Below are 72,089 nucleotides of genomic sequence, written 5' to 3'. Positions count from 1 at the left end.
AAATACTCTTTTTTATAGGGCATTTAGTAAACTATATTTTTCATGTAAACTATTTCTTCGTATCAGTAATAGTTGCCGAGACATGGGCAAAAAACTGGAAAAGTGTACCGTTTTTCCAAGATGGCGTCTCGAGCGCAACAGATTTTGACAGGGACTTTTAGTATGTTCAATAGAAAGTCCCAATAAATGTGTATACCAAAATTCAAATCTTTACCGATTAATGTTTTTATTTGTCCAAAATTGCACTAATTTGACTGGACTAGTAGTAAAGTATTGGAATGGAGTGTCAAAAGCAAGTATGGGGAAGAGTTTAAGATTTCGACAGGATTTCTGAGGATTTATAAGGAATTTTAACCGATTTCAAAGATTTCCGTGGATCTCGAGGAATTGACGGGGAGCTTAAGGGATGTTTTTATCACTTGTAAAAAATTTTCTAATGGACCGATTTTGTTTGTTCATTTTTTGATCGACGCAGAATTGTGCTTTCTTTAATTTAAATGAATGTTATTGATAAAATATGGACCGTTTTCGAGTTTTAAGCGAAAAACTGAAAAAAGTCCGAACATTTTGAGGTTTTTTGGCCGCCAAAAGTTGTGCCGGGAAAAAATTGGTGTGCACTCTTCAAATAGGTACATGTTATTTGGACCCAAATGGACCATTTTGCACGAATCGGCCCTTTTGACTGCTTCGCATTCTGGACTATAACAATTTCTTTATAAAGAACACACCTCTAGGTCTTCCTAGACCATTTACTATTATTATATTGAATATTATATTGAATTCTTGATCGTGTTCAATTATTCTCATACGGTTGATAAGCATTACTTATAGTGTACGTAAATATCAGATACTCAATCCGTTTTACGTAAATTTTCATAATACATAATAAGACAGATGATTGACATCTAGTGAAATTAAATTTTAGTGATCGTCGGTCCCTTTCCAAAAAAACGAAGGGTGCAGATCCAAATCACTCTTCTAAAATGGTAGGAATGACTTTTGACAGGGTGTCATAGCAACTAATGGCCGTTCGAACTCCTTCCAAAACGACAAATAGAAAAAGTTAATCCAGAATTCCAAATTGTTGACCAAACCTCCCCAGGAAAATTGTGAACAGCCATAAAACATCTTTGCAATGAGTGCTTGTAAAAACCTGAAGGAGGCAATAAAACGCAAACTGCTAAAAGAAACGAGCAAAGATGCTTGGGTTACATGCATGTCAACAGTAAATATGTACGCCCCTTGCCTTGGACTCGGACGTCTACCTTCTCGTGTAGTAAAAACGATTCATTCAGATTCAGCGGAACAAAAAATCGGTTTAATAACCAAAATTGCGTAACGCACCGATCTATTTGTCACATAAAACTGTGATTCGCAATTCACGAGGGGACCAAGAAACCATTTTTGAACTCAACTCTTTGAATTACATTTCAACCCCAAAGGTTCTCGAGCTTTCTGAAGCGGTACGAGACCCAACCTTGAATTTTAAACACACCACCTCCTTCTCCATCGTACAGATTTCATCGATGCATCTCACTTTACACAAGCGTTGCATTTTCTATACACGCTGAAGTGGTTCAGGTGTGTTCTGTACAATAAGTGGCTCCTCGCATGAAACTTTAACTCGACCTGGATTGTCATAATATCGCAGTCTAGTCGTTCGTTCGATACTTAATATAAAGCTATCCGTTGAGAGAGAACGAGACCGCTTGTGTTTCCGATTCAATTACTTCGAATCGGATTATGTTATGAAAGAGAGTAAGTACATCACATACATGAAATCGTGACTTGTATGGGTTAGTGAGCTTTGCTCAATCAATAAATGCAGAGCGTCGAGCAACGGTGGCGGCCGCATCGGATGCAAAATGCACGTTGGACTTTATAAGAGTAGTGAAAGTGGTGTCGATGTCGTTTAGATCGTACGCTCTGATAGTACTGTAATGTTCACCTTTTGACATTAAACTATTGAATTATTGAACTAGCGATCTTATAGCTTCGTAATATTTACCTTTACATTGTCTCAAATTCGAAATGTCGTGGATCACTTACCTGGAACAAAAAAGACAAATTAATTATGGTAAATCGTCTCATGTTAATCAATTACAGGGGTTTGGTACCTTGCATACATATAAAGTGGTATTTTTAATCAATATCACCTTGGCAATAAGTACGCTCGATCCTCTCACAGATGTAATTTGGTGGGTATTTTTGTAAAAGAATATTTAAAATGATGTCTCACTCAATGGGACTTCCCCTTGTTCTCTAAAAATGGGCTAGGGCGATCAAAATTTTGATTTTTCTAGTGTAAGTTAAGTTATTCGAATTTTTTATTCTTATTAAGTGTTAATTACGGTTTAGTATACGCCTGCCTCCGTGTCAAACGTTAAAATTGCTTACGCAATATTTTATATGCCGCGCCATTCACTACCCCCTTTATTTATTTGTTGTGTTGTTGTCTGCAACAGATTTGGCAGAAATCGCCCTTATTGAGCTAAACAAGGCCGTTGCGACCTCGGATTCAAAAGTATTTTTTTTTATTTTTCGTCAATTCCTTAATATTTTGATTACATACTGGTTTCGATACAAGTACAATTTTGCACAAAACTCTTGTGCAGATAAAGCATAGATCTTTTACTCCACCAATAGATATGTATCGTCCAGACTTCATTTTTAGTTTGTGAGTCTCCTCCTCCGACATTTCGTTCTCTAGATATTTGCCACTTGAACTTAATGACCTACCCAGTAGATATGTTTCATCCAGATGTTTATTATACCTTCTAGTACCTCTCCCAGACATCCATTCTTCGAAAATTTCGCAATTTAAAGGCTATGACATCAATAGGTTAGCGTCTCGTCAGGTGCACTTTTTGCCTTTGTACGTATAGTCGCCCGACATTCTGTTGCTCGAGATATGATGAATTATCTCCAGAAGATGTCGGAGAGAAAGGACAGTAGGAATTCATTCCTGTCGTTGAAAGCTTTTCATAGAATACCTTGAAAGATAGTATCAGTTTCTTAGCGCCCCCCCCCCCCCCAATTTACAAAAAAGTAAGGAAATTATAACCGATCCCAAGGTCGTGGAGGAAAAATGATAGTAAGGGTGTTAGTTTGTGGTATAAAACAGTTCCTCTCGTTCTGAGTGGAAGTAGATCAGTTAAGAAGTACCATGAACATACCCCCCTCCCTCCGTTCAAACCGCTTTTTACTTTGTTGGTTGATCGTTATTTAATTATTCAAAATTCAAAAATTTGGGCGTATAGTTAGCCCCCCACTTTTGGAATTTTCAGAATATTTTTATTTCAATCGTTTGTTGGTCGTTTGTTGGTGTTTGTTAGTTATATTTTTACGTTTGTTGGTTGATCGTTATTTAATTATTCAAAATTCAACAATTTGGGCGTATAGTTAGCCCCCCACTTTTGGAATTTTCAGAATATTTTTATTTCAATCGTTTGTTGGTCGTTTGTTGGTGTTTGTTAGTTATATTTTTACGTTTGTTGGTTGATCGTTATTTAATTATTCAAAATTCAAAAATTTGGGCGTATAGTGAGCCCCCCACTTTTGGAATTTTCAGAATATTTTTATTTCAATCGTTTTTTGGTCGTTTGTTGGTGTTTGTTAGTTATATTTTTACGTTTGTTGGTTGATCGTTATTTAATTATTCAAAATTCAACAATTTGGGCGTATAGTTAGCCCCCCACTTTTGGAATTTTCAGAATATTTTTATTTCAATAGTTTGTTGGTCGTTTGTTGGTGTTTGTTAGTTACATTTTTACGTTTGTTGGTTGATCGTTATTTAATTATTCAAAATTCAAAAATTTGGGCGTATAGTTAGCCCCCCACTTTTGGAATTTTCAGAATATTTTTATTTCAATCGTTTGTTGGTCGTTTGTTGGTGTTTGTTAGTTACATTTTTACGTTTGTTGGTTGATCGTTATTTAATTATTCAAAATTCAAAAATTTGGGCGTATAGTTAGCCCCCCACTTTTGGAATTTTCAGAATATTTTTATTTCAATCGTTTGTTGGTCGTTTGTTGGTGTTTGTTAGTTACATATTTACATTTGTTGGTTGATCGTTATTTAATTATTCAAAATTCAAAAATTTGGGCGTATAGTTAGCCCCCCACTTTTGGAATTTTCAGAACATTTTTATTTCAATCGTTTAGGCTTAGGGAAATCCATGATGGCCCGCGTTTTAGGCCACTGGCTCAATGGTGGTGAGGTCGGATTCTTGTTTTGTGGCACTACCCGAAAAAACCACAGATCTAGCACTCTAAAAAGATTGTAGCTTGCATTGGGCGACAGATGAATTTTCGTTTTGGACGAGATAGATAAAAATTGCCTTTTTTTTGGATGGGCACCTCGTTATTATGTAAATTACATATAACCATTGAATAAAAACACTATCAATGATATAACTTATTTAAGATTAGTATATAAATCCCAGGAAAACCAAGATATTTCGAAAACTATCAGAGATAGGTATAGGACATTATTATCAAAAGTTGAAGGTTTTTGGAAGAGCTAAAAGATGACAGAAAAATATACAGGGTGTTCAATTTAAAAAAAGTGAAATTTTTTAATATGACGTTTCGCAACTTTGGATCTACCAAAAAATCCCGGCAAGCTATTTTTTTTTAATGTTTCATAGTAGATGTATTTATTTGACTTTTACCTAATCCAGGATAAAAGATATAAAACCTGGAATCAAAATTTAAGTAATAATTTTGACAATTTTGCAAATGCCCAATTTTTCTTACAAATCTAATTATCTTTAAAACTACTAGCTTTTCGGATATTAACCATATAATAAAAAAGATGTACAATTACACGTAGAATTAAAAATGCATTCAAATATAGGGGGTTCTATTAAAAAAAATGTACCATTTTGGCGCCTTCCTTTGTGAGCGCACCCTGTATAATTCCAAATATTTTTTAAATGTGGAGAATATTCAACCATATCATAATACAAAAGCACTCGATTAAACAATCTTATCTTCAAGGCATTAAGATTCTCCGCACAATCCTCGATTCACTCTGTACAGTGACACTGTGGTAGCAAGCTGGTTGGTGTACTCCACTAACGGCCATCAAAGCGCCAAAGCCGCAGAACGAAATCGCTGTTCTGCATTACAATGAGTAACCAGGGTCGTGTTGTCCTCATCTATCACGGTGACCATAGCGCAAGAAAGGTTCTTGGCAAACGATGAAAACAAAAGAGCATTGATATCGGTTTTAATGACACGAATGGTGAAGCCGACGTGATGATCCGTCAATACCGCCATATCCAAAGCCAGGAAATTCGACAGCGTCATCATTACTGTTGAAGATGTAGACAAACTTATTCTGTTGACAGCGTACGTCCACAAAGAACATATATCTTCAGAAAAGTGGATTCGCCAAGCTCCTACTCCTTTTCCCCGAACGACATCAATTTCCTCCACGCAGAGTGGGTGTGATAGATCATCAGGGTATGGAAGGGGAAGAAGAATATTTGCAGCACCTACATGAAGAATGCCATCAGTTTGTGACTGGAACTTGACCACGCGAAGGGTACTACCAACCCCCACACCTAGAAATGTTCCACAACTTCTTCGAAAATTTTGAATATTCATTTTCTATACAATTATGTTTTTAAGCTGAGGTTTATGTGTGTAACCATAGCACCATGACGAAGATTCGTTGGATCAACGCAAAAACTCTGATTTATCCAACCTCAAAGTCTACTAATATTCAATCGCCCTTAAAGTTAATTGAACTAGGGAGAACCAAAATCGGATTAATGAATCAAAGTCTATTAACAGAAATTGAAAATAACTGAATCACCCAAAAAGTAAGCCAGCAAGTTCTTCCTGTTCCCTATATCGTTCTTCAACTTGTTTGCGTGGTGGTGCAGATTTTAATTTACGAGGTAGCTGGCGTCAACTGAAATGCCAGCGAACTGAACACTTCCATAATCAAGCTATACTAACAAAAATCAATAAAGAGCATATTATTTTACACTGCTGTCGTTTAGATTCACTGAACACAACAAATGGATCAAATTACGAATTCATTGTATAAGGCTTCGGCTATTCAGCAGTTAGTGTACCATTTCACTAGGACACAGTGCAAACATTCGGCACTTCATTTGGTGCGAAATTGTGTTCATTCAACCGACCTGTATAGCCTTAAGGTGAACCCTTGAGTTCTATTCAAATTACACATGCGTTTTGGTCAAATTCAAGCTTCTACCCTTTCGTACCACATTGTGGCACGAACAAAAGTAAATTATGCATAAAGTGCGATCGGAAAAGCTTACCTTGGTAAGTAACTCCCGCTACAAGTTGTTCACTTTTAAAAAGTTCGTGATGTATTGAGAAGTTGACCGCCCCGTGTGGATCCTCCACAACTTTCCCTTGAAGCACACAATCATTAGTTTCAATCGCGACAAGGGCAGTAGGTCCAAATTGCTCCGAGCTTTTGACTTTGGGCAGTAAAATTTCCGGCGGTCCCGGACTTCTTCCGGGCGCCGGATCGCCCTCCAATCCTCCCCCGAAACCGGGAGGGTACAGCACCAAGCAATAGCGCAGAAAAAAGTTCTCGAAGAACAAAAGGGTTAGCAAAACGCATTTCGAAGCCTGCAACATCGTCAGCAATTTATTTACACGTCGCCGACCTTAGCAAATTTCATTGTGAGCTTTTACACCAAAACTTCCGAAATAAACAAAGTCTCGGCTTACTTTAAACAATTCCACGTCGAGAGAAGTACGTACGCGAGGGGTGTAAGCGAGTGGCGGCGGAACTGACTGACACGATGGAACTAAAGCTCGAAAAGCACCCGCTCCGACGACCCGCAATACTCCTACTACTACTACCCAATCGATTTAAAGCTCTAGGCATAAAAGCTCGAGACACCTGAACTGGATACACCTGCCCATGGATATTGTTATAAAGTTTGTGTTTGCCCCTTCCTCTGCAGGATGCTTCGAATTTTCTTTGTGCGCGCTTACTTATCAAACACATGTCTGAAAGCCGAAAGAACTCTAAGTGGATGTAAATTAACCGACTCGAAAGAAGCTTTCGTTCTTACTTTCTTGGGGGATTTGACGTGCATACAAGCCAGCTTTCATTTTCCAGCACTTCTCAATATTGATTGTTAGATTTTTATAAAAGATTCCCATGCATGGCGACTTTCCGCTGGCGAAATCAATTGAAAAGTCTAGCCTGGCGCTAGTTCAGCATTTCTGAGGGGATATTTTGAAAATCTATGATTAATGAGCTATTTAGAATAACCCGAAGCCACTGACGCGATGAGCTTTTTGCTTAGTTAACACGATGACAATTAAAAGCTTAGAAATTTCTGTAGGTCAAATATAACCCTCCCATACATTTAAACCCAATTTGTAAATAGGTACACACTTGTCGTTGGGAACACGTCCAAATGGATTAAGTTAATGGAAAAGCGTCGAACACCGTATACCTTGTTTCCCAAAAACATTCTCCAAAGAGCCATTTCTACATTTGCCAAACATTCGCCGAACACGTAGCAAAAAAGGAAAGCTAATAAATGGTGGGACCATTACATTCGGATGGTGGAGCTAACAGTAAAGTGCACTCAATCAAAATTGGTTCCAATTTGTTTATAGAAAATTGATTTCTGGTTTAACTAAAGCAAAAAGAAATTAGAATTGACCATTTAAATGTGGCCAACGTCTTAAATGAAGCATCATAATATTTAATAAATACGTTTGGAGAGATACTCTCCAGTGTGAATTTTAAACTGTATGTAATAAATCAGATAATGCTCATAATTAAAACTAATCCGAATAGGGCACCAATTATTAAACTGATTTTCAAATAAGCTCTGAAAATCACGGACAAAAAATTTGACGTAAAGCACGGACTTTCAAATCGTTCAATTTTCATGTCGAAAATGCATCTCCAAACTGCTATAGCAAATTATTCGTGGCAATAACCTAAAATGATAACAATTCTTTGAAATTTGTCAAAGATTCCATCAGATTATTGCCTTTTTTTGAGCCCCGAAAAAAAAATTATCTCAGATCGACCCGGAAAAAAATTTTCTTATAGAATGTGGCCTATAGAATCCATAATTTCAAACAGTTGCAAGATTGGGCTATTAGTTCAAAAGTTACAGCCCAGTTTACGAATTGATTTGGATTCTACGCACCCAAATTAATAAGAAAAAGTGTTTTCCCGAGAAATTTTGGTGTAGTCGATTTTTGGTAAAAAAGGAAGGTTTATACACTGCTTTTTTTGAGCCCCGAAAAAAAAATTGTCTCAGATCGACCCGGAAAAAAATTTTCTTATAGAATCCCACATGACAAAATTGTGCAACATTAGCGTTTAATAAACGTTTAATGGTGACTTGTAACGTTAGCGTATAAGTACCATTAACTTACTATTAACGTCACCGCGACTGCTAATGTCCGCCTTCAAGAACGTTTCTCTGTAACCTCTAAATACCTACGTTTAGCAAACGTTACATCATATAACACTTTATAACATCAGCATTTAACGTTAATTGAACGTTTGAAACAAACGCCAATGCGATGTAACTCTCTTACGTTGTATAAACGTGGTACAAAAATGTTTATTAAACAATATTAAATTACGTTTATATCATCCTTATACATTGACGGTTGGTATTATTAAAGTCATATTTACTATGTTGTAAGCTAACAGTTGTTAAGGAATGTCTTAACAACACCGTTAGCTGACAACAAAGTTAACTCTGGCTTTATAATACCGGCCGTGAATGTACAAGGATGACATAAACGTAATTTAGTATTGTCACAGATTGTGTACTTAAATAAACATTTTTGCACTTTGATACTAAAGTGCACAATGTAAAAAAATTCAAATTCAAAATAATTCAAATAATTTTTTACCAGAAATTTAATGTATAAAAAATTATTTCATTCACATCAATCACTTCACAAAATTGTTAAAAATGTCCCACCATTATAAAGAATGCACAGTTACACACATATTTTCATTATCATCGAAAACTCATTCTAACATTACTGTAATGTTCATTAGTTCCTCTTCGATTGCATTTTGAAGTTCCTCAGTGATGTGCAGACGATTTCGAAAAATATAGTATTTCAAAATCAGAAAAAAAAAAATCTAACGGGCTTAGATCTGGAGAACGTGGTGACCACAATCCTCTGCTAATTAATCGATCATCGTAAAACTGTTGTTCGGCATCATGGAGTATATTTTGTAAATGGAAAATACCTTATAGGAAAACGTTGAATATCAGGAAATTCTTGATAGAATTGCTGGCGACAGGACTGAATGGAATACGGCCATGTTCCATCCTGTAGACTTGCACTTCGATAATGTTCCTTTAAGACGAACGCGTCATGTTTTGGTGAAAAAGACATTGTGGAAGATTCTAAAAAAGTAAGGTTATACATCCATAAAATAATTTACGTCTTTTACTTACTTTTACATACTGCTAACGCCTAGGAAGAACCCTGGTAGAACTGTTTGATTTAAAATAAAAAGATGAGCGTACAAGGTGGAAAATACAAAGAGAAATTCAACACGTAAAAATCGCCGTAAATGGATAGTTTATTCAGCTTATTTGTTGAAGTCGTTGTCGTTCATCCTTGATGAAAAAAACCACAATCGCCAATGTCTAACCCAAAAAACTCCACAATTTTTAAGCACTTAATTCAAACTATCCTCCACTTATTTTGAATCACATCACTCAATTCACAGAAAACCAACATTCAACAAACATGTTAAACTGCAAATGAAGATAAACCGAGTGATGAGTCACCGACCAGCTATTTTTTCGTTGCGCAATGCCCAAAGGCACATTTTTAATATTACAAGAACGTTACTGTAACTATGCAACTTAACAGTACCAAAATGTCGTTGTTGTAATGTTAAGCTTTTAAAAGCTGAACTAACGTAGTTATGTATGGTTCCGTCACCATACGCTAATAACATCACATTACTTAACATTATAATGACATCGCAACAAGGTTTTGCATAAAAACGTTGTTAAAGTAATATTGGTATAACGTTAGCCTTCTGAATGTTATTTTAACGTAATAATGTCCCGTTCCAGCGACGCAAGTCCAAAAGGTTACAATTTTTAACATTACAAAAACGTCGTAACCACGGTATAGAAAGAAAAGCCATTCAAGTATCGTTGGTATAACGTTGATGTTTTGTTTAATTGAGTTGTTTCAAAATGCAACATTCGTTTAACGTACCAAACGTTTTTTTAACATTGCTTGTCAAGTGGGATGTGGCCTGTAGAATCCATAATTTCAAACAGTTCCAAGATTGGGCTACTAGTTCAAAAGTTACAGCCCTTTGAATTTTTTTTCGAAATTGGTTTCTAAGTCTATAACTTTTGATTGAGAAGTCTGATCGAAAAAGTACGAATTGTTTTGGATTCTACGCACCAAAATTAATAAGAAAAAGTGTTTTCCCAAGAAATTTTGGTGCAGTCGATTTTTGGAAAAAAGGAAGGTTATACACTGCCTTTTTTTGCCACGAAAAAATAATTGTCTCAGATCGACCCGGAAAAGAAATTTTCTTATAGAACGTGGCCTGTAGAATCCATAATTTCAAACAGTTCCAAGATTGGGCTACTAGTTCAAAAGTTACAGCCCTTTGAATTTTCTTTCGAAATTGGTTTCTATAACTTTTGATTGAGAAGTCTGATCGAAAAAGTACGAATTGTTTTGGATTCTACGCACCAAAATTAATAAGAAAAAGTGTTTTCCCGAGAAATGTTGGTGTAGTCGATTTTTGGTAAAAAAGGAAGGTTATACACTGCCTTTTTTTGAGCCCCGAAGAAAAAATTGTCTCAGATCGACCCGGAAAAAAATTTCCTTATAGAATGTGGCCTGTAGAATCCATAATTTCAAACAGTTCCAAGATTAGGCTACTAGTTCAAAAGTTACAGCCCTTTGAATTTTCTTTCGAAATTGGTTTCTAGTCTATAACTTTTGATTGAGAAGTCTGATCGAAAAAGTACAAATTGATTTGGATTCTACGCACCCAAATTAATAAGAAAAAGTGTTTTCCCGAGAAATTTTGGTGTAGTCGATTTTTGGTAAAAAAGGAAGGTTATATATACACTGCTTTTTTTGAGCCCCGAAAAAAAAATTGTCTCAGATTGACCCGGAAAACAAAATTTTCTGGTAGAATGTGGCCTGTTCCAAGATTGGGCTACTAGTTCAAAAGATACCAGGGGATTTATGGCGCCACCATCGCATTTTAGTTCATCGAGATTCCACCAGGGTATTTATGGCGCCACCGTCGCTTTTTAGTTCATCGAGATTTCCCCAGGGTCTTAAATGGCGCCTCCGTCGCTTTTTAGTTCATCGAGATTTCACCAGGGGCTTAAATGGCGCCACCGTCGCTTTTTAGTTCATCGATATTTCACCAGGGGCTTAAATGGCGCCACCGTCGCTTTTTAGTTCATCGAGATTTCACCAGGGGCTTAAATGGCGCCACCGTCGCTTTTTAGTTCATCAATTCGTTTGTTTCTTAGTTCGTGTCAAAATTTGCCTACGCAGGTATTAAACCAGTGACAGTAGTTTGTTTTTTTTTCATATTTTTGTCTTGAAACTGGATTATTATTAGGTTATTCAAAAATGTATGCTAACAGTTTCGGTCCTCGACTTCCGGCCACCATCTTTGTTTCTTGCCAAAGAATTCTGTACGCATCCGTTACAACAAGAGGCGAAATAATTAAACTATAATTTAATAGCTGCTTTGTAGACTAAACTTTACGCTACAATGATAAAATAAAAAACAATTTCGAAACTTCACATCATTTAATTATTACTAGGGGTGGGCGATTACTGGTTTGAATAATCGATAATCGATTATTAAAAATAATCGATTATACCGATCAATCAAGTGCTTGATTAATCGATTATTTGATTAATCAAATAATCGATTAATCAGATAATGGATTAATCAAATAATCGATTAACCGTATAATCAATGGTCACATACAAGGAGTAATGAAATATCTGTTTGTTCTCTTTAATACGTTCATTACCTAATAATTCTCTTCATCAAATCGTCCAAATAGGCAAATCGATTAATCAATAATCACCTAACAGTAAACCATTAGGCAGTTTACTGTACGTTTGGGTGTGGGATAGTTTTGATTATAGGTCTTAATTAAATTACTTGAAAGTTTGATTTATTTGTCAAAACTTATGTTAGTTTGGGTAGTGCGAGTTCAATACACTTCTTGTGCTTTAAATAATTTTTTATTTATTTATTGTGACTAAACAGTAAATTGTTTACATCTGTCACTGTTTATAATGATGATGATTTATTATTTGTTTTTAGTTAATTTTTTTTTAGTTTTTATTATATGTAATACTTACCATTATGCACTTATTGCATTCGTCTCGGCATTCATGTCTTACGACTACGATTTGGTAAAATAAAAAGCACATTTCGTTTATAATGTAATATAAAAATATATTGTTTATTGAAAAACATATACACTTATTATTAGGCAATTTATGTAACGTAAACTGACTTACATGCGATAAAAATTAATTGTTCTGCATGATCTGGAGTAAGGCCAGCCCTATTATCAGTTACATAAGAGCCTCCCTTACTAAAAACACTTTCTGACGATTAGGGGTGGGCGATTACAGGTTTGAATAATCGATTATTGATTATATTAAAAATAATCGATTATACCGATTAATCGATTAATCAAATAATCGATTAATGATTAATCAAATAATCGATTAATCAAATAATCGATTAATCGATATTTTTGCCCAAGGCTAATTATTACTATCAACAAAATACAGGGAAATAAGGGAGTGGGTAAGGTAAATTGTAAATTTACCGCGCTGAAATGGTTGCATCGAAACAAAATGGCCGGCAACTTAGCGCCATTATGACACCCGGAGCAAAATAGGTGACCACAAACACCCTGTATCTAAAACTATCATTACACCCTACAAATGTAATGTAATGTAAAATGGCACAACCAAACACAATCACAAATTCAAATTTACCGCCATAAAATGTACCACTATGACACCCCGAAACAAAATGACCGACCACAAACATCCTGTGTATAGTATCATTACGCCGTGTATATATGAAATAGCGCAGCCAATCAGGACACGGTACGATTGCGAAATTACCGACCAATTAGGGGCCTATTGGCCTCAAAAATTTTTATTTAACCCACTTTCATAAAATTTCCCTGGATCATTTAATTGTTTCAAGTTCGCATTAGTAAGATCGATAATTTAATTCAAAGGAGGGATGGTCTACCCTCTTACTGCACGGATACAAGAAAATATTTTTTTCTACGATAATCAAAGCAAAGAAATGTTTTTTTACAACATTGGAAGTTAAGTTTCCCTTACTGTAGAAATTTAACTGAAAGCACTGGCAGGTAGAAGCACGGGCGTTCTTTTTTGCACTCCAGTGAAAACAAGGTAAGTATTTTTTCGCAAAAGTTATAGTTAATTGCATCTTCTCGTAAAAATTGAGTTACATGCATAGATAGCTTTAAGCGTCGATGCACGGATGTTTTTAAGTGAAAGTTCTTTAGGCCTAGAGCCAGGTAGGGTCCCAAAAATAGTTAAACGCTCGGAGGGGGATAAGAGCACAGGTTTACGTAAAGGTAAAGGCATTAGCCGAAAGCATGGACGGGCAAAAATATTTTTTTGTAGGCATTTCCTCTTGAATCTTTTCTCAACAATAAGTCGTACGTAAAAAGAAGTGTCTTGAAAAAGTTTCCTTTCGGCGAGAATTAATGAAAATTACGCAATCCCATAAGCTATAAAAGTGTACAGCAACCCAATTTGGAGATCTTTTAAAGAAGCTCGCGAGTTGTTTTCATCCGCCAGCGCCTTTTCTATAAACAGCATGCGATTATATTAACCAGCCCTCGTTTGTTTTGCACCGGTCAGCGTGAAATCTTTGAAAATTTCCACAAAGAAGATATCCAAAACCACTACGTAAAAATCTTCCCGAAAGCCGGTTAAGTTAATATTGATTCGAACAGTAGGTATATTTTATTGCATTTAGATTTAGGATCAGAATTTTACCTACTGTACAAGAAGGAGTAAAAAGAGATAATTGGTCAAAGTCAAAATTAGTCAAAATGAAAATTACATAAACTCTCAAAACATAACTTTAAAAATACTTATTTTTTCCAAATTTTGATTACATTTTGATAACATTTAATGAGATACCAGTGCACGTGGAATGAATTGAATTCTTTCCTTATTTTATACCACTTTTTACCTGAGCTAGCTCGAAGCAAATGTACTAAAAAGGTAAGTTGCAATGGTACGGCAAGATAACCAGACGAAGAGGTCACCGGAAGAATTTACACCACGATCGGAAAAAGAATTTTACCCTTTACAAGATGCTAATAAGTATTGGCAACCCTTATAAGGGGAAGAATTACCGAACCACCCTTGTATTTGTAACGTGAGGACCGTTGCAGGTATCTTTCTATTTAGTTTTGAGGCATAATTATAATAAAGCGCAAACTTTACCCTTTTGTCAGCTCCAGTTAACAATGACAGTTATGTTTCGCGAATTGTGCTTTACTAGGAACCAGACGGGAATTAATGCGGTGGGTCCATAAGGTCTCTCCATGCCCACAAAAAATCCAAAAACCCAGTCTTTGGCTGAAAAAATAATGACGACCATTTTTGAGACTGAAAGCGTTTCGCGTATTGACTACGTTTGATTATGACTTGGAAACACGATGCCATGCTTCCAGCAATCCCTTAAAATGAACACATGGCGAACTGGAAAACTGCTTAGCACAGAACCGTCACTAATTACGATATCTTAAAGATTTAAATATTAATTGATCCATCAAACTTTAAATGCGCGCCACACGCCGACGAGCTTTTCAGGCGATCCTGTAATTACGTAATCCATTGAAAGTTCATCGGTTCGCTAATGAAACGATTCAGTTTCAGGCTCGTTTTCGTGTCACATTAATTCACTGCTTCATCTAACTTTGGATATTTCTTTCGTTTACATCGCGTCTTAATAATATACGGAGAAAGTAAAGATTAATGATTCCCGTTCCATAGCAATTCCATTGAGATATACGAATTTGTTCCTAACCGTATCTATTTGTACAAACAAGCAAAATTAGGTCTAATTCAATGCAGGGACGTTTTTGATTTTTTCGCGGAATACTTTATTTTTTTGGAGCGTAATGGAGGATTAGATTTATTAATATCTCTGAGATGACAGGCTCGCCTAACGGCTCGCTAGTCAACTTCTCCTACCGCCAGTAAAAACTCACTTACCTGGCTAATAATGTAAAATACTACGCTCTTTTAAATCTAGTCTGAACTCTGCTGTAGACTTCTGTTACAGCATCGAAAGTAGGTAGGTATACAGAGATATTTATTAAGAAGTACTTAGACATAGGGATTTACGTGTATTGTTTCTCCCTATTTCTACTTTTAAATGACAAAATCTTTCTGCAGAGCTGCAACCAAAGTAACTTATTAAAACAAATAAAGATCTGGCTGCCATATTAACTAATTTGGATATTGTTACTTTCAGAGAAAATAAATCTTTTCGCTCCTTAAACTGTTACCGGCACTACACCAATTGACAGTATCAACATTTTCTTCAGTCACGAACGAAAATAAAAATGCGGAAGGCAAAGCAAGAATATTAAAATTGATTAATATGGCAGCCAGACCTTTATTTGTTCTAAGTTATTTTGGTTACATAAAATTAGGTGCCCTTCAGACGAGTTTTTGTAATTGAAAATTAGAGGGAAAAACAATACCTCACGTGGATGCCTATGTCTACTTCTTCATAAATAGCACGGAATAAATTGCTCGAAAACCGTGCAATGCCATTCCTTCATTAAACATTTGTAAATTTGATAGGTAACTATTTATCGAATTTTAAATGATTAATTTAGCGCAAAATGAAAACTTGATGGGCAAATTTAAAAAGAATTTCGACCATGTTAAATTTAGATATAAGCAAGCATTTTACTGTTGCATAAAAGTACTGGTGACACAATCAATCACAACCCCTACTGGATTGCGGTTATAATTAATATTGTGCGTCAACACACCTTGTTACCATTAGACTCATTCATCATAAGAAACGCAGCAGTTCGAGTCAGAAATTTGTTAACAAAAAAACTACTCGCCTTATTTCCATTTTGGTACGTATAATTCAATTCCGATCATTTACCAAGAGGAAACGTTGCTAATCTATTACAACGCGGAAATGCTAACTTTTCCTTTCGACTTCATGACGTATGAGGATCGAAATCGGTCAGAATCTCTCCCTCGTTTAGCCTTTAGTGAGATATTTGAAGCATTCTCACTTATAAACCGAGATAATGTTAGAATACACAGGGCTGTCATTTTGGAAAAAAAGAGCCAAATAAGCGTATTCATGTAACTCGGTAGAAGTTGAGTGTCAGATTTACCTTAGCTTGGATATTCGTTTTACATCCCCTAACCGAATGACACACATACTCCCTTTACAGGTTGAGACAGACGTTTTGCAGTGTACGCCGACTTTCACTCGATGGGGGTAATAACCTAAACTTGCCATTACATTTTCCCTCTTCTGCAATGCTCTGTTTTCTTTTCAAAATTAAGAATTGCATTTTATTGGGCTTTGTGGTATGTGAACAATCGGGCATTTTGGTGCAAAGCGAGTAAATTACAGAGAACAACAAAGTATTTTCTATTTATATAGAGCTTTCGAATAATTAACTGTTCCGAAGCTTTAATTGAAAAATGTTGATGAAATTACAACTTTTTGTTCCAATTTGTCGCAAAAAAAAGTGTTCAACGTGTACTTCAACACGTTTCTACTTGAATGATTTTCATTTTCATTACTTGGTAGTTAGTGTATACAAAATAGGGCTCGCTGATATATGAATTATATTTCATTTGCAAGTACTATAATAGATTCATTTATATTTACATAAAGGAAACGCGAAGACTTGTTTCGTTTTAATTGCTGTGCGGTTGCTATTCCCCTTTAGAGCTTTCTTTTTATGGTTTTATAATAAAAAAACGGAATTTTCTTTTTATACTTCAAACAACAATCTCAATCACGTTTCGTTTTATATGCACGGAGGACTTTTATTATTCGACTTGGAAGTAAAAATAATGCATAACAAGTTTGAGGTTGTCGTTCTTTGGCGAATAAAAGGTTATACAGGATTCAGTTCCGGCATCTCCGTTTTAGTTCTTTCAGAGCAGGGGGTCGTTGTCTTAGATTTTTGAGGAAACATTTATATCTCATCCCAGAAGTTTTACTTTTACTCTTTATCCACAGTTAAATTGGGATAAATTGTATGCAAATATTGAGGACTTTGTCAGTTATTTGGAATAATCAGCAGTTTGTAATGGTCGTAAAGTGCAAATAAGTAACTACTTAACCCTCAGGTTGTACGCTAACTTCACACTAGAAGAACTAGGAAATAAAGTCACCCCGGCAACGTTTAAACATTGCCACTACAAAACTAAACAGATGTCGCTTAAATTTGAAATCGAAAAATGGCACGTGATCAAATATTAAAGACAGGGCCCCCTTACGTTAGTTGTAAACAACGCCCTGACCCGCAGTACAGTACGGGAGGAACATAAAATAAAACACTGAAATCGTGAAAAGTTAAATAATTATTGCTAATATTATGAAGACTGTGAAAGCCCAGAAATTTGGATGATGTACAGGGTGTAAATCTAAAAGTGGCGATTAACATGGGAAATTACTTTTTCTTTGCGCAAACGTTTCCTAATTATTTTACGCAAAAATACTTCAAATAAAAGTTACAGAGATATAAATTCTGCATATAAATCATGTAGCCAACACGCTATAGAACGCAAATAAACAATGGTCGCTAAACTTAAAATAGAAACCATGAATTTCTCTCCAAATCTACAGTGTATAAAGTGACAAAATTAATTACTAAAGCTCACGAATTTAGTAGATTGCCTCATGAAAACAATCCAGCAATGTATTTCGTTAAGGACCCATTAACAGGGATGTAAATTCTATTAATCGAAATTCCGTTGTTTTCAAATTTAAGGGTAGCTTTGATTTCTTCATTGTTATAAAAAATTAGGAGTAGGTAAGAAAGAAACGTAGCCACGAACTAAAAAGTTTCACAAAAAGAGAGAAAATTGTAAGCGAAGTGGATTGTGGATTGAGATTTGTTTTATTCATCAATATATTTGTTATATATGTTTTATTTTTATTATATATATATTTACATATGCTCACTTACAGTCTATATCTATTTATTTATTTTATTAATCTCAAACCAACCAAGTATTAAGGAAATTCTCTTCCTCGGCTGTTTGCTATTGGTGTAATAAGCCCGGAGGCCATGTTCTGTGCAGTCTTCAGGTGATCTTCAGGCCATTGTGGAATGTTTGGTTGCTACCATGGACCGTTTGCAGTTACTGTTGTTGTTTTGGGTTGGAATCTTTGGATGATGATCGATGACGGTTTCGCACATCCTGCTCAGAGTTGGAAACAGTATCTGCTTAGGGGTTTTAGTACAGTTTTATGAAGTAATATATTGTTTTTCAGTGAGAATTTTGATTTTTTGCTTAGGATCCATTTCATTTGTGGTTGTGGTTATATTTAATTTTTTTCTTTTGGACTGGATGTGTTTTAACGTAATCATTAGTGTAGCATAGAATCCAATCGGAGGCGCTTAGTGGGGGTCATTGATTATGTACAGTCATTGGCAAAAGTAATGATCGCCATCCTGCAGCATACGCAACCAACATTTGAATATATTGTGCAACCTAGAAATGCGAACCAACAAATTAAGGTATCTCCTCCTTGAAGACACCTACAGAGCCCGATGGGACAGCCATGTAATTTGTATTATTAAAATGGGTAAATACGTACTTTAATTAAATTGAATTATTTCGAAGCATTGTATGTGCATGTCTATACAGGGCGGTTAGAAAATAATGGAACGAGGCACTTGTGCTGAAACGATTCGAGGTATTGATTTCAAGTTTGGAGGACTTCAATGAGACATTGCATGTTTCGGATTGAAAAAGAAACTTCTTCATTTCCCAATTTTGAGGGCAGCCGCCATCTTGAATTTTTTTTTGACAACGTGGGTCATGTGGCATATCATTGTAATTCGTCTTGATTTCTCGACCTTTCTTTGTTTTCGAAAATAAAAAAAAAATAAATTTAAAGGAACAAAGGCTCTCCTACCAAAATGGTTCAAAGTATTGATTTGCAGTCTGGAGGATTTTAAAGAAACATTGTTACGCATATTTCGGAATGAAAAATAAATTTAAATTACCCATGTTATCATTTAAAAAAAAATCAATGTGGCGAGCGCCCTCAAAATTCGGGTCATAAAGAAATTTCTTTTTCATTTCCAACCATGCATGCATAGGGGGATATTAGCTTTGAAGAAATCTAAGAAGTATATTACCAACAGTATACGTCAGTATAATTAAAAATCGATCAAAAGTAACTATAGCCATTATTAAACAAGCCCTAGCTATTTCTTGCTCGTTGGTTTTTTGTCAATGTTACCAAATTATTAATTTTTATCCGGTCACAGGACACCTCTTACAAAAATTGAAAAGCACACAAAATACTATAGAATAGACAAATAAAGTTCCATTTGAAAAAAAATAGTTATGGCACTTTAAAATGAAACTTTACTATTTTTTGTGAACATCCTGTATCACTAAATTCTACTTCCTCAGTACCAAAGTGTTGCCTTTTATTCAGATTCCCATTATTGATCAAATGTATTTCTTAACTTTAAAATCAAAGTCTATCACGCGATCATATAGCGAGCAATCAAAATTTATTTTATTGTTCAAACAGAAAGTACCCTTTTACAATAAATTATTAACTTTGGTTAATAAAATAGCGCTATCCGTACATAAATGAAGTTAGAAGCCGTGTAAAAACCTAAATTAACATAAAATAAAATTAAAGCAAGTAGTTATTGAAGTAAATTTTTAACCTAAACGAACTCAAGCTCAGCAATAAAAGAAAATAATTAATGCTCACGTCCATAAATTAGGACCTTGCTCTAATTTAACGAATTTAATATTAAATGATACAAAAATAAAAAAGGTACTTCTTAAATAAATGCAATAGGTACTTAACTTTTTTTTTTAATGAAAAAAACCTTGACTGTGGCTAACCTTGTAGTTGCTTTCGACGCCTATCGTTCCAATTATTTTTTGAGGCTGAAGTGAAGATCTGACGGATTACCAAGATGCTGGCTGCTAATTAGTTAAGAATGAAGACTGACTATCAAGATGCTGACTACTAATTGCTTTAGGGTGAAGACGGAGCTGGTACGTATTTAATTTCGTTTATCTTCTTTGTATTAATCAGGGTATTAATTAATTCCTTTCAGGGTTCCAAAATCCAGTAAAAAAACTAAAATGTTTTGACTTAGATAATTATGTATTTTTTGATTAAACTTACGGTACTAAAGACCTTTTTTTTTCCAAATCAATCGGTATGAATTCAATTTTTGTAACGTAACGAATTTTGAAAACATGTACTATCCGCTCAAGGCGTACGATTACAAGTGCATGTCCGATTTTGATAATAAATTTTGGTAATATTTTAAACATCTAAATTTAGCCAGCCTAATACATGCAGTGACATCTAACAGTGAACGTCATAACGTTACAAGTCGCTTACGATTTATCAAATTGGCGGTGGCTTATAGCATAGACCAGGTCTATGCTTATAGAGAATTATTCGGAAAAAAATTAATAATTTGGCAACATTTGCAAAAAAACAAATAATGAATAGGTTTCCAGGCAGAGGTTAAAAAATGACATCATATCAGCTAAAAATATACAAGGTGTTCCATTACAAAGTATTGACACCGTGGGACACCCTGTACATTCAAAAATAATTTCTGTAGATGCGCAATCATCTATAGTTGACATTTTCACAAAAGGTTGATATTTTTCCCAAGTAAGGAAGGCTAGGAAAGACCGACGCACTTTTGCAGGACCTTGTATAGTCTGTTTAGAGAGTCTTTCAAAAACCTCGCTCGTGATGAGTAGCAGACTAATGGGTCTACTCTCGTGGTGGCTTTTCATGATTATTTTCGGATATTTCCAGACTGTAGGGAGGTATACTTGCCAAAAAATGAGGAATTAAACTCAACAAATTTAAGTTTCACGTAAAAAAAGAGAAAAGAACAATTTTTTTCATTCGGTTACAAAAAAAATCATTTCATATAGGGCTAGCCGGAGGTCACTATAAAATTCTTGTTAAAAAATTCAAGTTCAGTTAATAAATTCAAGAATTTCATTCCAAAGAAGGAAGGTTGAAGCGAGGTAACTTTTTCAGGTTGGGTGGTACCCCAATAAATTTATTCCTGTGTTTTATTTTGTTTCAGCTCTTAGCCAAAGTGGCGTTGCAAGGAATTGTGTTTGAAGTTAAATCAAACATAAAAGATTTGTAAAGTTTTATATTGTACCAGAACAAACTCTTGAATGATACCTCCCAACAGCTGCGTGACTAATTGCATCACCAAAATGTGATGGGCGATGGGGTCGTCACATCCCGACGCCGGATCTGGGTTATTATCGTTGTAGCATAACTCCTTGTACCCGAAAACGTAGATTCCCGAATTCCCCCGTGATTTTTATTTCGCTATATTTGTGTACCTATAAACCACAAATGATCATTATCATTTTTGTATCTTCATGCGAAGCTATGTGGACGTCTAAGAAGTTCCGTATTGAGGAGGGGAAGTGAGTATCAGAAAAATTGTTTGAAGCGTGAGGATTATGTTTTATTTATTTTTCAAATAACATTTTAAGCTCTACAACTAATTCCCTTCTACTTTCTACATGCGATATTGATATGAATTACCCTTATTGTGTATTTAGATATTATAAATCCCCAGTTGCGATGAGCAACCGTTCACAATTCTCAAGAATTGTTTTTAATTTGAAGTCCCACGGACTTTATTTACCCCATTTTCTTTAATTAAGATATGATTCTTAAAAAATCATAAAATGCGAATAACTAATGAAACAATACAAAGCTATATAATAATTAACTAACTACAAGATGCCCCAACTAAAATCTACACCCCTGCTACATTATTTTCCGGAAAATTAACAAAGACATGTCAAATTTGCGTTGAAAGTGGCTCAAATTTAATTTCAATGGCACACAAAGGGCGTGATTTCCCTCGCGGCTTGGATTCAAGAGAAACTGGAAGTCTAGCATAGCTTCAAATCGAAAAGGTGGAAATAGTAGCCTTCGATACCCAGTGCATACACGCCTTTTTACAATGAAGGATACCAAATCGAATTTAGATCTGACGGGAGCTTTTGAAGGCGCTGGCAACTTAATTGGATCAGATTCATCCCTCTTCAATACAAATTTGACACGTTCGAGTATGTGTAAATTTTCTGGAAACTAGTTGACCTATGAAGCAAAAAAAGACGTATTGTAAAATAACGTATTTGTTAAAAGGAATTTGCAAGCAAATTGTTGATAACATCGCTGAAACTGTAATCAAATCCTGAGAAGGCGTGCTCAGTGTTCGAGGCATTTTGTTCTGTTTGATTGAAATATTTTTCGACCTCCTCGGCATTGAGACCGCCATCCCTGAAAAATCGTGTCGAATCATCGTACGTGGAATTAGAGGCCGCGGTGGTGGTCGAGGGGTTGACGCCGAAGCCCGTTTCCAAAAATAGTTTCGAATCGTTTTGGACAGCGGTGTTTCTTATTTCGGCCTTCTTGGTTCTCGGCTTGGGCTCGAATTGAACGTTCTCCTCGTGAACGGGAGCACAGCGACGATGGGTTTCGGCGTAGGCTTGTGCGACCTTTCTTGGAACCTTGCTACGTTTGCGTGCGTTTTCGTCTGCGCCGCCTTTTTCGAACCAGAAACGCATTTCGTTGTACACGTGAAGACGGAAAGGATTTCTGCGTCGGCTTGGCGCGTACGAGTTGTCAACGCCGGTTGTGGGTCCGTAGGGTACGATGGACATCGACGGAAGCATGCTTAACACGAGAGTGTTCCTGAAATGGGTATGGAATTGCGAATCGATCGTATCACGGTAAGTGCTCAACGTTGGCAAGTACTTTCCGTAGAATATGTGCGCGAGAGGATGAGGTGAGAAGTTCACCGGTCTACCGTCGTGTGGATAGAATTCTGGCGAAAAGAGGTATCTGAAATCATAACGGTAATCATCCTCGGGCTAGATTTTGTTCGCGAACCTTAGCTCGGCGTTAATAAGATAGCGGTTCGGTACTTGAAGAGCGCCGGGCACATTTTGCTTTTGGAACTCTTCCACCATCATTCGAAGCGAGACATCGTAAGACCTCAAGATGTCACTAGCAACCGGCACTACCTTAACGTTAAAATCCTGCGAACCAGAATTATTAGAAAATCGACGCATCGAAGTGGAACTTACCACCGGGATATATTTTCCGGTTACGTTTGCCGAAAGAGGTGTCAGTCGAATCTCTGGACTGGTCTCGAGGTTAAGCCAGTGAGTCGCATTCGATTTGTGGGTACAATGCAGTCCGAAACGCCGACAGACGCATAGAGGGGTTCGGTTGGATGATGAATAGTAGACCCAGTAACCCGTGTTGATTACGTAGGCGGTGGGCATTACAGCGTTCATTATCTCCAATATCTAAAACAGACAAGAGATTTAGAGTACAAGCACAAAGGTGCAAAAATTGAGTTTTCTTCCTCCCTCCTTCCAACAAGGGAAATTCCAAGCACCTGTATTGTCCTAAAAATGACTGCTACTCATATCATCAGAACCACTAAAGAAGAGTCTGATTCTAATATCAGTCAATATCCCTATGATTCTCATCTATACCATTGTATTCCATGTTGTGATGATACTCAAAAGGATCTTATTCCTTTTTCTGTACAAAAATAAAATTACCCATTTTTGAAATAATTAAAGAAACAAATATTCCATTCAAGATGCCGCACGGTTTATTTAATTGTAATTGAATAATACTTATTATGACCGTTAAGAGAGGGTTGAAGATTAGTACAGGGTGTTACTTCAATTTTGAAATATTATAGTTTTTTATAAGTAGGTAAGGTACTTAAAGTGGAACTTGCCATAGGTGTGCGTGGTTTTCTTTTGAGATTAATATGCAGGCTGTTTAGATAATATGGAATTTTCCACAGGTGTATGTAGTATTTTATATTTTAACAACTTGCAAGGAGTTTACTTTTAAATTTCAGGTACGATCATTGTTATCGGCTTGTGCGATGAGGCTGTTACATAACAATCTTAGTAGGGAATCCAATCCCGCAGCAAAATCTCAATCCCGGTATTTGCGGGATTGTTAGATGTTAATCCCGCGGGATCCCGGTATATGCGGGATCTCGCAAAACTTTAAATAAATTGGTAAATAAGCAATTCTGTGCGGTTAACTTCTGTATTAAAATAAATCGCTAATTATCACAACATTTAACAAAAAAGTACCTTCGGCCTAACTTTGAACTCAAAAAAACCTTACCTGTAAAGCACAGAAAGTCTTCTAAAGAAAGTGCCTCAAAAATCATAGTACATTTTTAACGAAAAAAGTTTAACAATTATTCAAAAAATAATTCGCCGTTATCAGTTTCATTAACAAAGTAAACAGAGTCGTCCCCTTGGTCGACAAATTACTCAATCCCGCAAATCCTTCGATTTATGTGCGGGATTAATCTCGCAAAAATGCTGCGGTATTTCGGGATCCCGCAATCCCGGTATTGCATTCCCTAGTTTCTAGTCTATAAATTTTGATTGAATAGTCTGATCGAAAAAGTACGAATTGTTTTGGATTGTACGCACGAAAATTAATAAGAAAAAGTGTTTTCCCGAGAAATTTTGGTGCAGTCGATTTTTGGTAAAAAAGGAAGGTTATACACTGCCTTTTTTGAGCCCGCAAAAAAAATTGTCTCAGATCGACCCGGAAAAAATTTTTCTTATAGAATGTGGCCTGTAGAATCCATAATTTCAAACAGTTCCAAGATTGGGCTACTAGTTCAAAAGTTACAGCCCTTTGAATTTTTCTTCGAAATTGGTTTCTAGTCTATAACTTTTGATTGAGAAGTCTGATCGAAAAAGTACGAATTGTTTTGGATTCTACGCACCAAAATTAATAAGAAAAAGTGTTTTCCCGAAAATTTTGGTGCAGTCGATTTTTGGTAAAAAAGGAAGGTTGTACACTGCCTTTTTTGAGGCCCTCAAAACAAATTGTCTCAGATCGACCCGGAAAAAAAATTTTCTTATAGAATGTGGCCTGTAGAATCCATAATTTCAAACAGTTCCAAGATTGGGCTACTAGTTCAAAAGTTACAGCCCTTTGAATTTTCTTTCGAAATTGGTTTCTAGTCTATAACTTTTGATTGAGAAGTCTGATCGAAAAAGTACGAATTGTTTTGGATTCTACGCACCAAAATTAATAAGAAAAAGTGTTTTCCCGAGAAATTTTGGTGCAGTCGATTTTTGGTAAAAAAGGAAGGTATACACTGCCTTTTTTGAGGCCCTCAAAAAAAATTGTCTCAGATCGACCCGGAAAAAAAATTTTCTTATAGAATGTGGCCTGTAGAATCCATAATTTCAAACAGTTCCAAGATTGGGCTACTAGTTCAAAAGTTACAGCCCTTTGAATTTTCTTTCGAAATTGGTTTCTAGTCTATAACTTTTGATTGAGAAGTCTGATCGAAAAAGTACGAATTGTTTTGGATTCTACGCACCAAAATTAATAAGAAAAAGTGTTTTCCCGAGAAATTTTGGTGCAGTCGATTTTTGGTAAAAAAGGAAGGTTATACACTGCCTTTTTTTGAGCCCCGAAAAAAAAATTGTCTCAGATCGACCCGGAAAAAAATTTTCTTATAGAATGTGGCCTGTAGAATCCATAATTTCAAACAGTTCCAAGATTGGGCTACTAGTTCAAAAGTTACAGCCCTTTGAATTTTCTTTCGAAATTGGTTTCTAGTCTATAACTTTTGATTGAGAAGTCTGATCGAAAAAGTACGAATTGTTTTGGATTCTACGCACCAAAATTAATAAGAAAAAGTGTTTTCCGAGAAATTTTGGTGCAGTCGATTTTTGGTAAAAAAGGAAGGTTATACACTGCCTTTTTTTGAGCCCCGAAAAAAAAATTGTCTCAGATCGACCCGGTAAAAAAATTTTCTTATAGAATGTGGCCTGTAGAATCCATAATTTCAAACAGTTCCAAGATTGGGCTACTAGTTCAAAAGTTACAGCCCTTTGAATTTTCTTTCGAAATTGGTTTCTAGTCTATAACTTTTGATTGAGAAGTCTGATCGAAAAAGTACGAATTGTTTTGGATTCTACGCACCAAAATTAATAAGAAAAAGTGTTTTCCCGAGAAATTTTGGTGCAGTCGATTTTTGGTAAAAAAGGAAGGTTATACACTGCCTTTTTTTGAGCCCCGAAAAAAAATTGTCTCAGATCGACCCGGAAAAAAATTTTCTTATAGAATGTGGCCTGTAGAATCCATAATTTCAAACAGTTCCAAGATTGGGCTACTAGTTCAAAAGTTACAGCCCTTTGAATTTTTTTTCGAAATTGGTTTCTAGTCTATAACTTTTGATTGAGAAGTCTGATCGAAAAAGTACGAATTGTTTTGGATTCTACGCACCAAAATTAATAAGAAAAAGTGTTTTCCCGAGAAATTTTGGTGCAGTCGATTTTTGGTAAAAAAGGAAGGTTATACACTGCCTTTTTTTGAGCCCCGAAAAAAAATTGTCTCAGATCGACCCGGAAAAAAATTTTCTTATAGAATGTGGCCTGTAGAATCCATAATTTCAAACAGTTCCAAGATTGGGCTACTAGTTCAAAAGTTAAAGCCCTTTGAATTTTCTTTCGAAATTGGTTTCTAGTCTATAACTTTTGATTGAGAAGCCTGATCGAAAAAGTACGAATTGTTTTGGATTCTACGCACCAAAATTAATTAAGTCATGCAAAGTTTCTTTTTATGTCGTTTAATAGATATAGGTTTCCCATTAGTGCAACAAGGAGTAATCCTTCCAAGCTACTTCGCGCTGACATAAAAGTTTAAGGAAATTCTTCACTTACTACCCATTTCGTCGCGGAAACGGTAAAACACATTGCGTGGATACAATGGAATTAAATCTTTTCCTCTTTCTATCCTCCACTGTTGCTTGGGTAGATAAATCCAAATCTACATTTATTCGCCAATTTATTATAGGCTATTGGCAATTGTCGCAGTTGCATTCTACCGCGTGTGCAAAAGAGACAACTGGAAAGTTTCCACAGCGGAATTAGACTGCAAATCCGAAATCGGCAATTCTTAGCGACGTCAAAAACACTCCACAGCTGCTAGAGTGACTTATCCGTTTTATTGGATTACGTATAAAGTTAACGTTACCGCTTTAATATAACCCCGTCGGGTCTTAAATGAAGAGCACGAACCTTTGGTGATTTGATTTACTATGCAAATTTTGGTTGTTTGCACTCCAGTTTATCCGATCGATGCCTGCACTAACCGTAAACCATTCCCGACCACCGATATCCGGTCTATTGCCGGCGTAATAAGTAAAGCCGTGTTGGTCGGATTTGCTCCAAAATATTATCAATGTGTTTAAGCAGCCAATTATCGTCGGAAAATTTAATTCAAACTCACCATTGCATGAAGTCATTTTCACAATCCAAATTTCAAAATCTATTGGGCGCTGGCCGGATATTAAAGTGGGAATCGTTACAATTCATTGCTTGGATATATTAGCTCAGCGACTATACGGAGTGATTGTATCAAAAGTAAGTATTTCCACAAAAGCTTTGGCAGATATTACTTTCTGAAAAAGAGTGGGGATTAACACGAGTTTGGTTTAATTTTAAACTAAAATAATATCACGTAGCTATCAGGGCTTTGTAATAATGTGGAGAAAAGTTCGTGTCAACCCCCAAATTTAAGTTCCTCTTTTTCTGTTTCAATTGGAAACTGTCAGATTTAATTTGGATTTATCGAGGTCACCCTTAACCTGGGAGTAGATACATCAGAGGATATACCAATTTTCTTTTATCGTTTGGGTGATCATAAGTGATTGATGACAGTTTGAATTTTCAGCAAACTCGGCAATACACCATTGAAGGTTCCCTACTATTTAATTCGGTTGAAACACGAAAAATAGATGCAAGGTGATCTGCCACGAGTAAGCGTTGACAACGCCACTTATTATAAATTGGAGAACCTAATGCCAAAAGTAGCAGCTGCCCCTCATCTGAGAAGCGTAGACGTAAATTCACCTTACGCACATTTTTAATGCCGAATTTAGATCTTGTTAGAATGCAATACAATTTAATCTTTTTGAAACGCGATCACGTTTAATAAACCTTGTAGATCCCCGATATTGTGAGATTATGCTCATACATATTCAAAGCAGAAGGGTAGGTCATACGCTTCGGAATATCCGTCGATTTACAAAACTGGAACTAGCGTAACTTATGACATGGCTTGTTCTCGCCCATTTTCGGCGCAATTAAAGCAAACTTTTTCCCGGCGACACTTTTCAGTAATGGAAGGCGCGCTGCAAATTGAATGGGAAAGGTGATATATAGTTTTTAATAAAATGCGAGCATTTTGCAAAAGTCAACTACCAATAAGTTAGACGGCGGTGTTAATTAAGTAAACTACCGACGCGGAGTAGAAAGTTGGTCTTTTTTGAGTAATTGTTAGTGGAATTCTTAAAGAATCAGAGTTGTCTGAAAAAGGGGGTGCTTAACGCGAAATTCTGCGCTACATCAAATTTTTGACAGATTGAAATAAGTCCTTATGGTTACCAGATTTTAAAGTAAGGGATAGTTTCTGATTCTGAATGAAAAGTTTTTTGAAAGAGAGAGGGAAAACAAAAAGTCTACGCACATGTGTGGACGATGATTTTTTTCGTATGTAGTTTATTCGTACATGCCAATCGCGATAGCGCTTTTTACCAAAGAAATTGCCCCACAAATTAACCAAGAGAGAAAGAGCACTCCAAGGAGCACTTAGACGTTAGTACTAGGCATGAATTAATAAAATGAAGATTTTACTCTACCAATTTAACTAAAATGACAGTATGACAGGAAAAGCAAAAACTTATACAGAGTGCCCATTATGTATAGAATATAGCTCGGAATATAGTATACTATATATCTCGATAAATATCGAATGTATATAAAAGTTTTCTATATTAACTTTTTATTTCCATAATAATGCAGCATTCAGTTGTTTTTATTTCAGCAAACAAATGAGCATAACGAAAAACAATTGAATTTACGACCCTTATATATTTATACAACATTTTTAAAAAAATCTTATTATAATCACATCAATAACATTAATCTAGATATCCTACATCAAAATAAAACAAATAAATGATTGTGTACATTTGTTACCATTTTATTGTTAATTTCATTTTGTCTTCAAGGTTTAATAAGAAACGTACACGCTAATTTTGTTTACGATTCCGGACAAATTTAAAATAAAATGACTGCGTACAAACATTGACCAAATAAGAATCTATCCAGATTCCATGTTTTCTTACATTTATTTTCTTACTTCTTATAGAATCCTCCTAATTTAAATTAATATCTTAATGGGAGCCGATCGTTAAGTAAACACAATTGAAAAGGATTACGTTACCTTAATTATAGGATTTTCTATAATCGACGGCTTTCCTATGGTGCCGCCATTCCGGAAGGGCACCTGAATCTCCAGAAAGGGTACTGTTGCAGTTTACTTGATATTTCTTACAACTATCTTTTCGTATGTAAATTAATGAACTTTCTATTGAGAATCTATTTATCTATCTCTATTATGTTATTATCGGCGCAGTAAAAGGTCAAAATGAGTTTATGTCCACTCGCTGAATTTGGGTTAATTCGTCTCTTTTAACTTCCCTTTCTGAAATAGAATTTTTTTATTTATCAAAACATCACTATAAATCCTGATTTGCCGGAATCTTCCGCTTGTACATTTGTAATAATTTTTAGCGCATTTTTGAAAAAAATACGCTATTATATTCGTTATTGCTGGCAGGCCGGCTGTCCGCGTTAGATCCTTAGACCATATAGTACATGGACTGCTATTCGCCCTATGCTTTCAATACAAAATGGGTGGTCACGGATAGAGGGCACTGTAGTCGTGGGTATGTGAATCTCAGGGTAAACTAAAGTCGTGTAAACACCACTAGGATCGCTTAAAGAGCAGCATTATAGTAACCGCGTAGTACGGGAAGCTTTAAATGCTCTTCATTATTTGCTATACGTCCACAAATAAGAATAAGTTTGTTTTTTTGGGATATCTAGGCGATTAATTAATTGACGTTTGTTAATTTATAGGTTGACAGTCTCAAATCGTGTCTCATCGGACAACTTCGGACAGACTCGTTTACCCTGAAACTCACATACCCAGGCGATGTCCTTGACCATATTTTAGTTACAATTAGCAGTCCATGTACTATATGGTCTAAGGTTAGATCTCCACAACTACAATAGCTAGAGAATTCAAATTTTCACTAAAAGCTTTCTGCTATAGTGTAGATGTGCAGGCACTAGTCTATTTTGAGTTAGATTACTTGTGAGATCGATAATTGAAGGAAATAATTTCGATATGGGTTTCGGAGGTGCTATAATTTTACCGTTAGATAGCGCTACCAGTATAAAAACTTATTATTTACTTTGTGATTTGTTTTACAAAATGAAGACGTACCGTCAATTGAAATTAAATAAAATTAATTATTTAACGCAGCCAAAATTACTCGTGAGATCGATAATGTTAAACTTCGCTAATAAAATACTGACCTGCATTACCAAAAATGCGCTTTAATCATGCATATGCTGATTTACAACTTGTTTGGATAGTTTTGAATACGAATTTCCACGTACATTATCTTTTTTACTATATTACTACTGAGTTAAATAGTCTTCTTGTAATGTTTACTGTAAAATCCATAACGGTCTATCCGCAACACTTTCGTACTAATAATCTTCACGGTTTTTTTAATTCGATTGACTATACCACCATAAGGAAATTCTAAGAAACTGTTCGGAAGCTCTAAATGTTCTATACAGATTCTAAAAAATTAAGAAATTCTATGAAGATTCCTATACAGGTCAAAAATGACGCCAAAGTGATCCGAAGGATTTTTTGAAGACTCTGAAAAGAAGATTCTCAGAAAATTCTAACATTGCAAGGCGATTTTTATAAAACTACTAGCAGTCCTAGCGAACATCGTACCGCCTTTATGAAATCCCGTTTTTTCCCGTACCCCGTTCCCGCTTTTCCCTGTTCCCGTTCCCGTGGGAACTTCGGGAAGTTCTATCAGAGCACACCTTAACGCCTTACCTACGTTCTAAATGTCAAGCCTTTTTTCGACACTAAAACATAAAATCCTGTTTTGTCCTGTTTTCGTTTTGGTAGAAATTTCGGAAAGCGATGTACATTCAACCATTCTCCAAAGTTTTATCGAAATCGGATGAACGGTTTTAGACAGCCATAGGAGACAGTCAGAAAAATATTCATTTTTATTTATATAGATAATAGCAGACCCGACGAATATATGGGTACATTGACATTGCCAAACATTTCCATGTAATTCATTACAGTGTTCACATTTTAAATCCTTTAAGGTTTTGTCAGTTGAGAGATACCGTTTCAGGACATGGTGGTGATGGTTTGGAAATCGCATTGTGTACATATTAAATGTTGGAAAGTATTGTGAGATAACATCATATGCCTACATAACTTTGCTTTGTAGTTCATTGTAAAATCACACTGTACCACATTTTAAATCTTTCAAGTACTTGTGTCTTAAGAGATGTCGTTTCACAATATGTTGAAGATTTGTGGTACAATGAAAATGTGTACCACTTTTTATCTAGATTTCTCGCGAATTTATAACCCCCTCTTAAATTCTTCTTCGAGTAATTAACGTCAATAAGATATCTATAATTAAGTCCACACTTTTCTTTTAAAGGCAAGCAGGATCACGGTACTTTCAGAGTGCAAGCAAAACTACGTAGCTTTAGACCCATGTACCGAAATTTTGCTGAATTGTACTATTACATGCAGGCGAATTTATCTCACGGTGTTAATTATTTAGGTACTATATGTAAGTCTGGGACTTCCGAAAATCCCAACTTTACCTATCTCTATACTATACGAAAAAAGTTTAAATATAAGAATTCATATTATAAATAAGTAAAACAAGATTTTTTTGATAATATAAGGTTTTGCTGTGTGCAATGACCTCACCAAAATGAACCATAAACAACTTAAATTCCGAATCCCTACACAATTAAATCTCGATTTAAAATTCACAATTTTAAGGTAAATAATGGTCGCAATCAAATTTGAATTCCAAAAGGATTATTTACACAAATTTTGTAGACATCTGAAACAAACTTGATCACAAAATTAATCATAATTGGACATGAGACATTTATTTGGATCGTTAAAGGGTTCGAATAAACACGCGATTTACATGAATTCACACAAACAAAATTTATTTTAAACACAATTTAGATTAACCATTTTTTATTGAATGTAAGTATGTTGTTTTCGATTCAACTGTTGAGTTGACTCAAAAACATAAGGAGGTGCGGTAACACTGTGCTTCTTCAATTTAAAATTGAATTGTGTTTACTTCTAATGTAAGGAAGTTTGAATATTATAAGAATTCGTATTATACCTTTAGCGAGCTATTATTATCACGCAATTGTAGTTTTTACTACTTTCGTCTAATTATTTATTTCATCAACACTGTAAATTAAGCCAAGGTACTAACCCTTAATAAATACAGGTTGGGGCAGAATGGACTCCCTAATTTGACGGGTGTATTGTAAAAAAACTATCCAATATAATTAAAAAAGAGTTTTATTTCTGAAAACTACATACAATGCCATTTTATTTTACATCATCCACGTGGCCAGCGATGCACATATTGAGTTGTTCCAGCGATGACATCTGTAATGAGCCTCCCAGGCCGAACTTTATAAACCTCAGCTTTGATTTTTCCGCAAGGAAAGAAATCGCAGGGGCTCAAATCAGGGGAGCAAGGGGGCCATGGAATATCCCATCGTAAAGAAATCAGGCGGCCGGGAAACTGTTCTTGGAGAATTTTCCATGAACGACGGGCAGTATGAGCCGTGGCACCATCCTGTTAAAACCAAAACGTTTGTGTGTCAGATTCCTCACTTTACTCTTCCATTGTGGGGAGTAGAAATGTCCCCAGCATCTCACAATAGCGTACATAGTTCACAGTAACAGCTGAACCTTGAAATTCCAGGCCACTCAATGATGAACACGGGGTAGTATGGCGTAGTTTCCCCCCAGCTCTTCAGTGATTGTTTGAAACTAGGGAGTCCATTCTGCCCCACCCTGGACATATTAAAGTGACAACTGTGGCTACATATTCTGTGCGCCACTGAAAAATTTAAAAAAGCAAGTGCGGCGGAGAAACAAGGCCGTGGATTATTTAGGCGAAGATGGAGGCGTTAAATGGACCAAAATTCAGAATCTCATCCAGAGTGAATCTCATTAGAAAAGGGCATTAGAATTTGTGTGGGAGCGCCATCGGTCAAATAATTTGTGAATTCCTTATTCCTCACTTTCGTAGAAAGTGTAGTACGATCAAGGGTTTCCATCTCCTGTATTGTAACAAGCTTTCTGTAATGGTTCCCCAAAAAGGAGCTTTTGTTACTGTTTTACCCTCCAAATAGATTAATCTTTTCCCCGGCCAAACCAAGTCAGATGATATAATGGCATAGAAAGGGCAAGAAACTGGGTGACAGTGATTCCTAACAATATTCAATCTATCCTCGTCTTATTATGGATTCGGCAGTCTTAATCTATGTTTCGATGTATCAAGCGACTAGCAATTCCAAAGAGCTCTACAGGTTTAAGCTTAAAACGAGAATTATGTTCCAATTTTTGCGTAGTCTGCTGGCGACAGGTCTCAGTAAATAAATTCTTATAAAATTTCAAATAAGACGGTATATCTTTTGCAAATAAGAAAATCTAGGAGTAAACGAGAAACTCACAATTATAAATCAATACACGTTGACGTCCCTGCAATCATAAATACGAAAACTTTTCACTTCGCAAAAGACTATTCAATCCGGCTTTCAGGTGAGGGATGTTTGCGAATTGCGATAACGACCAACACAGCCGCGAAATACGAGCAAGTTCGAAAAACTTCCAAAGCCTCTCTACGCAAACAAGAGCAATCCAATAAATATCTACATATCCACCTCGCCATTATAATTTCGTATGCTAAAATTGTTTTTGCTTCTTCCGTTTATATTGTGGGAATTGTAATATTTCTGACGTTCGATGTTTTATTCATGTCGAAAGTACGAGAAACTCAGCGATACAGAAAGCTTTCGGTTCATTTGCGCCTTAATGTAATCAAAAAGCACACTGCCTTTGGACTGCGTGCGCTGTATTATCAATTCATTGAATGGATCCGATGAATTGGTGAGGTTTCCGAATTTTGCTTTCATGCTAAACGTATTAATTAAGCAGACTTTGTGGCAATATGTCAGAGGGGAGAATAATTTTATAAAACTTTCAGGGTATTTAATACATTTTCTTGTCTGGCACGTAATTGCTTTGAGAAATTTGTCCATTACTCCAAAATTGCTTTCGGGTTTAAACTTTGTAACTTTTTTTGTTTCTAATCTAAGCGCGAGAAGCATTTGTGCCAACAGCAATTGTGATGATAAGTTGCAATTTGTGAGGAAGACTCTAGCTACCCTGCTTTGTTTCAACAAAGATTGCAAGATATTTCTCAAATGGAATTTAGGGACGTGCAACGACTAAAACTGCGATTCCATTATAAGGTAAATGCCCGTTAATCACATTTTCAACGAATTCGATATCATTCGTATCGCACCATACGTTTCCTACAGTAATGTAGATGCCATATTATTTAAAGCGCAGATGTTCTCATTAAGCTTGTCAAAAGGCCCTTAAAATTGATTTTATTTCCACTATTTACAAAGATTCACATTGGTGAGGGTCATAATTATAGCATTTGGAGACCGTGACAGGACTTTTGTTCATGAGTTTTTGTTCTGGCAAAATTTTAAAAATTAGATGTCGGAAAACTTGGGAGAGTTGTTGCAAAAGAACAATAAGGAACCAGGTACGCCATGAGAACTGAAAGAAATGTAAGCAACTGAGCTAACGAGGTTATGCCACAAACCAAAAAAGTTTGATTAATTAATTAAATGATTAATGAATTATTTGGATAAAATATACGTCACTGGTTATCAAAAATTTCTGTTCTTCTGCCTAAGGGAGAACTAAGTGAAAATATGCTAACTTTTTTTTGTAGGAAATTGTCTTCTCTTTAATTTTGGTCACCACATATTTTCTTGAAAAATGCAGTTTTGAAGATATCTGCAAAAAACAGTTTTTGGCGGTCATATTAGTAAGATGGCGGCGCCGGCGGCATTTTTCGAATTGTGCATTTTGCCAATTTTAGTTCTACGCATCCAAACCTACAAAATTTCAGGACTTCCCAAACTACTTTCAGGTAAAAATCCCCAATGACTGTCCTATTAGCAGAACATATAAAAATCAAAATAATTTCCAAACGGTATTTTTTGCTGGCAAACTCGTTACGGCACAAACGTAGCACTACCCAGTACCCAATCCACCTAGTGTCGAAATGTATGCCGTCAATGTTCTGCTAACTTCACGGTCCCTACCAGTTAGAAGTGTATTGTATTTAGTTATCGATAACAAAGAGCCCGAAGAAGATATGTTTTATGCACGTCACATTTAGAACTACCTCTGCAAATGGCGTATTTCATAGAAGAAAAATGGTCAATATTTAATGAACTCTGTGTACCTTACAACAAAATGAACGCCTTTGAAATGAGTAATTTAATCAGAACGTGTATTATTAAATAAACATTAAAGCGCCAAACTTTCCATGTAATTTTGGGATTACTCAAAAAGAAACTCTCTCTCTGTTAATTCATTACGAGGGCATCTTAATATCAAACACGGCGTGGGCACCAAATACTTGTAAAGGAACCCCATCCCAAGTTATTATTCGGTACCTTTGATCCCGGCGACTATTTATAATCCCAGTAAAATTAATTAAATCTCCCTTAATCAATTTGGGACGAATTTTCTTAATTAAATTAATTTACGGCGCAAAGAAAGGAAATATTTGCGAATTCCGTTCAACGAAAAAGAACAAGCAAACGTTTAGATTTATTGCTCGAGTTTCATGAGAGATCCATTTAAAACTGTCCCTCATCCAAGCGACTCTGTTGTTCGGAATGCGGATAAATTGGATTAATAGAAATTGCAATTGCGCAAAGTAATACCGCTATTTTGACTGTGGGCGTGCATGACGCGTAATGGAATCGGGATGATTGATAACCGGAGGATTATTAAACGGCGATAATCCACCCCGTAATTTCTTTTCGAATCGCTTTGGATGGGAGCTAATAATTTCATTATGCTACCTGATTACAGTCCCCCTTTTAACGGCTTAAAAGCTTTATAGTCGACGATAATGTCTGACATGCATTTTTAAAATGTTTTTAAGCAAATGCGACTGCTTTAATAATAAACTACACTCTTTCATGTTCCTTAATTTCTACCATGGAAAAGGATGCTGGGTATAGGCTCGTGCAAGGACTCACAAGATTCAGTTTAACCACTGATTAACGTATTCACGTAAATAGGTACGGGTACGTTACATTAAAATTAAGCAACATAGTTTTTCAAAAGTGGAAACCTATAACACTATCAATAAATGCCTATAACCGTCGAGAGGGGGGTTTGAGCCATTAAAGTACTGTGTGAAAGTTTTCCCAACTCCCATAAATCACATCCAAAAAGTATTAAATGGTAACCGTCCACGGTTCAACAATAAGAAGGCCTTTAGAATGCTTATAATTAGTTATAATCATAGTATAGGTTTCTTTACGATGCTCTTTGTTTCACCCACGGAGGTCATGCGAGGTTTTCTTTAATTTCTTTAGGCGCACGCACTACTTTGTAAAAAGACGAGATTCGATTATTACTTACTCTCCATTCCAGTTACTCGACAATTTTTGTCAGCCTTTTGGGATTTTTATTGGAGCTGTATAAGTTTAGAGAAATTTTCTCTTGTTATTTTGCTTTCGACACGTTGATGATGCATTTGTGAATATATTTTACACATACAAGGCCGTTTTCGGTATGTTAATGAAAATTAGGTATTTACCTTTTGACTTTGAATAATCATTTTTAGGCTTCTTACTTCTGGTTTCCTCTTTTCTTCTTTATTGCGCAAGAAAAGTTCAGTTGGGGAGATCCACCGCCATCTTATCAAGTCAAGCACGCCATAGATGAGTTTCTACATTACGGGCTGGGAAAATTCGACTTTAATTCTGCAAATTATTACCTGTGACCTACTTACACACGAAGTTTGTTGACCTACACTTCGATGATTGTTCCTGAATTGTAATCGAAAGTATTAACGAACCGTTTGGAGAACGATACTCGTGAAAATTGCTTCGATATCTCTGATTCTATTTACACTACCCGTGTCGTTTCCGAAGAATATACCTAGCGAGACCCGATTTGAGCAACATTACCTACGATTACTTTTGTGTGACTGAGAGAAATCATTTGTGTTAGTTTAGCTACGTTTCATATTATCATTTATGTTAATTGATTTACCGATATTAGCTACCATTGCTTTGTAAATAAATTTTTGAAGTTACCAAGACTCTTGTCCAAAGCTGATATCTACTGGTTTTGGTTACGTTATTTGTTTTACTCAGAAGAATCGGCTCATATTACCTTGGTTATGTTTTAAATTGTCGGACTAATAGAAATTTAGTTATTCGTGCATCGTAAAGTTCTGTGTTAAGTTTAACGTCACGTTTACGCTTTTCTACGCCGACGATTGTAAAAATAATCCCTGGTCTGTCAAAAATTTACTTTTGTTAGTGTAAAGTCGTTCGAATTATTTATTCTTATTGGGTATCAATTACAGTTTGGCATTGCATGCGCAATTTTTATGTGCCGTGATATTCACTATCCCTTTTATTGGTTTGTTTGTGTTGTCTGTTACAGATTGGCAGAAAGCGCCCTTCTTGAGCTCAATAAAACCGTTGCGACATGTAGTTCAAAAGGTAATTTTTTTATTTCGTCGGCTCCTTGATATAACGTTTGATTACATACATATACTCTCATTGGCACTCATCAAATTAAACCTGTGGATGACCTCGGGAAGTCCTAACGTAACAAAAATGAAAAAATATTAAAAACAATTCAAGTATTAGTAACAAAACAAAACTGTGAAGTTGCTAGTTCCAATTCTCATTTCGAGCCAAACTCTTATCAACATAACATGTTTATTGTGTTAAAGTAACATATGAGCTTATGATCTTCTGAAAAGATCATACCCTAAAAAACAAATAAAATTAATGCTCTAATAGAACAAGAATTTTCTAGTACACCATTGGTTTAGAAATTAAATTTGCTTTGGACCATGTAACATATTCCTACACTATTTAAGATATTGGTACAAATCTGTTATTCTCCTACAATTCTTGATTTTTTTAGCTTCCTAGCTTGAGATAGGTGGCTATTGCAAAATTTCATCAAATGTCGACGTTTTAGATCATTTTAAGCAACTATTCAAGAATAAAATTTTGGATCTGTAATGTGTACCTAAACGTCTTGTAGACGTTACTTCGGTCTAAACAGTAAAAATAACGACATTATATTTCGTTGTCATATCGAAACTTCAGTTCTTGAACTTATTCCCAGTTAAGTTTAACAATATGGTAGTGTATGTAAGTATGATAATTGTTATGAAAAGTTAACTCAAAATTAGTTTGATGCAAAAAAACATCCATGGTCCTACCTACACCTCATTCTTTATGAACGTTGTTGAATGTACACGATTCCTCGAAAACTTTATTTTGTTCAAATATTTTAACCCGAATCATGATAAGAAGGTTAGACGGAGCTTTTAGTCTAACAAGCCTTCACATAGTAAAGCTAATTTAATCCACTAGTTTTAGATACACAATTATTGTGGGTAGATAGCATAATGTTAGTAAATGACGTGCAGAAGTTTCGAATTGGGTACACATTTTTCTCGGGCCTCTCTAAAGTAGCTTTCGTGTTTAGACTTGAGGACAATCTTTTCTAATGACATACATCTACAGGCATACTGCGTTATATTTAATTGGTCATTTCAAAAGTGCCTACTGCCATTTAGAGTATTATTTCTACAAGGCGTAGTAAAAACCGAATTGATTCTACCACCAAACAACAACACAAAGAATATATCGAAAATAAGTATTTACACAATAATCATTACTTTAAGGGGGACAAACTTTTACGATCGATGATAAGGACCCTTGAAAGTGAGTTTCAAGCTTCCTCGATTAAGTAAGTGGTATACTGATGTCCAACAACCCTCAAACAACACTTACTTATCGAAACACAAATTACTCATGTTATATTGACTACTTGTGTCTTTTGCTACGGTATATTTTCCCTTTTCGAACAGCTCCTTTATTCTACAAAACCCAGTTTTAAAATCTGCACCAGTTTCTACTCGAAAGATCGCATTTTCTACAGTATAAAAATATTTATTTACTCTCTTATAGTGCAATTAAACCAAATCAGATAAATAAATGTAAATGTAAACAAGTTAAAAAGTTTACATAAAGCGGATTTCCACTTGCATTCATTTCCCATTTCCGGCCACAAATATGAAAGATAGCGATGCACATGGGCAATCCATTTTTGACGTGCTACTTCAATTTCAGTTTATGAGAAGAATTTCATTTCCATGCTTTTCTAAATAAGAAAGTTGGAACTGCGCATGCGCAAACCTAAATTTTGAAACTAATGTTAGATTTTCCTTTGTTCCAAGCGCCTAAGTATCAAATTTCAGTTAAATGGTGCCATAGATAAAAAAAGTTGGCACTGCGCATGCGCAAAACCAAATTTTGAAATTGGTGTTTGATTTTCCCTTATCCCAAGTGCCTATGTATCAAATTTCGTTTAAATTCTTCCATAAATAAAAAAGTTGGCACTGCGCATGCGCAAAACCAAATTTTGAAATTGGCGGTTGATTTTCCTTTATTCCAAGTGCCTATGTATCAAATTTCATTCAAATACTTTTATAAGTCAAAAAGTTTGCAATTCGGTTTATAAATGGTCGAGATGCGAAAAGGGCACTGTGAATTTTGAATCGATTCGATTCAACTTTTGGCATTGCGTATTATATGGCTAAAGCTATGCCCATATTGAATTTCATGCAATTCAGTTCATAACTAACGGAGATGTAAAAGCGATCGAACATTTCTAAACAAAGTTATCGTTCACACGGACAGATAGATGGACAGACAGACAAAGGAACAGACGGACAGACCAACCGGCAGACGACAGATAGCAATGCAAAATTATAAACGATCTCTAGGATCGTTAATAAACGGCAAAAGTGTAAAATTATGGAACATGTAAAAAACGGTTTTTTGTTTTTTTTACAATAACTTTTTTTGTAAGCGGTACAAAAAAAATTCCTTCCTTGGTACAAGACTCGACACCATAACGAACCAAATAGCGAAAAAAGTAGAACAATAGCTCTTAAGATAAAGAACTAGTAGCGTCGCAAAACTAGCGGACGGACGGACGGACGGACGGACGGACAAAGTGGCCACAATAGCGCATTTTTTATTTTTGTGGAAATGCGCTAAAAATGAAAATAAGATAAATACTCAGTCAGTACACCCCAAGATATATAAGTTCACCTTAGGGTTTTAATAGTTTATCCAACAAAATTAGATGCATATTGATTTATACACGTAGTATAAGCGGAGTAGAATGTTAACGATAAACGTACGCATCTAAATCAGCGTGAGTTGTTACTTGTTACCATAGCAACCAAACTCAAAAACGTAGGGGTTCTCTTTGCCATGTCGAAAATGGCATTAGAAACAAAAGATGCTGCTTGAATATTGGTTTAAACTCGACGTAAGTCTCTAAAGTTACGTTGGTTCCGCTTTAGTTTCATATAAATAGCTAAGCACGTGGCTAGCCGAGAGAGACGCTTATTTTTTGTGAAGGTGTACACATCGAATTAATTAAAACTGAACAGTCGGCGATCGGGTTACTGTACTGTGTATAAAAACCGGTAAGCGATTTAACTTTTTCGACTTTCAATTCTAAATAACACTTCACTTGGTTCAAATATTCTAACCCGAACTGTAATAACGGAGCTAGAGTGGGTATATTTATAGGTCATACAAGAACATATGTTTATAACCGTTTAGTAAGATTTTGGTTAACCAATAAATAATAAAGTATATACAGTAAATAATAAATAGTTAGATACCTAGTGTGTTTTGTTCGTTTTGAAAGTGTCGTGGGATTATCTGTTCTTATACAAGAGGCAGGGTCGCAACGAAACAGGGAGGTTACAATTCCATGAGCCTATGGTACTAAATTGGTGGCATACACCAAGTGTGACAGTTGGATCAACTATCAACGAAATGGTTCTCATTTTGGATTTCGATATGTTTTCATGAGAGTACTAGATTAGACATGCTCATTTTTCGATTAACTCAGTCCCTTCATCTGCAGTTATCGTATCTTTCTTGCTGTCCACACTATCCCATTTTTGAACCTAAACGAAATGCCAATTAGGATAAGGATAGAGTGTGCTTAATTAATATCTTTTACCTCAGATGATGCGAAAATAATAAATAATATACAGGAGAGAATTCCTATACTGCCACATATTGTAAATATGTACTTCCAGCCTTTCAAGACGTTCTAAGAAGGGTATTGATAAGAGCAGGTTTGTTCTTTAGCAGTCTTACCGTGTTTTGTAAAAGCGTCTTCGTTACCATCGGGGCTAACACGTTAGAGGCGACCGAAAACATCTGAACTAAGCTAATTGCCGGAGCAGTGTAGTTCGGTGCAATGTCCACTATGTTAACCATAGCCCCCGAAAAGCTTGCCGGCAGGAATATGCTGATAAGAGCCCACACACTCAAAAGAGCTGAAATGTCGCAAGGCAAATACCCCAATGATATCATTAGCAATGCCGATGGTATGTGACCTGTAAATGGTACGCGATGAGAATACGCAAATCACAATTTTCACTTACCTACAGCGGACATTAATTTTCGATTGGTCAGCAAGTCCAAAACGTTGTGTATTCGCAATTTATCCGCCATGTATGAGAAGATCAATGAAGAAATGAAGGCAGCCAAACAAATTACACTAGCAAATTCTCCGTTCTTAAAAAAAGAGCTTGAGCGTTTTCGACACCTTCGGACCCTTACCCTTTCCACGTTTAATCCAATGACATTTTTTAAGTACGATGGGCCACTTATATTTATAACTGCAAGTGCCCACATTCTACCAAATGCCGAGAATGCAATTGCCCACAGAGGTAAAGAACAAACCATGGAATCCCATGGGACTTTATAACTGTAAACGCTCAGCATCTCGCGATTGCTCTTAATATACTCAAGTTCGCGCAAAGTAATACTTGGGTGCAACTCTGGCTTGTTATACGCTAATAAACACCAACATATACACATTATCAGCGCTGCAAATTGACGAATAACTTCTGAACGAATAAAATATACCAACCAAGAGCTGCGGCGATAACGTACGTATACTCCCATCCAACAAAGGCTATAGTTAAACCAGGTAGCAGTTGATTCAGCATGTTACCGATGAAAAATCCCTGAAAGCAGGATGAAAACCTACTTCGTTCATGAATCGGAATCCACGATGGTATCAGACCGAATAGGCCAGGCCACACAAGCCCCTACGAAACTGACAATTTAGATGATCGAGCCCCAAGCACGAACCTGTGCCAATCCGTGTACGAACTGAAGAAAAATAGCGGCATGATAGTCAAGTTTACTGGCAAATGCAACCAAAACGTTACATACGAAGATGGTGAACAAACTGCTCCCGATCACCTTCTTTGAACCGTACTTGTACGTTGCGTAACCTCCGAAAGCTTGCGAAATTATGGTACCAAAATGAGGCGACGTCAAGAAGAAGTACTGTACATCGTCTGACCAATCCAAGCTTCCCCCATAGTTCTGCGAGAATATGACCTAGTTTATTCGATTATTTCGAAAACACTTACGTTAGGATCTCTCGAAGTCGATTTATTTTCCTGTGCACTACATGTAATGGTAACTTCGGTTAGGTTACCGGGGTGTTCTTTCACCATAGCAAGTAGCGTTAAATTTGCCACCCCTACATTCAATATGGTGACTATAATAACAAAGAGTGAAAGTATGTACATTTGTATGCGCGCGGGAACCATTGATTATTATTGTTTCGGGCACCTCACATGCATAAAGTCTGATTGTTGTACCGAGAGAGTGATTATTGCTTTTATCTAGAGCAGGAAGTTTCATATCTTCTTATCACATTCAGCGGAGATTAAGTATTAATGAAGTTAATTGGACCTAGTAAAAGGTCTGCTAGAGTTTATTCGTTTCAAGTTGGTATCGAAAATCATTTCCACCGCTAAAGAAGATGCAAAACATAATTGAAATGTCAGATTTTTCAAATAAAGATCCAAATTTGGCTCGGATCTCCTTTAAATTTCCTCTAAAATTGGGAATCAGCAGATTAGAAGCAAGGTCACATTTTTCAATTAAACGTACTGTAAAGAAGTCTTTACTAGTTATCAAAGTATGCATCATTCTGTACAACTGCTAAAGTATGTATATGGGGAACCGCGAAAGGGCAACTACGGTGACTGTTTAAAAAGAACGAATTTTTAACAATTCTATCAAAATTTCATTTTTTTAAATAAATATTGTCACAAAATGTAATAACTTCAACCAGTGTTTGTTTTTTCCTTTTAGAAATTAAATAGTTGCGTATTTTTTTTGTTTAAATTTTATCGCTTTGAAGTTGCTCAATTTAGAAATAAGGTAGAAGTAACATACATCTGGTCAAGTTTGCGTACTTTATAAAAGGTTTTATCTGACCGTTGCGACAAGAAAAAATTAATTAACGCACGTGTTTTATCGCTGAGAGATACGGTGATACAAAGAATTGCGCATTTCATGTGCAGAAGCGGGGACGGTTGGCGCCTTCCGTCGTGGTTGGCGTTTATGAAAGCTATTGATGATTGGCGAAGTTTTTGAAATTTTGTTAAAAAGATTATGGTATAGTGAGTGGTTTTTTAAATATTGGAATCAACGTAAAAACGAAGATCGTTTCGCGACGGTTGAAGAGCGTGTAGATATTTTTACGCTAATTTTTGGGCAGTCGGCGCTATTTGTTTAGTTGAAGAAGCAGTTCGTGATGTTTATAATTTTTTATAATAGGTCTGTGAGAAGTTTAACGCATGTTGTCCGATTACCAAAAAAGTATCGTCGAGTTGAAAAAGCAAAGGAATTGTAGTACCGCGAGGCCCTATGGGGAAACAATCCCTCAGAATTAATTTGAATTAACGTAAATTGATTTGATTTGACGAATTGATTTGAATTAAGGTGAATTAACATGAATTTACGGGAATTATTTTGAATTAACCTGAATTAATTTGAAGTTGAATTTTTGGTGTACACAAAAAAAACAAACAAAATTAGCTACTAATAATTTTGATGCAAAACTTTGACCTCGACTTCAACTCTATGTCCTATCTCAAATTATAACCACATTTAACGTTAACAAATAATTGAAATTCACATACAGCATGGCCAATCCTTTTTTTTGGTGCTAAAACCACGCCAGGATCTCGCTCCATGAAAATTCAGGTTTATGACGGCCCAACCCTGGTAAATAATAAAAAAATGCTACATTAATAACCTGTATCAAATAGTTACGTTCATTTAAAGTGTTCTCATAATTCTGATAAGATTCACAACAAATAGCAATCAGTAATGAGTAAAGTTCCATGCATGGTCGCCTAATATAAATGATAGATAGAGTGAGTTAACATTACACAACATTTTTCTATAAAGGCCTTAAATTTACGAAGGTATCAAGCGAATAAGAGTGCAGGAAAATTCTTTCCGGAAAATTAGCACCGGCAATTACGCCCCTGGAATATTCTTGCTGTAATAAACACGCCCGAAAGTTCGCCTTCAAAATGTTGACCCGATTTGATTCATAAAGCGCCATTTTGGGGCGTGAAAGAGTTACAAAATCAAGTAGGGACGCGCCAAGGAAAAGAAAGGGATTCTTCGATTAGCGACTTATTGATTTATTCTGTAACAAAGTTACTTATTTTCCGCCTTGCAACCTGCGTTGAAGAACGCCCGGTATATAAACTCGATGTGAAAGTGCTTCGTTACAAAGACTGTAGTTCTGAACGCATTTCGTTTTGATTTATTTAATTAACTCGTTTTCAAATTGTTCCCTTATATGTAGCATCCGGCAGCCCTTGGCGTGGAGAAAATGATGCTGATGTAATACTTCAAGATTTCAGCTTCATTAGTCAGCCGATTTTTTTAGATTCCATGTGGTAAAGAAACAAAATAGAAAAGCGGTTTTAACGACTCAAAGGCCGTACGAGATAAGCAGCTGGTTATCTTAAATTCTTAACCTCGCAGATTGCATTTAAATTCCAACTAAAAGGTGTTAATTGGATTAACGAATATTAGAGTTTCGATGCGGTCAATTAAGTAAGCATAATTAATGATTGACATTTAAATGAGTTGCAAAAAATACGATCTGTTTGCCTTGGGCCTCAAAAGAAGTGCTCTTAATTAGGGCGTAATTAATTAAAAAGAATTTTAATTTGTTTGATGCATCATTCCGTTTCATTTTGCTTTGCAATTAAGTTACCGCACCGTTTGGAACTAAGGTATAGGTTTTCAATCCGCATACTAACATTCTGAACGTTAAGCTTATGAAGTAAAAATTTAAGGAGGGTGGTTGTGGCGAGAGAATTTAGGTTTGGATTTAAATTTTTTCGATTTTCCGACAGAAAAAAGTAAATTAGAATTTTTAAAGCTATAAAAAGTCTCGAGGTTCTGCAGTGTCCTCCCAGACAAATATTGTTGATGATTCAAAGAATTTAGGTGGTGGTTTGCGGTGAACAAATTGCGCGTTAATTCTAACAAGTCATTATCAATGCGTCTTTGTTTTTTCAAGTTCAAGATTGCGCTGTTTTTGCAACAACCTTAAAACCATCTGTGATTGGTAGTACAAAAGACACTAACCAACAAAAAATTTAGACATCGCCATTTTGAATATGCCATTATGGACGTTCAAAATGTTACTCAGTAGTGAGGGGGTAGAGAAATTGGAATATTTACAGAATTAGCGTTTTGCCATTTGGTGCGATCAGTACGATCTTGTAGAAAAGAACAATTCGCGTTTTGGCATTAAAACGTGACCATTTGGTCCCAATAGAAGCATACGCCTTTTTGTCCTTGGGGCACTCTTTCAAAGTTAAACCATGAACTTTCAAAGCTCGTGAAGAAAGTAGTTAGTATGTTACTTGCGTGAAGTAAAAATAAGCATACGGTGTAGAAATGGGACTTTCCCTTTTTTAAAACATCAATAGAGTTATCTGTGTAATTTGTGTGACTGTATTCACTAAATTCGGTGCTAATTAAAAAGTTGCAAACAGTAAAGCTAAAGGTGATTTCCTCATCAGTAAGAGCGATAACAACCCCCCAACTTTTCACTATATTCGAAATTTTCCCCGGAGTCTACAAAATTGAAGAAGATTTGAAAACAGTAGCGGTTTTCTCAACGTCGATCTACTCATTTTAAGACTTTAAGAAGGTTTAAGAAAGACGTGATCAAACTTTCGAAATTTGTTAAAAATAGTTTGGAAAGGCTTCATTGAGTAAAATTTTTAAAGAAGTGAGTTTAATTTTAACAATATATTTTCTCAAATAATTTTTTAAGCAGGGAATTGCACCCATAGAGAAAGATTCAAGAAAAGAGGGAAAGGAGCCTGTTTCTCAATCAGTTTTCTTTCAGTAATTGATTTAATTTCATTTCGTGCTAGCCGGGAATTAGCTGAAAAAATTTTACTGATAGAATTTAGATGAGAAACCGGAAGTTAAGGTAGGTAAAAGACGAGCTAAGGGTTTCAACGCCGTGAAACAGAAAAGCCTATTTCATGGTAGGTCACTACTTTCGAGCATGTAATTCATGTTTTTCTATTACGTATTACGATAATATTTTATAACTATTATCAGGTCTACATCCTGCTATGATAACATTAAGATTAACTATAAGAAACCGTATAAAAATTAAAATAAAGTAAGCACTAAGTTCGAGATGATACCGGCGCGTGTGGAATTATACATTCTTGCACTGCTAGTAATTACGGTAACCACTTTCAATTTAAACGTTGCTAGTACGACGATAGTGTCGATGGTAAAAGAGTTCTACATGAGGGTGCCAGAAACCGATGAGCTGAATGCGTGCCACAAGCGCGTCAATGCTTCCACGGTAAGAATTATGGTTGTTTCACGACTGAAATTGTGTTAAAATTCACGTAGAACAATGGAGGAAGCTTGGAATGGTCCGGTGACGTCCAGTTTTTATTCTTGACGTCTCCCTACTTGGGCTACGTAGTGGTGCAGACTCTGGGAGGGTACGCGACGCAAAGGTTTGGCACGAAGAAAGTGATCGGTTGCAGCTTGTTGACTATTTCCGCGTGCAATTTGGTGTTACCGATCGGATGTAAGGTTCATTACAGTTTCGCAATAGTTCTTCAATTTGTTCAAGGATTTGCGCAGGTTTGTAGCCGCAGTTGGTGCCTAATATGTGTCTTAAGTTCGTTAGGGAGGTATCTGGCCGGGACTGTTCGGTATCATCCCGTATTGGATTCCTTTGCGAGAGAGAAGTCGGTTTGGGTCGTGTTTCCAGGGAAGCGCGATAGGCGCCATGTCGGCGCAATTCATAGCTCGACTTGCTACACCCTCCATCGGATGGGAATATATTTTTGTTGTGGCCGCGTTCGTTGGTAATTTCGACTTGGGTACACTGCCTTTTCATTGTAGGATTTTAGGGCTAATAATGAGTCTGGGCTGGTTTCTGTTGGCTTGCAACGAACCAGAGCTCCATCCGCGGATTACCTTGGATGAACTGGATTACATCAAGAAACACCAGCAGGTGTTGCCTCCGTACAGAGATAAAATACCGTGGGGTTCTATGGTTGGATCTCTACCACTATGGGCAATACTGTTTTCTGCTTTTGGCAGAGCGTGGTTTGGCAACACAATTGGCATAAGCGGGCCGTTGTATTTAAAAGCAGAAATTGGTTTGGATGATGGCTCCGTAAGTAAACCAAGAGCGTAAAAGGATTCTTACAGTACTTATATTTCAAGATCGGAGATTTCTCTGGCGCAATTCACTTTGCAAGTTTTCTTACGGGATTAATTTTCGCTTATATTGCCGATAGATTGCTAATAGAGGACGTTGTCGGCGTACTTGCAAATCGTAGACTTCTTCTAGGAATAGGCAAGTATAGAGCAAATGGTTCTATTACCTAATCGTATCTCTTAGGTCAAATACCATCAGCAGTACTCATGATATCAATGGGTTATGTGTATTGCAACGTTCCCATTCTTTTGTGCTTTTGGGCACTTGTGCACGTAGACCTATCAGCGTGTGCACCGAGCGCGATGGTCAACGTTGTTGACGTGGCACCAAATTTCGCCGGACCCGCGATTAGCTTAATCCTAATGATTGCAGTCACACCCAACGTATTTGTTTTACTGGTGACAAACTCGTTATTACAAAATATGGTATGATTCTCGACCACTTGGGTCCAACTTAACCGCCTCCTGTATCTTTTAGAATGCTTTGGACGCATGGAAGTACACCCTTAGCATTGCAGGCGGTATAAGCTTAGTGTCGTGCGTACTGAATATAGTTTTCGTCTCAACTAAGGTAGGAAAAGTTGCAAAATGTGAAATAGTTACGATAGTGCATAGGTTCAAAAATGGAACTACGCCGAAATTAACAAGGATGACTACAGTCTGAACGAAAAAACAAAGTTAATCAATCGATAAAATAGGCAACAATAAACGATTTGTGGCTGCAGACATTACCAACAATAATAAATGCTCGAAAGGGGCAAATAAAAGGAATGTCCGTTGAAATATAATCGTCAAAAAACATTTTGGACTATTGGTTTATTTGGAAAAGCATGTTTCCTACACTACAACCTATACGTTACATACAATGTATCTCAGTACACAAGTTTGGATGTTTTGTGTGTAAATGAACTCTGGCTTGCCCATGATGATCAAATAATAACCTGTCAGTTTGAAAATTATGTAGTTGGCAGTCATTTTAATCGAAAATATTTTCAAAGAGGTGGGGCAATGATCCAAATTAAGCCTAGCCTCAGTTTTTTCACTTTACAGTTTGTCACTGATTTAAGTATAGAAAAAGATTTCGAATGTTGTGGTCTTCAACTGTTATCCAATTTTAAATGTGTAATGTCAATTTATCGTGAATCGGCAGGCAATATGGGTGTCTTTTTGATGCAGCTAAACAACTTGAACAGTTACTGATAATGCTTTCTACGAAAAAGCGGGTTATCATTTGTGGTGATTTCAATATAAATTTACTACTGGATTCAAAAAATGTAAAGATGTTTGTATCATTACTTTAACTTCACAAATATGTTTGACTCCCCGACAAGGGTTACAAGAACATCAGAGACGTGCATTGATAATATTTACACCAACTTTGATACATTTTGTTCAACCAAAAACATTTACATCGATTTTTCGGACCATAATGCCTTAATACTCAACATGACAGGCGCCGTCTCTAAAATGCACTACAATAAACACGTATACAGAAAGGGAATAAGTTTCAGTAAGATTAATTTAAATTTGTTTAGCAGTATGCTAACGAATACGAATTGGTCACAAATTTACACAGCCAAACATGGCAAATTTGATATATTTTATAGACAGTTTTTATGTTGTTTTAATAAATCGTTTCCTATAAAAAAACCTGCGCTCCAACGTACATAAGAAAGGATGAATTACTAACGGTATCAAAAAATCGAGTAAAACAAAACGGGAACTGAAGCAAATTGTTAATCATTTTCCGGATCCCACCTTAGTAAATTACTATAAGTTATATTGTAAGAAATTTAAAGACATAGTACGGGCCGCACCAAGAAATTATATCGCCGCTGAAATTAACAAATCTCCCAATGTTATAAAAACAGTATGGGAAGTAATTAAAATTGATTTAAATAAAAAAACAGAAGCCAGGGAGAACTTAAACTTGGTTGTTAATGATATTAAACATTATGACCCTCCTGTTGTCGCAGATTGTTTCAATATTAGTTTTGCTGATGTAGGTGTCTCCATCCAAAAGAATTAACTCCTATTCCAGGAGGGAAATTATTAATGTCGCCGAATAGAGGAACATCTTTGTTTCTTAGTCCTATTACACACTCCGAAGTGGAATCAATTATAAAATCTCTAAGGAGCACATTATCTACTGGATATGATGATGTCCCACAAAATATTATTAAGGTCGTTGCTAAATTAATTTCGAAGCCACTTGCAGCTGGGGTTTTCCCATATGTCTTAAAAATTGCTAGAATTCGTGCTCTATTTAAATCAAAAGATAAAACGAAGGTAGAAAATTATCGCCCAATTGCCATTCTGTCGATTTTTTCTAAAATAATCGAGAAAGCTTTAAAAAACCGTATTAATGAATATTTTAGACAAAATGATCTTTTTTGCAGCCAACAACACGGTTTCATACCCGGCAGATCTACTAGTACAGCTCGCAATAATTTAATGTTAAATATTTTAACTGGTTGAAAAGGGGAGAAGTGGACAGCTAGTGTTAATTGTGATCTATCTAAAGCATTTAATGTGTCATGACTCATGAATGAAATAAACGACTCAATTCCTCAAAACCTTCCCCATGGATATTTAATTGTTGACAGACAGATAAATTGTGAAATGTTACGACATGTTTCGATTGTTAATCATCTTCAGGTAACAAACTAAAATATTTAAAGTTATAAAATACTTCACATTTGCGATAAGGGTATGAAAATGAATTTTCTAGAAATGTTGGAGATGAACAAATTAAAAAAGAATGCTCACTTATCCCTGAATGAAATTCAAGGCTTTAACAATAACTTCTTATTCTTCCATTGATATTCTGATTCACTTTGTACTTTCCATTTTTGCTTTTTGCTTCACTGTGTATTAAAAGAGTTGGTATCACTGCTCCCCAAATTTAAGTTATATTGGTATCTGTTTGTCACTTGCCTTCAGCCGTTAATTGCCCAATGGGGTTAAAATTTTGAAATTAAATAATGTTAATCTTTGCTCATCAATGAGTTGTAAGTATGTTTTGTTCAGAGTTATTATCTAATTCAATAATAGTTTCAGATTTCAAACAATGTTAGTAATATTTGTATAGGCGGTTTCCGCTTGGCCCTCAGCTGGCCGTGTGTGTTTTTTTATATCAACTATGTTAATATTTGTTTAAAATTTACCCTCTTCACCATGGCCCGTAAGTATAAGATCTCACAAATACAATGTGTTACCCGAGACTTTTCTAGGTTAACTCAAAATTGTTGAAAATTTAATTTAATTCTTAAATCTTGAAACCTTTTTTTTATAATATTTTTAAATATCTGATTCTTTCATACTTTTAAAAGCAATTTATAATAAAGAGGTAACAAATTAAAAAAAAAAATTTAAATTACTTAATTTTATTTATAATAATTCAAATTTCAATGTATCGTCAAGGCTTCAACAACTTTTCAACTTTTCAATAATGTAGTAATTTTTCTCACCGTACTTATAAGTAAGTGTTTTTTAATAGCTATCTAGTCAACGGTTTAACTTTAAATATTTTAGTTTGTTACCTGAAGATGATTAACAATCGAAACATGTCGTAACATTTCACAATTTATCTGTCTGTCAACAATTAAATATCCATGGGGAAGGTTTTGAGGAATTGAGTCGTTTATTTCATGGTTCATCACCCCCATTTTGAGCATGGATCAACCACAACCAAGAGTTTTTTCTGCATTTAATGTGATTAATCATACTATTTTATTGAATAAATTATTTCATTATGGTATTAGAGGAATAGCTTTACAGTTAATAAAATCATATCTAATTAGCAAAGAGCAGTTTGTACAAGTTTCACATACCGAAAACGGCAGCAACACTTCAATTGAATCCGACCGACGGGTTGTATCAAGTGGGGTGCCTCAAGGCTCCGTCTTGGGACCTTTACTTTTTGTCATTTTCCTTAATGATTTGCCATTTAATTTTGGATCACTTGAATCAGTTTGCATGTTACTGGCAGCACGTCACAGTCACAACTTTCAAATAATCTGATACAAGCACATCGTTGGTTCTCAAATAAACAATTACAATTAAATGTCGATAAAACCAACATCATTGTATTCGGGAAAGATATTACGCAGTTTGAAAATTTTAATTTTGGCAATGTTAAACTTAGTTTTGTTCATACATGTAAAATTCTAGGCTTTGAAATTGATAATAAAATGAAATGGCGCCAGCATAGCTCATAATTAATTTTAAAACTGAATAAAGCTTTATTATCTCTCCGTCATCTAAGACGCTTATGTCACTATGATACATTAAGGAGTGTAGATTTTGCATACTTTGAATCTCATTTACGATTCAGTATACTATTTTGGGGAAAATCAAAGCTTATCAGCAGTATCTTTAAGCTGCAGAAAAGAGCCATCCGCATACTGGTTGGAATAGGTCCACAGGAGTCAAGCCGGTCTCATTTCAAAGAATTAAAAATCGCGACCTTATACAATTTATATATTACTGAATGTGCAGTGTACGTCCACAACAACATTCACCTGTTTGTTCCTAATGCCAAGGTTCACAATTACAATACAAGACGTGGTAAGTTTATTAGAACCCCAGTTTCAAAATCTAGCATTTTTAACAATTCTTTCATTGTAACAGCTATAAAAATATACAATAGCCTACCACATACCTGAAAGGAAAGTAACACTTCTGGTTTAAAAAAAATTTGAATGCAGACTTCAGGGAATTTGTTTTTTATTCTATATGTGAATTTTTTGATTCTTTTAAATAACTACGTACATATTTTACATTGTTTGTATGTGTACACCTGTATTGTAATATTTAAAATTTGTGTGTGTGTGTGTGTGTGTGTGTGCACCTCTGTACTGTAATAATTGTTGTTTACTGTGCAAGATTATTCAACGGTAAATATGAATAAAGTCTATCTATCTATTTATCTACAAACATTCACGATTCGAATCATGTACTGGTACCGGTACGTTTACGTTTTTACGATTTAAAACGCAAAACAGCGATTTAGCGAATTTAATTTGAGTCATCTACTTCGATAAGAAGGTGAGAAACGTTCTGCCGTGTTTACTCGTCTCCAGTATTTAAGGGAGCACCAGTTCCACCTTATGGGCAAAATAACACGTGCGTTAAATAAATTTCGTCTGATAATTAAACTCCTCATCGCATACGACCAGATGTAACTTTTTTTTTTAAATAACGCAGATTCGATCAGATGTGTCTTATCTAAATAGAATAAATGACAAAATCGATAAAATTTCTGATGAGGCATTTAATTCTTACTTGACATTTCAAGATGAAATTGGTCGATTTCATTTGATGTTACACTTAAAAAAATGTTTATAGAAACTTGAGAAATTCTGGAACTTGGACTTGGCTTGAAAACGAAATTGACAAGTAAACGTGGAAATAATATGAAGAAAGCAGATTGATAAGAACTCTAGGAATTGACGAAGAATTTTAGAAGTAAAAGTGAAACTAATTTGTAGAAAATTTGAGAGGTACATAAGGAGAATTCCACGGAGAGAGGGACTCGAGAGATATTTAAAAAAAGATACTAATTTTTACGGGTTTTCTATTTACAGCCTCCACTATACGAGTATTGTTTCAAGCTACACTAGATCAATTTTCGTGACCACGGTTTTTTGTCAATTACCCTGAAATTAAATTCAAAAATAATAACAAGGGAGGGCAAATTGTTCACACAAAAAATATACTTTATACTATTGAACTATTGATTATACTTTAAACAGAAAATGGACTTTTGACAATTCCGATTTTAATGAGTTCAGTCAAATATAATATGCAATATAAACGGCTTCAATTTGCCAAAAACTTGGTATCTTTAAGAACGCTCATATTCGAATGTTACGTGAGAAATTTTAAACTTTAATCAAAATTATAATTTCCGAATGTTTTTTTAAAGGTAGACATCTTTCAAATTTACCGAAATAAAATAACAATACCCTATGTGAAAGAATGTCCTTCTACAATACATCGTGAAGCGATAGGATCATGCCGACTGTAAAGATTTGTCCGTCGGATGCCTCTTCTTCTACGAATTTGTCAGGGAGTCGTTGCCCTCCGGATGAAGTTTTTCGGACGTTGACTTCCAATGTTCATAGATCGCAAGCAAGCAAAATTTTATTACCGTGGAACGGGTTTAACAATGGTTTTGGACGCTTATTATACACACAAGAAGGAGACTTCATCAATTAGCCAATTTTTGTCACCTAACTTTTATCAATACTTGTTCGCTTGTGAGATACTATATAACACTTTCACGAATACGAACTCCAACGACAAATTTCAATCCCCTTTGTATCTCACACACAGCGCAACAACTTTATACGGGATTTTAATAATAGTACTTTTTTTCCAAAACAATATGTTGGCGCTCTAGAATAATTTTTCCTTCGCCACTTACGGAATGCGTTCAACCAAATGAACTGGGAAAATCGATTTTTATAAGTTAATCACAAATTTTTTAATTTTTCGGGACCGAAACTGTCCGCTCTCAAAGCTAAATCGAGAATCCTCCCAGAGCCTCTCCAAAAACTGATTCTCATCCAGTTTTTTCATAATTAAATCCGCACAAAATGGTGGAGTGTTAATCAAGGCAACCATTCATTACTTTTTATTGGTTAATGGTCTTTTTCCAACCAATCCCTGTTGTTTTCCAGCTCACGCAAAAAACCGTACACTCGGCAAGTTTCTCGCGTACTTGTTATCTAGATTGAACGTAAGAAATGTAATGCTAAACCCTCATTAAAATGGATGTAACCCGATACAAAACCCATACTTCTTGACTTCTAGGCGGTAAACATTAAGCACGGAAAATTTGTTTCGTGCATGTTGTCAGGTTATACTCAAAATTTGAACTTTATCATTCAGATATTAATAAATTTCTCGGTTATGATTTTTGCACCATGAGAATCGGCGGCTAACCAGGCGGCAGTAAAAACCACTCTACCAAAATATAACGCCGTACATTTTATCTTGAAGTGATTCGGTTGTTCACGAAAACATTAAGAAAATCATCCGGAAGTATTCAATATAAACACTCCGATTACCACGCCTGTCGGGCATTTTAACGCGATAAATTCCCAAAGGCCGCATATAAAATTTGAAAATATTTTCCGAGAAAAGTTCTAATAAAATGCAAATTAAATTAAAGTGCAGGGATAGCAGTGGATGTGAATACGTAATTCTCCAACGCCATCATGCAAATTCAATTTTGATACTTAGTTTCTAGACATTTTTAATTATAAAAATCGAAATCAACACATTTGACGATTACACCCTCTAATCATACCCCTTCTTGTTTACGAGTTTGAAGTTTTTAATTAGAGACTATGTCGCGGACGTGAGGGCTGGGCTATGTTGAAAGTTGACGGCGAAACGTCGGCCTGTCGGTTTTAAAACATGAAATGTCCCATTTGTCGCGAGGCAAATATTGACTTCCTGATGGATTTAGGAACGGTTTAGAGACGGTTACGCAACGAGCGAAACCTTCGGCGCAAACTAATTTTCTGCAATAACAATAAACTTGTCGTCCCTTGCAATCAAGGAGTATTTCACAACTAATAGGGCTGAGGGCAGCACTAAGACGAAACGTGTTTTTGCATTATTGCTCTTTAACGGTTCGTCTACGGTGCCACGTCGAAAAACGAAACGCTTAGGGGTATATATTACCCTTCATTACTCTCGCTTTATTATTTTTATACCAAATTCTCTCAGTTGTCGCAGCGTCGTTTTTTGAGCGATTTTAATTTCAGTTGAGTTTATGGGGCGCGTGATGCGCTTTGTGTTATTAACCAACTAAGATGCAGAAACGTACTCACCCCTTGAACGAAAGCATTTAAATTTAGCATTAAGCTTAAGATTTAATAAAATGATTTCACATAATTTTACTTAATATGAAGCGGCATAAAGTAGCACAAAGGTCCGTAATGTCAGTAGCTGTTTGGTAAAAAAAGGCAGGGTATACAGGGTGTTTTTTTGTGAGCTTTAGTTAAACGTTTCTGGGAAAGTAAAATACGTAGGTTTTTGAATTTGTACTTAGGAGTTACTCTGAAGGCCGAATCGATGTAAAATATTTTCAAAATGGCCGCACTTCCGGAAACATCGGAAGTAGATAGTAACTTCGTTATTTTAAATGGCAACCCCTATTTTTTATTGCATTTTTGGATTCTACGTGAAATTTCAGTTCTTTTGATACCCATATGTCGATATCTGCCATTTATGGTTTTTAAGTTATTTTGACTTTAAGAAAAAAAATGGCGGATGCAGATGGTACCTTGATAATGGATTACTTGAAAAAGGTTATAGTCATGGCAACCCATTTTTATCAGTGCATAGAGAATGAATAGGGCTTCCTTTTAGTGTACTTAAAAAAAAGTTAAGTTGCGCACAACCGCACCTATGGAGATCCAAATTTAAGAAACTTCAAAGTCTATAAACTCAGTTTTTTTAAATGGAATGACCATGTTCTTAATATTGCATGAGATAGAGAATCGAAATTGGCATATTTTGATATTACATGTTCCTATAGCTATCTTTAACAGTTTCTGATTTATTCCCATTTCATTGAATTGATTTAGGAATTGATGCCATTTTTTTTCGCACTTTCTTTTTAGTAGTTGGCCATGATTTTATAACAATCGAATTTTAAACAAATCAAGGAATGGATTCTTTAATACCACTGATTCTAGTTCTAGTCTAAATCATTCATTAATAAATAAATCATTTATTAAGGATATAGGACAGAAAATTTTTGAAAAATCTAAACAGAGTCGTTCAACTGAATTTCTTAAACAACGTATAAGTCTGGAAATTAAGAGAGGTAATGCGATATCTGTTCTAGCAACAATTCCATACCAAAAATGTTTCAACGAAGTTTTTTATATTTTGCATTGAATTTATTTTGTTAATCTTGCATTTTCAATTCAATTAATTTTCTTAAATATTCTCTTGTAGAGCTTTGTATCACTTGTGTTTCAACGGTTTGTTTTTTTTTTAGGGGTACAAAATTTCCAAAATTCATACAATTTCGTTCTAGTTTTCGAATGAATGTACGGAAAGCACGCGCCGCGATTCTGCCCATTTCACCATAAATAACAATTAAATTTCAAAATAGATGAAACCACTGCGAGTCATTTTTCGATTTTTGAAAAACTTATGTTAACCTATAACAGTGGGTGATGGATTAGTGTCACTAGATTTGTTTAAAATTCAATTGTTATAGAATCATGGCCGACTACTAAAAAGAAAATCCTAAAAAAATAGTGTCAATTCAATAAAATGGGAATAAGTCAGAAACTGTTAAAGATAGCTATAGGAACATGTATTGTCAAAATATGCCCATTTCGATTCTCTATCTCATGGAATAGTAAGAACATGGTCATTCCATTTAAAAAAACTGAGTTTTTAGTCTTTGAAGTTTCATAAATTTGGATATCCATAGGGGCGGTCGTACGCAACTTAACTTTTTTTTAAGTGCACTAAAAGAAAGCCCTATTCATTCTCTATGCACTGATAAAAATAGGTTGCCATGACTACAACCGTTTGCAAGTAATCAATTATCAAGGTACCATCTGCATCCGCCATTTTTTTTTCTTAAAGTCAAAATAACTTAAAAACCATAAATGGTAGATATCGACATATGGGTATCAAAAGAAGTGAAATTTCACGTAGAATCCAAAAATGCAATAAAAAATAGGGGTTGCCATTTAAAATAACGAAGTTACTATCTATTTCCGGTGTTTCCGGAAGTGCGGCCATTTTGAAAATATTTTACATCGATTCGGCCTTCAGAGTAACTCCTAAGTACAAATTTTCAAAAACCTACCTGTTTTACTTTCTCAGAAACTTTTAACTAAAGCTCCCAAAAAAACACCCTGTACATGGTGGGGCTCAGGGATGGACGTCTAGTTTCTCTATTTTGAAAATGCGAAAACCCAGTCGCCCCATTATCTAGAGCTAGACTTGAACTCACTTCAACAATCTGTATTTCATTTCGAAGGCATGATTACCGCTAATTCCACAGCTGAGCGTGTCAAATTATATCTTTATCTCTTTCCAATGGCTAAAATACACCCAGAGCGTTATGCGCCCCTATCATTTGTAACAGCACATTTCTTTTAAGCCCCACGGTTGCGCATTATTATGAAACTAGTTGGCATAAAAACTGAATTTGATTTTTTTAGCAAGAATTTTAAAATGACCTCCGGAATTCGGTCGATTTTTTAAGGGTGTACAGGGTGACTCAACGATTGCGCGGAGTAACTTAATGCCTTGAAGATAAGATTTTTCGATAGAGTGCTTTTGTATTATGATATGGTTGAATATTCTCCACATTTTAAAAGTATTTGGAATTATACAGGGTGTCCCCACAAAGTAGGGCGCCAAAATGGAACATTTTTTTAAATAGAACCCCCTGTATTTGAATGCATTTTTTAATTCTACGTGTAACTGTGCATCTTTTTTATTATATGGTTAATATCCGAAAAGCTGGTAGTTTTAAAGATAATTCGATCTTTAAGAAAAATTGCATTTGCGAGCGTCAGTATATTGTCAAAATTATTACTTAAATTTTGATTCCAGGTTTTATATCTTATCCTGGGTTAAGTAAAAATCAAATAAATACATCTACTAAATGTTGCAAAACTTCATATTAAAAAATCCCACTTTTTTTTAATGGAACACCCTGTATATTTTTCTGTCATTATTTAGCTCCTCCAAAAACCTTCAACTTTTGATAATAATGTCCTATACCTATCTCTGATAGTTTTCGAAACATCTTGGTTTTCCTGGGTTTTATTCTTATCTTAAATAAGTTATATGTAATTTACACAATAGTGAGGTGGACATGTAAAAAAAGGCAATTTTTATCTATCCAGTCCAAAACGAAAATCATATCGATTAATTTATTTTTCAAACAATTTATTTTAAGTCCAAAAACTGGAGAATAAGTAAAAACATTTATTTGACTACAAAGCAAATTTAATTTAACTCCTAATGTCGTCCAGTCAGTGATATTAGGTTCATTTTTTGTTCATAGGTTCATATTCACCTCGTTATTATGTAAATTAGAACTTATTTCAGATTAATAATAATAATAATAGGATATATATTAATTCCCAAGACAAATTTTGAATTGTATAGGATTAGAATATAAAAAGTAGAAAAACCAAGGTACTATCAAGTTTATTCTCCAGTTTTTATAGACTTAAATGAATTATTAGAAAAATGAATTAATAAATATGATTTTAGCTTTGAACGAGGCAGATAAAAATTGCCTTTTTTTTTGCATGACCACCTCACTATTATGTAAATTACATATAACTTATTTAGGATTAGAATATAAAAACCAGGAAAACCAAGATGTTTCAAAAACTATCAGAGATAGCTATAGGACATTATTATCAAAAGTTGAAGGTTTTTGGAGGAGCTAAAAGATGACAGAAAAAAATACAGGGTATTCCATTTAAAAAAAGTGAGATTTTTTAATATGAAGTTTTATAACTTTGGATCTAGAAAAAAACACCATGTAAGCTATTTTTTTAATGTTTTATAGTAGATGTATTTATTTGACTTTTACTTAACCCAGGATAAAAGATATAATACTGGAATCAAAATTTAAGTAACAATTTTGACACTGACGCTCGCAAATGCCCAATTTTTCCTTTTTTTTATCATAATACAAAAGCACTCTATCGAAAAATCTTAGCTTCAAGGCATTAAGTTACTCCGCGCAATCGTTGACTCACTGTACATTGATCTGCATTAATAATAGGGAGTGTACAGGGTGGTCGAAAGAAATCGTTCACTTAACTACTAGATGATATCTTCAAAACGGAAGGCATTCGTTTACGGTTTACGGTTCAAAGCAAAGCTATTTTTTCGACAGTGATCCTGTAAAAAACTACCAAAGGGAACACGTCGGTTGCCGCAATAAAATTCGTTCCAAAGTTCACCAGAACGAACGTTTTTTCGGGCATTATAGAACCGAGTCATATAAATTTGAAGGGTGAATAAAAGTACTTGAACGTTCGGTACATAATCAAGTTTTTATTTCGGGTAACTGCCACGCGAGTATCGCGAATTTTACCGTCGAACAAGCCTATAAATGAATCAGTTAAACGTGTTTGTTTTGGCTCTATGGGTAAACCTATTAAAATATTAACCGAACAATCAAAAATTATTCCCCAAACTTCTCTATGTTTCCCGTTGCCATGGTCTTCTTTTCAGCGCTCTCTATGTAAATTTTCACATCACTTACAACAAGAAGAAAAACTATGTACTTAAAAAAAAGAAAAAGAAAAACTGTAACACGGATTAAACGCATTTTCCGCGCATAAATTAAAACCTTACGCGGTCGAGGGACAAGTCGATTTAATGTGCCGATTTAGTATTGTTCACTATTACTAATTTTCGGTGTCAAGTTATTTCGCCGCCAAGAAATGATAGTGATTGACTTAGAATTGGTAATGGGAAAATTGCTCTGAACGTCCGCATCCGAAGCAACATTACTAAAAATGGGCTGTATGAACTTGTTCAGTGAAAGTATCCAAAGCGTTCAGAATGATTTAAAAAACCCGTTCATAACAAACTGTGGAGTAATGAAAATCTTGCTTTCCTGTATTATATAAACGTAGGAGTTTAACATATGAAAACATTCGTCTAGAGCGCGATTTCCTAGAGGATCCACAAAAATAAAAGTAGCCGTCGTTAATGATTCTGTCTCCCAGAAGGACCGCCTCCAGCGTATTGTGTATAAACATCTGCAGAAGTACATTTTTTATATGAAGTACAGTTATTTTATTTATGTGAAATTAAAGGTTGAAAAAATTTAAGCCGTTTGTATTACAAGTCACGATTGCATATGAAAATTTCAATATAAATGTATATGCTGATGTTGTCAAAGAAGAAACGGTCTATGACATGTTCTCAATTGTTTAGCTGAAGAAAAATCTGTGCAGATGGAATAGCTACTGCAATTGAAGAATATCGAAAATTAACTCCAGACGGAAATTTAGAGGGTAAAGGTAAGAAAGACACACTGGAAACTGATACCTTCTATCAATCTGATGCTCTGTTTGTATAAAATAGCTTGGGAAAATAAAAGCACAGATAACAAGGAAAATCGCATGGTAAGTAAAAAGCACAATCTGTTGACCTATAGTGCAGGGAGGTTGAAGAATGTGGCTTTAAAAGACACATTTTAAGGGAGTGGAACTGGACGTAGGTACTACATCAAAAACTAAAAGTAATGACTGAAGACACTCATCCAGAAATGTGTGAGAAATTAAGCACTCGGCTAGCAGTATATGTGTTTTCATTTATCTCACAATAAAGTACGTTAAAGGGCTGCCACCTGTTCTGTCACATTCACCCACAGCGCTGTTTTCATTGAATTATTTCCTTAGCCAGGCGATTTGAAGCTCTATTCAACCGACCTCTACATTAGAATGGCTTCTATGAGATGAAATTGTACACCTTACCTCACATCTGAAGCTAGACGAAGTCAAATATTGAAAAAAAGGATGAAATTTAATTTATAAAGCTACACAGTTTTAAAGTGAACGTAATTGTACAGTTTCTACTTTACGACATTCTGCTAAAAGCTAATTTAAAAATTTAAAGGGCAATAAAGTTGCAGGCTACAAAAACGTATTGGACATAGGTTGACGTTCCGAAGTGAACAACTTAATTATTCATAAATTCTTGTATAATAATGATTAATAAACGGTTTACGGCTTTTGGAAATTGTTTAAAGCGTGTATACCAACGTGACTGTTTGCATATCGCGCATTTATTTCTTCCGCAAGATTTTTTCATTAAAAAGATATTTTACTGCCGAATTCACTCGCAGAGAGTCTTCATTCTCAGGACGAGTTCTTGTGACTACATTTACTGGAGCGAATTAGCAAATACTTTATAGAAAGAGTAAAAACCTTTATATCTGAGGAAAATGAACTACCGCTGATGGTATTTCAAAATTTGAATTTGAAAGAACCAATTGAATACTTTCCTAATTTAAACCCAATCTTACTGGAAAGTAAAAGTACGACCAACGTACCAACCTACTACAACAAGAGAAGAAAACGAAGAAAATTGTTGGAAGACTTTCATCAATGAACCACGAACCCGAGGTTATTTCCAACAATTGTTTTGTTAACAATACAAGTTCGTGACTGAGTAACTTCACACTCGAAGTCATCCTTTGCAGCGTACAACTAATACACCGGCTCGTTTAATTGATCTGTCCTTGATCGGGTACGGTTATAAATGATGAAACTACATACTGTTTCTATTCCTCCCATATGCACGACAATCCCCTTTTTAGAGTTTCAAAACAAATACACTTACTTTTTAACGATAAAACACAAGGAACTCGATTGAGGATTTTTTCTTCCAAACATAAATGTCCGAAGCAAAACCTGGTTCTGTACCAAATTCGATGTATTTTTGCTCGTAGACTTTCGCGCTGGTAGGCGGCGAACGAAATCTTTCAGCGGCAACCAACGGGGTTCAGACGGAATCTCCCAGAGTTTCCCCGGAATGATCACTACCTAACTTCTTTTATACTAATTAATGCCTTTTTCAAACGGGGTCTAGTAGTTTTTGAGAAAATCAGACGATACCCCGATGTGCCTGATATATGCTGTCTCTTAACTTCCTACACAAACTCCTGAACTGTATTTTTACAATTTTGACGTAGTTTCATACTAGTTATTTGCAACTGAGATAAAATTGACTCTTCCCTATCTATCTCCGATTCACTGGCACCCAAAACTGTCCAAAGCCATTATGAGAACAACACTATAGAATTTAAATACACGAAACAAGAAGACAATTGCTAACTTTAAAATTAAAGCTATGCATCTTATAAATCTACATTTACTGAAATGTTGGAATTAGCAAAATTATACTTCAATCACCCTGTACATCGCCCATCAACAACCCTACAACAATGCAGACTCTTAAAAAATTTCGTAAATACTACTTCCTACAAATTCCTTCAAATAAATCCCACTTAAGAGCTCCCGTTACATTCGATACTTGAAAAGGTATGAGTGATGGTGATATTGTGATCCCAAAGAAACTTAAAGATCATTAAAGAAACTCTTAAATGTATATTGAAAACCTTTAAAAATTCTTTATAGAACCTTTTAAATAATGAGCGCATAAAGACTAAGGCTCTGAAACAATCCATAGCTATTGGCAACCTTTATAATCCCTTGGACTACGGAAAGCTCTTAGATGCTCATAAACGCTCAACACGAAAACCCTTGTGAAGACTTTAGGTGTAGAAGACGATAGAGCATTTTGAAAACTCTTCGAAACGGTAGAAGGAGGAGCCCCAAATGCCCGTTAATAGTTAGATAATAACGTTTGTTAAATTATCCATCTCTAATTAAATAACAGTTTAAAATGATGTAGTGAAGGTCGCAGGGTGTAAAAACTGAAGGTCACATAATTAGTTCCGGAAATCAGTGTCGTCCGTCTGTCAGCGTCTGTCATTTATCTTAATTAGTGCTACGTGATGAAAATTGCGAATTAAGCATTAGGTCATCTCCATACCGTGATATTTGTAAAAGTTGCAGAAAATTCAGTGAGTGATAGTATACATTTTAGAATTGGCCTGTAACAAAAAATGGTTTACTTAATTATTAGAAGCCATCTTGAAAAAGGCCTCTACTAATCAGTAGGAAGGAGTTTATCCAAAAGATTTTAAGTTCATTCGGGTTTGAGTCACCGATGCGACTAGTGCGTGGTCCAAAGTAAGGTTATGCATTCATTCTGGTCTAGGTTATCAGAGCAAGCAGTGGTTAGTAAAAGAGTAAATTTGTTTTTGAGAGGGTTTCCGCGAGTAGTTGATCCGTGGAACCTATAGAAGAGATTTTGGTCGGGAACTACCAACAAGGAAGCACGTAGCCGGAATTTTTATTCAACCACCTCAGAATGCGTGTGCTAATGTGACGGATGAAGGATTCTCAAGATGAAGAGTATGGGCACCCAAATAATACACCAGCTGCTCAACTAGTATGGTCAGCCACACTTTAGTGCACAAGATCACCAAGAGTCAGAATATGATTTAGAGCTTGATATTCCTCTGGCACAATTAGTTCCAAAACGCCATAATAAACTACGAAAAATTACATCGTGTAAGTAGGTTGATGGGGATTATGAGGCTTCGGCAGAAGTAGAATGGCCCAGAAACATCCGTCATAGCTAACTGCTTTGGATTTGTTTGAGACATTTTTTTATGATTAATTGATAAATATTTTGGTAGATCAGTCAAACAGGTAAAGTGATTTATGATAAAGCACCAAGAAAAATTACTATTGTAACGATTTGTTTTCTCCATTACAAAGAACTCGCGATTATTGATCTTGTTGTAGAACCCCCGTAACATCTAATGCGGTTTTATAGAGGACTCCACCTACCGAATACCGATGCAATTTATTTACGCAAATTTGACGCTGGTCAAAAGCAGCTAATGGACAATTTGTCAATTTCCTTATTAAATAAGAAGTTTTTCTATCTTTGACGATTCACCTGTAGTTTTATGACTTGGAGATTGGGTTATATTTCGAAAAACATTATCTCGTTTACTGACAATTTATTTGGAGAATTTCACACGTGATGAGCAAACTGACATTTTGATTGCCTTACATTGCCAATGGTTGGTGTACGTTGCTTTCCTTAGAGGAGTTAATTATCGTATTCGATATTGGAGCAGATTACGAGTAGAACGAGGTTCTTCAGGCATTAATCAACTAACTATTTACCGAGCCCCGCAGCTTGTGGAGATGTTTTTATCATTATATCATTTTATTTGTTGAAAATCGTTGAGATTCAGTAACTCTCATTCGATCTACGTTGAATGAGGAGGGGGAGGGTAATGGGACGTTTAATTTACTATGAGTTTTGAATGAAGTTTGGTTAATAATTTTAAATATCGATGAGTATTTTTGTATTTGTAGGGATACGTTAAATTTGGAGACCATTTTAATTGGTTATTAACTAGAGTAAACCAGTATTTATTTTACTCATTTGATTTCACTGTTATTTCCCTTGTATCTTCCCAGTTTACAGCGAAAGTAAGGGATTTGAAGAAGCTGGGTGGCGCTCAACCATATGGTAGGTGGTCCCGAAATACCGGAGATTATATACCCTAAACGAATCTACCGCTGTGGAAGATCTCAATCCGTTAACTTTTCCAGCCCTGAGCTACTTGGACGCTCAAGCGGCCGGTTTGAGGTAAAGTAGCGCCAACCTAATCCTACCGTTATACTATTCAATGATTTTTTAGGTTTTCAGCGTAGGAAAACAAAAGGAGTGAAATATATTTTTATTCGGAACGCGAGAAAGACGCCCATAATGAATTAGTAGCAATCGATCAGTTCGCCGTACGAATCCGTGCTTACAATGTTGGGACCCGAGTTTCCTCAACATATTACCAAACTTAATCCTATGAGAGAGTAAGATATACTTTATTTAATAAAAAAAAAGCGAACGCTTTATAAAATTGTTTTGCATTTCTCTATCCCCTACCCACATCCCCACAATATTAACCTTTCTCAGCTTTCCGTGTTCGCGGGCGTTTATGTATAATAGCAAATTGTATACACCTCAGCGAAGGAAACGTGAGTTCATTAACATTTCTGGAACAAGACGTTTCCCGCGTACAAGATCAAAGGAAATTAAGCCATAACACTCTGGTATCGCACTCTACGTCGGCGTTTGTTATGGTGAAATGACAATAAACGCAGAGGTTTTCAAGGAGGCAGATTTGCTGTAAGGGGATTTGCACCTCACTCGCTCTTTCCCAACAACGCCGCCTGTAGCATCTAAATTAAACAAAATTAGATTGGTGCGAGTTTGCCCATTTTGGTGTATGCAAGATGCATGTGCAATGCACATCTAGTTTTGACGTTTGCTTTTCTTTTCGAAAACAAATGTACCTATAGAGATGGAGTATTTACGAGAGCAAAGCATCGTTCACATTGCGGACGTGTGCTGATTGTGTAATGCACACGTTAGGTTTCGCCTCAGACGTGCTGAAATGTAGTGTTTCCGAGCATACATTTAGAATTGGAAGGTTTCATTTACAACTCACCAAGTTCGCCAGGTTTCCACTATTCAGTGCATTGCATCCATCGAGAAAGTTCAAAACGTCAATTATATTTCAAGGTATAAGTTCATTTCTGTGAAATCCTTTGATCTTGAAAAGAGATAATGAACTTCCAAGGAATACAGTGACACACTGTATACAATCTCTGAATCTATTGGGATAATTAGGAATTTCAAATTGTTACTATAACCGTCAAGTACACAGTAACCTTGAATAATTTTTCACTCATTTAGATAATTATACAGGTTTAAACGGTAAAAGCATTGTTGCTTACTGAAGCGTATTGCTTAAATGCACACACGATACATTTTTACTGTAGGGCACATGTAATTATATTTTTATGTCAAAGGTTACCAACAATAATTCATTTAACAGTAGTGGATCTGTCAGATTATTGTTAATGAGTTAATAAAAATGTATCAAATTACCGATATATCCGCTTTCGAATAGTTCAATTATCAATAACTACAATTAGCTTCAGTCACACTTCTAGATCGTGTAATTGATACTTTTGTTTATAGATATTCCAATTCTTTGAAATCACTAATAAAAACGAAGCACCCGTTTTCCGCCCGTATATTTGTGAAGTCGGCCAGCTTTGCTGAACACCCGGTACCTAGAAGCGTTTTAAGTTGGGCGCTTCGTTCCTAAGTAGTTTCTAAATTTATGTATATGCTCTAGGAGAGAAGTGAGCTTGTCCAAAAGGACCAAAGGATCAAGAGGGTGATGCTGGATTGCCGAATTTGGAGATTTCATTCCGACAATTTGAATAAGTATATAAGAATAAGAATAATTAACCTTCATTAGATGAACGGGTTACATTATGTCGAGATAACATCCGTTAGGTGCACTTTTAAAAAACTTTAAGTTTGACATCGGTCCCACATTTTTCAGATGTCGGGGAAAGGCGGAATTAATTAAAAACAGTTTTAATTTGTATCGAAGGTATAAGCAACCGGAATTCCAGTTTGTCCCTATCCAAAAGGACGTTTAGATAATAGAAAACGTACTATGAAATAGAATATTTATGCTTTTGGCATTTAACCGAATAGTAAGTATCTTTGTACCTTTGCATCTTCGCACCTACGTTTTGTAAGCACCAAAATTTGAAGCTTTACGGTAAATTTACTGCAACCGTACCTTATTTAAATCTTTTTACCTTTTGTATTAAGGTACGGCATCGTATTCATTGGAATTAACTTTTAGCGAATTTTTTTGCTACCGCTCCGTTAATTTAAAGGTAAGCGTTTTGTTACTTTCCGTTTCATTAATTATAAGAGGGGGAATATTGATCGCTAGGGAGTTTGCCGTAATTTTGTTTTAGTTTTCTGAAGTGACCGCCGCCGTCCTCTGAACCTGTCCCATTCCTGGAGCTGCCGTTTACTCCGATTCAGTTTAAACCCGAGGCTTCCGAGACTGGCCCGCCAGGCCTCTGCTATCGACGACCTCGACCAGGTACGAGGTGGTGCCAGAGTCTGTCCGTTCGTTCGTTCCGCCGACAGAACACATTGCCCCCGATTGCCGCTACTATACCCATAATTACTATAAACAGCACGTGATTCATGGGGCTGAACCAATCCTATTCGTTACATATTAACCATGGCTGCGCAAAAAAACTAATAAGCGTCTATTTGGGCGAACTAAAAAGAAGGGTAGGGATGAATCCAGAGGGAACAAAGGTAGGGCATTCGGCTTTGGGACACGAAAAAGTCATGTAAGGGGTCCGGAATAAACATTCTTTTCAGGCAAATTTTAAGCGTTATTTTTTACGCGAGAATTACGAAAAGTTGACGATCAACGAAAAATTTCAAATTTCTCCTTTTCCAGAATTGCCCGTAATTTAAATTTGGAAAGCTAAAGCTACTTGATTGCAGATAGTAAACGTAGACCCCCTACAAATTACAAGCCAATCTCTCAAAGAATCCCGAAAATGTCAATGTACCATCCCCAGAGAAGGCTATATGTAAGATACTGTAATCTTTCATTGAGTTGGATAAAAATAGCGATCAGTTATACTTTATTGAAAGTAGTAACTAGAAGTATCGATTTTTGTAAATTGGTTGTTCGAAGCCACACTCTATTCTACAAAAAATTATGACGTATGAACTCATTTAGCATGGTTTTCTTTTCAGTTTAAGGTTGGCTTAGTCAGTTTCAATGAAAATGTTGCTATAAATTAGTTTCAGTTTTGATAGTTAAGTGCTTAGTTTTCCACTCGGTTTTCCATAAGACTACAACGATTTCGAGGGGCTGTAGTTAATAAAATTCAAAAATCTGCGAAAATTATTAGTATAGTAGTTTACGATTTTTGCGTTAAGTTCGTGAAGTGACGTATTATAAAATAAATCTAAGAAGAAACCATTTTGGTGATAATGCGTGCATGGAAGTTTGTTTGCTGGCATTAAGATAAACAATACGAGAAAAACACAATTTGTAATATTTCGATCACATAAATTTTTGAGTGAAGGCTAATTAAACGAGTGTTGAGTGACTTAATTTAGAAAAGATTATCGCTCGAAATAGTCCCCAATAGTGTCCCAGATGGCAGCAACGATCGTTCCCGAAAGTGCTTAAAGAAGTTCCGCTGGTAGCTCTTGTGCTATGCCGATTTTGGTTGGCACTTCACTAACTGGCGTTAAAGATAACGTTTTTTTTAAATATCACACTTCTGACACCACTATTCAGTTCTCTTAGCGGAGGGCCGCAATAGGTGCTTATCTTGAAAGTGAATGTACTTTTCGGTTCGGACGTGAAATATTTCACTTTCAGCCGAAATTGTAGAGCTGACATCTGTAAAATTGGCCGTTTAAAATTAATGTTATGTTATTTGTCATTTGATGGACATTTGTGTTGACGTAGGTTGAGGGCGATTATAATATTTTCTCGGAAATGCTAGCGATTGGCGGTGCTGAAATTAAGTAATTACAAAAGTTATGAGAGGCGTCCATCTAACCTAAATTTTTAGGTTGGTATTAGCAAAATTTCACGCGAAAGTGAAAGCACATCCGCCACTTCAAACATTTCCAGAAAGTTCGCTTTCGAGTCCAAATGTCCGTGGCCATTTGTTTGTTTGCCATCGGACATATTTTGCGGTTTACATTAGATAATTTCATTACTCATCACATTGAAACCATTCCAAAATTAGTACTTTAGCACTTTACCTAGATTTAATTAGGTGCAGCTACGACTATTATTACAGAATTGTATTTGAAACCCGGATTAACAATATATTTATGATCAAAGGACGCTAAAAGGGTTAACTTGACTTACAAATAACATTATAAGTTTCAGGAACTACATTTTCATCATTAGAGATGATGTTTTATACATACCTTTTACAACTGCAATATGGAATTTGTATATTTTGTGGTAATGTGCTGGATAAAATTTAATACGCATATTATCGTTATTCAGTGGTTTTATGACACTGATCCTGCATAATATATCTACAGTGCTTTTTTTTTTTCTTTCTTTCCAAGGCGTCGACATCTTGGTCATTGGCCTTTTTTTTTATGTTACTTAAATCATGTTGAATAAGTTATTTCCTTTCAGAAAATCTAGCACTCCTCTTATTCTCGTAGGCTCCCGCAAGTTCTGCTGTAGGTCTGGTGATATTTGCAGCGCTGTTCTTGTTTGGACAAAATTTGGACACGTACATACGATATGGACGACCATTATCCGTTCACCACATTGACACATGGGAGGAGGTTCTCCGCGAAGTATATAAGCATGGGTGAGTCCAGTATGTCCTATCCGCAGCCTTTGTATTTTCACGCGTTCGGTTCGCGTTAGCGTAAGTGGCGGAATCCATTTCGCCGTCCTTCCCACGGCCAGCCTCAGGGCTGCTTTAAGATCCGTGGGTCTTAGGTCCTGGACATCTACTCGGGTTCCTCTTGTTGCACGTTTTGCTGCCGCATCAACCAGTTCATTTCCGTGTATTCCTACATGACTGGGTATCCACGCAAATTCCACTACCTTACCGGACTTCGTAACATTTTTGTACATTGCTTGTATTCTCTGAATAAGAGGGTCACGGGAAAAAATGTCCCGTATCCCGGTCATAACACTGAGGCTATCGCAAACAATCAGAAACACGTGCCCTCTATTTATTAGACAATACAGCAGAGCCTGCCACAATGCGTACAGTTCTGCTCCGTATACAGTTGTCATAGGCGGAAGTGTCCACTCGTGCGACCTGTATTCCACGTATACAGCGCATCCTACTCCTGATTCTGTGCGTGATCCATCAGTGTAGATGATGGTTGAGTTCCGATGCTCCTCCAGAAAGGCAAGAAAGTTGCTTCTGTATATTGTTACTGGGGTATCTTCTTTAACGTATTCCGCCAGTTTTAAGAAGATTTTCATTTTCGGGATCATCCAAGGCGGAACTTCGCCTTGTCCAAATGGTAACACGGGCGGCATATTAACTGCCATCGCAGCGAATAGTTCGTGGGCTCGAACACCGGCAGGTCTAGTAATTGTGGGCCTCTCCAGAAAACCGCGTATTCCGGAAAACAAAAGTTTATAGTTGGGATGATCCGGTTGCGCCCGGATTCCCGCTACATATCCACTTAGGATTTTGTCGCGTCTGTGAGACAGTGGGAGGAAACCTGCCTCGGAAAGCATTATATGTATGGGACTGGTGCGAAAAGCTCCAATAGAGTATCTTATTCCCGCATGGTGGAGATGGTCCAGTCTAGCTAAGGTTGACTTACGCGCTGAAGAGTAGGCTACACAGCCATATTCCATCTTGGATAGTAACAGGGAGTGGTATTTATTAAGAAGTAGACATAGGGATTTATGTCTATTATTTTTCCCTATGTCTACTTTTAAATGACAAAATTTCTTCTGAAAAGCGCCTAGTTTTAAGCAACCCAAATAAAGATCTGGCTGTCACATGAATTAATTTAAATATTGTTGCTTTGGTTTCCGTATTTTTATTTTCGTTCATGTGCGATGTCAATTGGTATAGTGCCGCTAACAGTTTAAGAAGCGTAAGAGATTTATTTTCTGTTAAGTCGAAGCAACAATATTCAAAGTAATTATGACAGCCATATGTTTATTTTGGTTGCGTACAATTAGGCGCTCTTCAGAAGAAATTTTGTCTTTTGAAAGTACACATAGGGAAAAACAATATACAGTAGCGATCAAAAGTTTATCACAATTTTATTTTTTCATTGTAACATTAGAATTTACTAAGGTTGGCAATAAAATATTAATATGTTATTTAGAGTGCTATAAAAAACAAATTCGCGTCAGTCGGCCACTATTTGTTGTAGGGATGTTTCATTTTTCCTTTAAATGATTTGTTATCATCTTAGAATTCTAACCTTGAAAAGTTATTGCCAATAATCTATATCGTGATAAACTTTTGGCCGCTACTGTATATAAATCCCTATGTCTACTACTAAATAAATATCACTGTATAACTGTATTTAAATAAAATTTGTAGGAGGGTAAGGTACTTTTGGGGCTATTGTTAAGATTTTGTATTTCTATTCCAGCAAATGCCTATACTTTTTACGTATAAACCCGACCTGAAAGTCAACAAAACCGGCTGTTCACAAATAAAAATTTCTATTTCTAAATTATTATCATCAGAAATGTTT

The 72,089-nt window shown here is 35.7% G+C and overlaps 4 protein-coding genes across 4 annotated transcripts; 1 reads left to right on the top strand and 3 right to left on the bottom strand.

The window, feature by feature from the left end:
- Positions 1-21,786: 21,786 nt before the first annotated feature.
- LOC116178229 lies at positions 21,787-23,692 on the bottom strand. The gene is made up of 3 exons (XM_031497675.1): positions 23,445-23,692; positions 23,248-23,396; positions 21,787-23,199 (listed from the first exon to the last, which is right to left on the bottom strand). Exons 1-3 carry the CDS (start codon positions 23,655-23,657, stop codon positions 22,494-22,496), a joined length of 1,068 nt encoding a protein of 355 aa, XP_031353535.1. The 5' UTR covers positions 23,658-23,692; the 3' UTR covers positions 21,787-22,493.
- Positions 23,693-41,326: 17,634 nt separating this feature from the next.
- On the bottom strand, positions 41,327-43,351 carry LOC116179531 (sialin-like). The gene is made up of 8 exons (XM_031499325.1): positions 43,169-43,351; positions 42,882-43,121; positions 42,658-42,838; positions 42,345-42,613; positions 42,167-42,299; positions 41,877-42,118; positions 41,737-41,829; positions 41,327-41,680 (listed from the first exon to the last, which is right to left on the bottom strand). Exons 1-8 carry the CDS (start codon positions 43,349-43,351, stop codon positions 41,603-41,605), a joined length of 1,419 nt encoding a protein of 472 aa, XP_031355185.1. The 3' UTR covers positions 41,327-41,602.
- A 3,966-nt stretch (positions 43,352-47,317) lies between these two features.
- LOC116178226 (sodium-dependent phosphate transport protein 1-like) lies at positions 47,318-49,476 on the top strand. The gene is made up of 7 exons (XM_031497665.1): positions 47,318-47,457; positions 47,508-47,747; positions 47,794-47,974; positions 48,020-48,288; positions 48,339-48,471; positions 48,517-48,758; positions 48,811-49,476. Exons 1-7 carry the CDS (start codon positions 47,380-47,382, stop codon positions 48,994-48,996), a joined length of 1,329 nt encoding a protein of 442 aa, XP_031353525.1. The 5' UTR covers positions 47,318-47,379; the 3' UTR covers positions 48,997-49,476.
- A 20,523-nt stretch (positions 49,477-69,999) lies between these two features.
- On the bottom strand, positions 70,000-71,106 carry LOC116179529. Its single transcript, XM_031499324.1, has one exon. It carries the CDS (start codon positions 71,104-71,106, stop codon positions 70,000-70,002), a length of 1,107 nt encoding a protein of 368 aa, XP_031355184.1.
- Positions 71,107-72,089: the final 983 nt, after the last annotated feature.

This window comes from Photinus pyralis, unplaced genomic scaffold, assembly GCF_008802855.1.
Source record: "Photinus pyralis isolate 1611_PpyrPB1 unplaced genomic scaffold, Ppyr1.3 Ppyr1.4_LG8, whole genome shotgun sequence".
Taxonomy (NCBI): Eukaryota; Metazoa; Arthropoda; class Insecta; order Coleoptera; family Lampyridae; genus Photinus; species Photinus pyralis.
Note: the sequence above shows the minus strand (reverse complement) of the source record. Positions and strands in the feature narration are given on the sequence as shown.

Coding starts and splice junctions, on each gene's coding strand:
- LOC116178229 (XM_031497675.1), bottom strand. CDS start 23,657: ATGAACGCTGTAATGCCCACCGCCTACGTAATCAACACGGGTTACTGG. Junction 23,397..23,444: donor CCGGAAAATATATCCCGGTG/GTAAGTTCCACT, acceptor TCTGGTTCGCAG/GATTTTAACGTTAAGGTAGT. Junction 23,200..23,247: donor CTTATTAACGCCGAGCTAAG/GTTCGCGAACAA, acceptor TTATGATTTCAG/ATACCTCTTTTCGCCAGAAT.
- LOC116179531 (XM_031499325.1), bottom strand. CDS start 43,351: ATGGTTCCCGCGCGCATACAAATGTACATACTTTCACTCTTTGTTATT. Junction 42,300..42,344: donor TTGGATTAAACGTGGAAAGG/GTAAGGGTCCGA, acceptor TCTTTTTTTAAG/AACGGAGAATTTGCTAGTGT. Junction 42,119..42,166: donor AAAATTAATGTCCGCTGTAG/GTAAGTGAAAAT, acceptor TACCATTTACAG/GTCACATACCATCGGCATTG.
- LOC116178226 (XM_031497665.1), top strand. CDS start 47,380: ATGGTAAAAGAGTTCTACATGAGGGTGCCAGAAACCGATGAGCTGAAT. Junction 47,748..47,793: donor TTGTTCAAGGATTTGCGCAG/GTTTGTAGCCGC, acceptor TAAGTTCGTTAG/GGAGGTATCTGGCCGGGACT. Junction 48,289..48,338: donor TTGGTTTGGATGATGGCTCC/GTAAGTAAACCA, acceptor TTATATTTCAAG/ATCGGAGATTTCTCTGGCGC.
- LOC116179529 (XM_031499324.1), bottom strand. CDS start 71,106: ATGCTTTCCGAGGCAGGTTTCCTCCCACTGTCTCACAGACGCGACAAA.